Source organism: Anomaloglossus baeobatrachus, chromosome 5 (assembly GCF_048569485.1).
Source record: "Anomaloglossus baeobatrachus isolate aAnoBae1 chromosome 5, aAnoBae1.hap1, whole genome shotgun sequence".
Lineage (NCBI taxonomy): Eukaryota > Metazoa > Chordata > Amphibia > Anura > Aromobatidae > Anomaloglossus > Anomaloglossus baeobatrachus.
Genome location: NC_134357.1, coordinates 298844856 through 298899644, shown reverse-complemented (window position 1 = coordinate 298899644; position 54789 = coordinate 298844856). Strand labels below are relative to the sequence as shown.

At 49.4% G+C, this 54789-nt stretch overlaps 1 protein-coding gene across 1 annotated transcript; it reads right to left on the bottom strand.

Annotated features, from left to right (window-relative positions):
• Positions 1-14439: 14439 nt before the first annotated feature.
• On the bottom strand, positions 14440-47060 carry ARMC7 (armadillo repeat containing 7). The gene is made up of 5 exons (XM_075347486.1): positions 46981-47060; positions 43915-43977; positions 33548-33736; positions 25338-25481; positions 14440-14903 (listed from the first exon to the last, which is right to left on the bottom strand). Exons 3-5 carry the CDS (start codon positions 33630-33632, stop codon positions 14566-14568), a joined length of 567 nt encoding a protein of 188 aa, XP_075203601.1. The 5' UTR covers positions 33633-33736; positions 43915-43977; positions 46981-47060; the 3' UTR covers positions 14440-14565.
• Between the last annotated feature and the right edge of the window lie 7729 nt (positions 47061-54789).

Sequence of the window (54789 nt, the reverse complement as noted above, 5' to 3'; positions counted from 1 at the left end):
CTGTACTGACTATGCCAGGAAAGAGAGGGGGGAGAGGGAAGAGAGGGGTGGGAGAAGAGAGTGGGGTGGGGGGGGGAGATGCTCTGTCACCAACTTGCGCCACTCTGTGACTTGTTGTGCAGGTGACAGTGCAGACAGTTGGTCCCATGCAGCAGGACAGGTGACAGAGCAGAGCGGTGACCCCTTTAATGACTGATGATGATAAATATAAGCCACCTCTGTGTAATCAAGTCTCCATATAAATGCACCTGCTCTCTGATAGTCTCAGTGTTCTGTTTAAGGGTATGTGCGCACGTTGCTTTTTACCTGCTTTTTACCTGCTTTTTTGCTGCTTTTTCTTCTGCGCTGTTTAATGCCAAAATGGATGTGTTCTTCTATTCAAGCAAAGTCTATGGGAATTTGGGTTTCTTGTTCACACTATGTTGTTCAAAATGCTGCCTTTTTGAGGCAGAACTTTGGTCAAAAACTCTGCTTTTCAAAGAAGCAACATGTCAATTGTTTTTGCCATTTGGGTTTTGCACTGCAAAGCTGAGTTTTTGACCAAAGTTCTGCCTCAAAAAGGCAGCATTTTGAACAACATAGTGTGAACAAGAAACCCAAATTCCCATAGACTTTGCTTGAATAGAAGAACACATCCATTTTGGCATTAAACAGCGCAGAAGAAAAAGCAGCAAAAAAGCAGGTAAAAAGCAGGTAAAAAGCAACGTGCGCACATACCCTAAAGCCCAGAGAGCATCATGAAGACCAAGGAACACAACAGGCAGGTCCCTGGTACTGTTGTGGAGAAATTTCAAGCCGGATTTGGTTACAAAAAGATTTACACAACTTTAAACATCCCAAGGGATCATATTGAAATGGAAGGAGTATCATACCACTGCAAATCTACCAAGTCCTGGCCGTCCCTGAGGTCCCTGAGAACTTTCATCTCAAACAAGGAGAATACTGATCAGAGATGCAGCCAAGAGGCCCATGATCACTCTGGATGAACTGCAGAGATCTACAGCTGAGGTGGGAGAGTTTGTCCATAGGACAACAATCAGTCATACACTGCACAAATCTGGCTTTTATGGAAGAGTGGCAACAAGAAAGCCATTTCTCAAAGAGATCCATAAAAAAGTGTTTACAGTTTGCCACAAGCCATCTGGGAGACACACCAAACACGCGGAAGAAGGTGCTCTGGTCAGATGAAACCAAAATCGAACTTTTTGGGAACAATGCCAAACGATATGTTAAAATATGATAAAAGCAACACAGCTCATCACCCTGAACACACCATCCCCACTGTCAAACATGGTGGTGGCAGCATTATGGTTTGGGCCTGCTTTTCTTCAGCAGGGACAGGGAAGATGGTTAAAATTGATTCGAAGATGGATGGAGCCAAATACAGGACCATTCTTGAGGAAAACCTGTTGGAGTCTGCAAAAGACCGGAGACTGGGACAGAAATTTGTCTTCCAACAAGACAATTATCCCAAACATAAAGCAAAATCTACAATAGAATGGTTCGCATATAAACGTATCCAGGTGTTAGAATGGCCAAGTCAAAGTCCAGACCTGAATCCAATCTAGAATCTGTGGAAAGAGCTAAAAACTGCTGTTCACAAACGCTCTCCATCCAACCTCACTCAGCTCCAGCTGTTTGCAAAGGAAGAATGTGCAAGAATTTCAGTCTCTTGATGTGCAAAACTGATAGACACATACCCCAAGCGACTTGCAGCTGTAATCTCAGCAAAAGGTGGCGCTACAAAGGATTAACGTAAAGGGGCCGAATAATATTGCACGCCCCAATTTTCAGTTTATTATTTTTCAAAAATGTTTAAAACAATAAATTTCATTCAACTTCACAATTGTGTCCACTTGTTGATTCTTCACCATTAATTTAATTTTTTTTATCTTTATGTTTGAAGCCTGAAATGTGGGTAAAGGTTGACAAATTCAAGGGGGCCCGAATACTTTCGCAAGGCACAGTAAGTGGACGACGAGCAATTCCAGCAAATCTTCCAGAGACCCACCCAGTCACATCGCCCTGGAGTGCGAGAAATGTGAGAGATTATATAACAATATTATTACTGTTCTTGTTACCCATAGCAACCAGTCAGATCTCATCTTTTATTAATCCTGACTGGTTTCTATGGATAACTAGGAGAGGTTTTATATTACAAAGCTTTGATAAATGAGGAAAGGTTTTACTAGACTCTTAAGTGGGAAAAATAACATCCAAAAAAGGCTGAATCAGGGTGCTACAGGGATCTGCATCCTGTCACCCAGGGTGCAGGGCCTACCCCCCATGGTTCCAGGTTCTCAACAACTGTGTCACTAACATCCGCACTACAAATCCCACCCACACCTCACACCATGACCTGTACAGACACACCAGTGGGTTGGTCAAGTTGGAGCAGGGCCATCCACCTAGGGGTCAGGCAGACTGGTGGGAGGGGAGACAGGGCTGTTGAGAGTTGGCCCTCAAAGAGTGAGGAGCTGGGGAGTTGTAGCTCAAAGGGAGGCGACAGGTTGGGTCGCAGACGGTGGTCCGGGACCACAGGAGTCGGGGACCGCTGGCAGTGACATTGGAGAGGATGCGACGGACATAATCTAGGAGGACTGTCGGCATCAAGACCCCAAAAGAACTGACCAGTACCGAGCACGGCGGGGTGCAGGACCCCAGATAAGGGAAGAGCTTCAGGCGCGTTGATAATTAACCTGTGGAGGATAGTCTCTTTATGAACTTTCCCCAAGAACTCAGAGATTGAAGGCATCAGCACATCGCGAGGCATAGGGTTCTCCAAAGTACACAACCCACTAAAATCCCAAATGCCAGCCACCAAGAGCACAGCTGCCATACACACGGGTAGTGGGGCCACAACAGCCAAACAGTTTGTGCACGGAGGCAGGGCTCCGGACTTACCAAGTGACACCGGTGGGAGCGGGACCTGGACGAGCTCCCCCGCAGAGACTGCGGTACCTAGAGACATTGGTTTACCATCTGTGTGAGTATCTGCTTATTCCACCTAATCCAGCACCACGACTACCGCAGTGAGTAATCTGACCCCTGTACCCTGCTTTCCCAAGGCCGAGCCACCCGATCACCAAACCTCCTTTCCCCCACCATCCGGGGCCTTCCCTCCTGCGGAGGGACCGACAACTTTCTGCCCCCACACCATCTGCCCCGATATGCCCTTCGGCAGCGGCGGTACTCCCCTTACCACAACCCGCAGGTGGCGCCACGAACATTTATCCCTTGTAAATACTCCCTTTACATTTGAGTGGTCGCAAGCACCTGGGTCTGGAGACCCTCGAGCCACAGCAACCCGAGCAGTTCGACTGCTGCAGGGGCGGCACATCAGCATGGAAGGGCTCCCATTGTATCCCTTCACTCCAGGGGCGCACATATTAATGCAAACAGGTCAGCTGATGGGGCTTAATAGGTTAGGGGCTCACTGTCATTTTGTTAATAGTCCCTACCCATGTAGCAAAGCTGGGCGTATTAGACATCATACTATGCGGATGGGAAATACTGTGGGGTGTATATAACTTGCCGTTGTTTGTGTTCCTGTCTCTTCTTTTTATTAAAGTTGGGAGGGATGGCTGAGCCGGCACCAGACCTGGAAAATGTGCGGTGTTACTCCGCCGGCATCTGCCTGTAACTGCAGTGATCGGAGCTGGCCCTAAATGCTGTTGTCAATCAATTAAATGCTGCCATAAATCACTGCCAGGGACATTTAATGTACTGGTGGCTGCTGCATCATGTCCCTCTGCCCATCAGTCCATAGCAGCGATGACCGATTGTTTACATGGCAGCTACGGCCCAAATAAAAGCTTCAATTGCTGCCATCTTAATACTCCTATGAAGCTGGGCTTCCCAAGAGCAAGTCAATATTATCCTGAAGGAATATACAGCAGCAGTGAAAGGGAAAATACAACAGTGGCTGAAAAAATAAATGGGACAAGTGATTGGGGGCCTGTGTGCCTAGTGGACAAGTGATAGTTGAGCTCGAATGTCCAGCAGACAGGTGATAATGCCCAGAGAACAGGTCATGACCATGTGCCCAGCGGACAGGTGATTGGAACCCGTGTGCCCAGTGGACCAGTGATGGGGAGCCCGTGTGCCCAACGAACAAGTGATGGAGGGCCCGTGTGCCCAGCTGACAAGTTATGGGGGGCCCTTGTGCCCAGCGGACAGGTGGTGATAGGGGTCCTGTGTGCCCAGTGGACAAGTGATGGGGGACCGTGTAATTACAAAAAAAGGCAAGTTTCCAGTAGACTGATTGACCCGACTGTTGAAGGAAAACTCTGCAAGAGGTAAAAAACGAGCACCAGTCCTCCTGCTGAGCTACAACAAAACACCTCAAAATTTGTTCCAATGACTGATTTGTCCTTTCGGTCTGCCTGTTGGTGTCAGGGTGGTAAGCAGATGAATGACAAATCAATGCCCAATCTTTTAAAGAATGCCCTTCAAAATGTAAAATGAATTGCACCCTGCTATCGTACACGATATTTCGGGGGATACCATATGACTGATGAACTTCCTGGAAAGTGTCTCGGCATTGGGTAACCCTGATAATGGGACAAAGTGTACTTGTTTACTAAATCGGCCAACTACTACCCAAATGACCATCTTCCCATCAGACAGGTAAGTCGGTAATGAGATCCAAGGACAAATGGGTCCACAGTCTTTCAGGAATTGGTAGTGGAGCAAATTGCTCGGTCGGCCGGTTACGACTAAGGCGGGCTTTACACGTTGCGACATCGGTAACGATATATCGTCGGGGTCACGTCGTTAGTGACGCACATCCGGCGCCTTTACCGACATCGCAGCGTGTAAACCCTAGGAGCGACGATCATCGATCGCAAAAATGTCAAAAATCGTTGATCGTTGACACGTCGCTCCTTTTCATAATATCGCTGCTGCTGCTGCCGGTACGATGTTGTTTGTCGTTCCTGCAACACTACACATCGCTGTGTGTGACACCGCAGGAACGACAAACATCTCCTTACCTGCCTCTACCGACAATGCGGAAGGAAGGAGGTGGGCGGGATGTTATGTCCCGCTCATCTCCGCCCCTCCGCTTCTATTGGACGGCCGCTTAGTGACGTTGCCGACCAGGTATGTGCGTGTGAAGCTGCCGTAGTGATAATGTTCGCTACGGCAGCAATCACCACATATTGCATGTGCGACGGGGGCGGGTGCTATCGCACTCGACATCGCTAGCAATTGCTAGCGATGTCGCAGCGTGTAAAGTACCCCTTAGGCTACTTTCACACATCAGTTTTTTGGCATCAGGCACAATCCAGCGTGTGCCTGATGCAACGGATCCGGCGCAGAATATGTAAAAACGGATGCGCCAGATCCTTTTTTTTATGGATCCGGCGCTTCCGTTTTTTGCATCCGTTTCGTCCGTTTTTTTTCCCGGATCCGTTTTTTGACAACAAATTGGAGCATGCTCTGTTTACAAAAACGGGTACGGTGGCTGCATCCATTTTTTGCTGCATTACGCCGGATCTGGCGTCCATAGGCTTCTATTGTAAATCACGCCGTATTGCGCCGTATCCGGCGCGATGCGTTTTTTTGTCAGAGGCAAAAAACGTTACAAGAGACGTTCCATCCGGCCGCCGCATTAGCCAATTACGTCGGATCCGGCAAAAGCCGGATGCAACGCAATGCCATCCAGCACAATGCGGCGCTAATATAAAACAATGGGGATAAAACGGATCCGGCACCGGATCAGTTTTATCCGTTTTTTTCCGGATTGTGATTGATGGAAAAAAACTGATCTGTGAAAGTTGCCTTACTTTAGTGCGTGCACAAGTTTCGCAAGCAGATACAAAATCCTTAACATCATTATGCATGGATAACCACCAGAAGAGCCTGGAAATGGCCCTCTGGGTGGCCGTGACCCCAGGGTGACCACTTAACACACAGTTGTGAGATTCCTGCAACAAGCGCAACCTTGGGTATACAGGAACAAATAACTTGGACTCACGTGTAGTGGAAGGATCCTACGACTGAACATCACAGATCTCTGCCTTCAACTCCATGGCAATTAAAATATTTGTATCTGCTTTGTAGACTGGTCTGTCTATGCTTGATTTTATCATGTTTTAAACTGATTCAATATAGGTGTGATTTTTATTTGTGGATGACGGTTACAAAAAACTTTTTTGCCTTATGTTACGCTCACCGAAGGGAGGTGATCGTTCGAGGGTGGACCCACTGGACTCCCCTGAGGAAGCGACCAGCAGCAAACCCCTATACAGGGACTGTGCGGCGCTTCCAACACAAGGCCTAAATGCAAGGCAACCAGGGACCAGAGGGGGCAGTCTCTTAAGGACAGACATAGTCACAATGTCCAGTACAGGAGTCTGAGATATAGCGGTACCAAGGTGCAGGCAGAGATGAGACAGCACTGAAGAGTAGGTCCGGACGAGATGGCACAGTGGTGAAGGCTCAGGTGCGGTGACAGTCAGAAGATGGCTCAGACAGATGGCACTGCAGTAAAGGCTATGACATGACGGTACACAGGCAATGGAGGTAAGCAGGCTCTAGGAGTTAGAAACTAATGACTGGAACAGGGGCTAGACACAATCTAGACACAATAACAACCGGGGACCTGAGAACTAGCAACGCATTACATTCACCGTTGCCCAGGCACTTCCTGTCAGGGAAGGCGGACTAAAATACGTTTTAGGTAAGAGGTGACCTCTGAGGTCACTTCCAGGTAATGGGACGCTACCTCTTTAAGAAAGGGGGCATGGCTGCGCACGCACCCTACGAGCACTTACTGAAGTCCTGCAGTGGCCTGGAAGCAGGAACAAGTTGCAGCAGACTCCGGGACAGAAGCAGAGCACACGGCCCGGGAGTGTGAGGAGATCGAGGCAGGACCTGGAGCATGAGGAGAGGCTGCAGAGCTGCAGGACAGGTGAGAGGAAGAACGCCGCCGCTGGAGGCTGGGAGCGAGAGCACGCGTGGAAGCCATGCTGGAACCGGGCAGGTGAGAAGAGGGACGCCCCTCAGGACCTGGCAGAGTTGAGCGCTACACCTTTCCATGGATCCAGGAACTTGCCTGTAGTTCTGAGTACCACAGCTGCATTATACTGAGCAATTGGTCAGAGCTGCCTGAACTTCACTTGTTAGCAATTACAATACCCTGAGGAAGAATGGAGGATGTAGGTTCTGGATAGGATACAGAATGCAGATTACATAACAAAGCATTAGCCTTCATGTTCTTGGAGCCTGGCCTGAATGTGATAGAAAAATTGAATCTCAAGAAAAATAATGACCACCTGGCTTGTCTAGGGGTCAACCATTTGGCTGATTCAATATAAGGTACATTTTTATGGTCAGAAATAACCATGATTGATAAACAGCACCCTCCAAAAAAGCCTCCATTCCTCAAATGAAAGTTTAACAGCAAGCAGCTCATGATTTCCAACATCATGAGGTTTCTCTGCATGGGTATGACCTGTGTGAGGTCATACCCATGTGACCAGAAGGGGCAGGGCCTCAGCTAACAGAAAAATGTTGCTTCCTGCTATCAGCTTTGTTGGCTGAGGCCCCGCCCCTCCTGGTCACATGGGTATGACCTTAGCACAGGTCCTACAAGTCAAAAATTAAATTGATCGTATAATACTTATGCTAATTCTAACAGGGGAAAGGGATAAGTATGAATAACTCCCAGATATTATCTGATCCTCAGCTGCTGTCACTCAAGAAGCTGATGATTTTATAAACTTTACTTTCTTGGATTTCAAAACCTAAACATCCGAGCTGACCACTACAGGTATGTATAGAATCAGCCTGATAGTGCCAGTATAGCACTGGCTTTAGGCTATATACAAAAATCCTGGTGATTGGTTCCCTTTAATATTTATACGTGAAGACTTCTATCACAACAGAAGGCATCGCACTCAGATAAAAATCACAGGTGCACTTATATATGTCCATGTTTATTGGCTTTGAATTCTGGACCGGCCGCAACTCTCCTCAAAGAAATTCTGCCTCCCCGATATGAGACGGCTCAGACCTGTAACAGGTCTAGAAATTGCAGGCTGCATTTTCATGTTTGAATATGAACAAACACAAAGTTGTTATCAACTTTGCAAGTCCCCATAACACAATTACCCCTACAACATTGCAACTTTTAAAAGGAACCTGTCAGTCGCTTCATGCGCCCCAAGCCACCGGCAGTGGATGGGATTGGGGCCCAGCTGCACAATTCCAACCAGGTTTCGTTAGTTTTCGCTCTAAACCACTTTGTGTTTCAGAGAAAATAATTTAAAAATCCATGCCTAGGATCATGGGAATAGACAAAACTAGTCCATCACAGCGCCCTGCCATCGTCTTTCTATGGACTAGAGCACCCACTATGTATCAGGCTGTAAATGCTGCTGTCAGATTGACAACAGTGGTCGGCATCAGCAGGTCAGCTTTACTTCTTGCTGTTAGAGGCACATGATGGTAGAATAACAGCTATCATCTGCTGACAATGAGGGGGGGTACAATATCTGAGCCCGCTCCTAATACATACATCGCTTGTTGGCAATGGGGTTTAAGAGTAAACTTTTTTTTCCGCAAACATGGAAACTTAAAATTTGCATGCAAGTGGCTTCCAAACCTCTGCTTTTCCCCAGTCTATTTGGCAGTCTTCAGCTGCATTACTATTCAAAGGATTCATTTGGAGTACAGATGATGGCAGTGAGAAAACTGCTCAGTTGACTTTTTCACTAAGGGCTCCTGCAGATGTCTGCAATTTGGTGCGATCTCTGACTGCAATGGACGGACTGGCCGCTGTTCTCCCGATCTGAACATCACATGTTCGTAAAAATATATGAAGCGGTCACGCTGTGGTCGGGAGAGCAGGGGCCAGTCCGTACAATGAGGTTCGTTCTATGACCGATTTCCATGGCTGTCTGCATGAGCCCTTTGGGCTACTTCAGACGTTTGTGCAAATTGGTCCAATTGGTTAGGTGCTGTCTAATCAGCATCTTAATATGCAAAACTTGTGAGGTGGATGGATTAGCTCTGCAAAGGAGAGGTGCTCAATAACATAGGTTTATGTACAATATTTGAGAGTAAAAGGCCATTTGTGTATATAGAAAAGGTCTTACAACTTTGAGTTCAGCTCATGAAATATGGGAGAAAAAACAAGTGTGGTTATATTTTTTTTAGTTTAGTGTATATCACTCAAGATGGGATTAGATACAGGGCTCAGCAGACTATCAATCAGGAAGCCAGAGCCATGTATCTAATCCTATGTCAGTGTAAAGCCTTATTCAGATTTCTGCAATGCAGGGATGTCTGATTGAGGCTGTAGGCTCTGTTCATACTAGAAAAAGGATTTTTCTTAGCGCACTTGCGGTCAAAAAATGCACCGAAAACCGCATGCGTTTTCACCGCGTTTTTTCTGCAGATTGGTCCCTGCATTTTTTTATCATTATCTATGGCAAAAAATGCAGGTACCTGCAGAAAAGAAGTGACATGCTCATTCTTTTTCTCAAGAAATTCTGCAGAAAGAATGTTCTTGAGAGAAAAAAATGCAGTGTGCGCACAGCTATTTTTTTTTTCCCATAGGTTTTGCTGGGGAATGTCTGCAGAAAGGTTACAACCATTTTCTCAAAAAATTTCTGAAGCAAAAAAACGCAGTGTGTGAACAAGGCCTTACTGCTATCTCTACAAAGTGCACCAAACTTCTGAAGCGCTTTGCAGACACAGCAGTAAACCTCATTCAGACATCCCTGCAGACATGAATGAGGCTTTATGCTGACGTAGCAGAGCTAAGTCGGTGTTCATCATGACGATTTCTCTGTTTTACTCTGAACACTTGGACACGTAGGCCTCTGCCACACTCACGTGAAATTCACGCACATTCAGAGAGATACGTATTTCCCCTGCGTGTTGCGTACGTGTCTCTGGTACGTGCGGGCCACGTGTGTTCTACGTGTGCTATCCGCGATAGCACACGTAGAACTGGTAATTTACATACTCACCTGGTCCTTCCTGCTGTCCGCGCTGCTGTCTGTGGTGCTGATCTTCGGTCTCCAGCCCTCCCGTCTCCCCGCTGCTGCTGCTTCCGGCCGCAGTGAAGTGAATATTAAATGAGAATAATGAGCGGTGGTCGGCAGCAGCGGCAGAGACAGGAGGGCTGGAGAAAGTGAATAAATGTTTTGTTTTTTTTTCACTGACACGTGTGTTTTCTCCGGCGCGTGTCACACGGGACCACATCCACACTACACCCGTGTGGTACGGGTGACACCCGTGCTGCGGGAGAAAACACTGACATGTCAGCGCTTTGAAAAACGCACACACGTACAAACGCACACGGACACACGTTCCGTGTGGTTTTACGTGTGTGTGCCTGCTACAATAGGGTAGCATTGCTTAACGTGTCTCCGTGCCGCCGGTACGTGTAAAAAATGACAAACACGTGCCGGCGGCACGGATGTGTGTTGCAGGCCTTAGGCTGTGTGCCCATGTTGCAGAATTTCATCTATTTATGCTGCGTATTGTACCGCAGCGTAAATGCATGCGTCCTGCGTCCCCTGCACAATCTATGAAGATTGTGCATAATTGGTGCGCACGTTGCGTTTGAGAGCGCAGCGATTTGGATGCAAAAATTTTGTTCCAAATCGCTGCGTTCTAAAAAGCAACAGGTCACTTATTTTGTGCGCTTTGGATGCAGGGCCCGCTCTGTTTATGGGAGAGCCTGCATCCAGAGTGCATGAAATCGGCTTTTTTTCTGCAGAACACTGCATTCATTACGCAGTGTTTCTGCAGCGATTTGCTGTCAAATCGCTGCAGAATTTTCTGCAGGGACACAACGCAACGTGTGCACATAGCCTAACAGCGGCGAGGAGTGCAGGTCAAGAAGCCTTGAATTGTTCTACTAATCCCGGACAACAAACCTGTTCTCACCGCTGGAAGAAGTCACCTCTGCAGCACTGATCTCATTGCTCAGAGCAGCCCTGGTTGGTGACTTGTTCCAGTGCTGAGAACAGCTTGGTAGCCTGACAATAGTACAATACAAGGCTGCTGACCTGTACTCACTGCCGCCGAATGGACCTCCTGTCATCCCTCCCTGCACATTACTGTCATCGGTGACGGGGATATTGTAGCTCAGAGCACAGCTCTGGATAACAATAAATTGGAATCTGGCTCCCCCTCAGCTGTGAGCTGGACAGCCGTCTAGGGTTGTGTGCCCAGATCACAGCTGAGGCAGCCAGAATACAGGCTATAGGCTAAGTAATTATGTTGCGGGCGGAGGCCGCTGCCACTTTTCTGGGCTCCCTCGGGTCCGGGTTCGCTGCCTGCTGCGGCTTGAGTGGTGACCGGACCCGGGCTCGCATGGCCGTCCATCCTCACAACCGTCGGAAAGGGGGGGAATATTTACATTGGATTTGTTGTGTCAGTGACACCACCCGTGAATTGCGGTGAGTGATAGTGACACCGCCGCTGCCTGGTGATAGGGCGCCCGGGGCCCGCGGTCTGAACGTGGGAGTGATGGCTGCTGGAGGTGGCGCGCTGGGTTGGACCGGGGGTCAATGGTGTACTCACAGTTCAGTAATTCCACACAAGTCCAGTGGTAAACCAAGTTGCCAGTGACCGGCTGCCGTTGGAGCGTGTATTCGGGTCCCATACCCGAGTTCGTGAACAGGTGTCCCTTCCTCCTACACATTGTGTTTGTCTCTCCTGTTGGACGACTTTGCGTGGAACGGAGAAGTCCACTCCCGGTTCTGTATGTATTTGGGAGCTGTGGGCCGCAAAATCTGACCCTTGGGATCTCTGTGGGTTCTGACGGACACCCTATTCCCCGCGTTGGGCTTCCGTTTAGCTCTCCGGGCTTCGGGAGAAGAAGGCCTGAAACCCAGTCCTCTGCTAGTTGATTAACAAGGGGGCTTGCAACCTTCCTCGTCCTAGGGTCCAGGCACCCAGTCTGTGCACAGCCTCCGAACCGGATTCCCGCTGTTGGCACTGGCGGGCTACGACTCTGCCCCATCCACTTAGGGTTTCCTGCGACCGGATCTCCTTCGCCTGTGGCCCTGTTCACCGTCTGCCACCTAGCCGGGTAGTCCAAAGGCCCCTACCCCTGACTACACTTAACGGTCAGCTTCCACTGTCAGAACTCAACTCTCCACTCTCTACTGCTCAAACTCTAAACTTGATCTACTGTGTTCCCGCCTCTGACACCTCAGGACCCCTAGGTGGGTGTTCTCATCCGCCTGATCCTGCCCACTGGTGTGTCCCTATTACCACGAGGGGGTGGCTAGGCTTTAATGGCTGTGTGTTGTACCTGGGCGCAAGCGCGCCTGATGTCGGGATCATACGGCATGTGTTGGTCCTGGTAGGGATAGTAAAGGCCCGTTCAGACGTACCGTTCGCTCTCCTGAAGATGAGGAAACGCGTAGAGAGTGGAGCCCAGACGTGATTTATTTTTCTCAGCTAACAGTTGTAGCAGATCCTGAGGCAATACCTGGGAGGACCGGGGGAGCTATTGAATGTCAGTTTCTGTCTGTCAGCGATTAAAAGGGGACACAAGATCAGTTCTGCAGAAGACTGGTGAGACGGTTCCTGTATGTTGTGATATAGAGATTAATGATCCTTACTATCATCGCTGCCTTTCTAAAACAGTGATGTTCTTGATATAGAGAATATTGATCCATATTATCACAGCTGCCTTCTATATATTAGTGTACTGCTGCCTTACAACATCCATAAGGTATCCATTTGGTAGTACACCATTTTACGTGTGGCACATGCTATGCATACCGTGTTTCCCCGAAAGTAAGACAGTGTCTTACTTTCTTTTTACCCCCAAAAGTGCCACTATGTCTTACTTTCGGGGTATGTCTTATATTGGAAAAAATCCCACAGCAATCGCAGCAAGTCTCCATGCAATGTACCGTATGGGGACTTGCCGCGATTGCGCCCTAAGTGTACCGCAAGTTAAGGAAACTTAACCACCAGCGGCTGCACATGAGGGCACTGAGGCTGTGTGATTTTGTATGTTGTCCATGGTCCTGATGGACCACGGACAACATTACTGCAACATTTCAACATTTCTCGGTAGCCGAGCGTTCAGCTGAGCGCCAGACTGCCGGCATGTGTCAGCTCTCAGCTGAATGCTAAGCCGCCGGCATGTCAGGGCGCTCAGCTGAGCGCCAGACTGCCGGCATGTGTCAGCTCTCAGCTGAATGCTAAGCCGCCGGCATGTAAGGGCGCTCAGCTGAGCGCCCGACCGCCGGCATGTGTCAGCTCTCAGCTGAGCGCTTTGCCGGCGGCATGTCAGGGCGCTCAGCTGAGCGCTCGGCCGCTGTAACTGTACTGTAAAGAGGAAAAAAAATAAATAAATAAATTTTTACTACGTCTTACTTTCGGGGTACGTCTTACATTAGCCGCCCCCCCCCAAAACCCCCACTACGTCTTACTATCGGGGGTGTCTTACTATCGGGGAAACACGTTAGTTGTTTATGTTGTTTGTTGGTGATATTTTAAAAATATTATTAAAAGTTAATTTTTAGGCGTTTTTTGGGCTGGGTACTTAGCTATATCTACATGGTAACAAGGAGGATGGACACTTTTGTGACTACCTGGTTTTGCCAGGGCATCACAATTACACGGTCCTGGGGAGCGCTAAGGAGGAGAAGGATGGTTTCTTGCTTAAAATTCTTTATTTTCTTTCATACCACCATGGTATGAAAGAAAATAAAGAATTTTAAGCAAGAAACCATCCTTCTCCTCCTTAGCGCTCCCCAGGACCGTGTAATTACTTAGCCTATTCTACATTACCTCATCGGGACTCAAGGAAAGGAGCTGCTTTAAGTCTGAGGCTGGAATTCTAAACTGGGATCGGCAGTGACGCGGACTCCACGTAACCGGTCAAATGACCACCCCACAAGACGCAGATTACTCGAGCAGAGGAATACTTTAGTGGTGTCTGGATTTTCTGCCCAGCTCCACAACCAATGCTGTAACAGAGGTTGTGCAGGGTTGCATAACCTCTCCAGGTGAGCGGTTATAATACATTTCCAACTACCGTGTCCCTGAAATCCTTCACATGCACTCCTCCTCTTCTTTTTTGTGTGCCTAGAATACAGGCTATGGCCTGGAGCTGCTGTATTTGCGGTGTAGTGCTCAGACACTTACAAACCAGCAAATAAAAATGACAGCCTCCAGCGGATGCAGAAAAAAAAAATAATATTTTTTTTTTAAAAAAAGCAATATGTTTATTAAAATTAATTGACTACATAATCAATTATTAATATAAAAATTGCAACATATTTCCTTTAAGTTTTGCTTAAAAGTTCCATGTTCAGCTGATTGGTGGAGTCTGACAGCTGGGACCTGAAACAATGCAGTTATCACCTAGAATTTGGATAGGTAATAACTTGCTTTCCCCGGACATCCCCTTTACGCTTGCTGTAGCCGGTGCAGGTAGAGGTGTGAAAGGCCGTTCTTAATATTTTAATGAGCTTTTTAAAAAGTTGCTAAATGCAATATTTATGGTAACCAGACAAATGATCAAAAAGGCAGAACAATAAGTGTTTGTAGTCTCTCTAGGAAATCATGGACAAATCAGTCTTTGGGTAGAGGTATTCCGAGTGCGGTGTGTTGGTTTACAGTCCGGGCTTCCTGCACTTGTGTTTCAGTGCAATAGTCCTCCAGAAAAACATTGGCTAGATTGCTAAGCCTACGGTTGGCGGATAGTGAGAATCTGAGCATGCACTCCACAACAGGCTGGGTGGTAATTTCCATGCGGGAAGCAGCTGTACTCAGATACATGAGCGTTGTAATAGCCGAGAGAACAGTCTCTTCACGACGACTGGATAGACAATTGATCACAAGACTCAGACCCCCTGAAGCCAAAATGTCACTCTTCGTGGTTTTATCCAGACATAAATTACAAAGGCCTCCTTGAAAAAGAAAAAAAAATAAATTATACCATGAGCTCCCCGTGATCAGACTTTCCTACAGCTTCTACATACTTATGAAGGCGTTTCTATCTTGTAAAGTGAAGGCATAAAGCAATTATATGTCATAAGTGGGCATCCAACCAATGAGAATCCCACCGATCTTGAGAATGAAGCAGCTGCAGGCGTGGAGCAGCAGTATATTCACCATCTCAGTCAAATGTCTTAAAGGGGTTTCCCCAAGAACTAAGTTCATTTTAATTAATAGATCTTGGAATAATAATAAGTTCCACAATTGGATGTGATAAATAAAAATGTTCCTGTGCTGAGATAATCTTATATATGTGTCCATGCTATGTACTGTGTAATGGCCGTGTCTGACCTCACAGGAACATGGTCTGCTCATACCACATCTCCTTGGCTGAGGAAGAAACAAAAGAGTATAAAGATATTACAGGAAGGGATCAAACTCAATTATTTTTGTGAGGTAAAACATTTCCATGCTTGTTTTTTTTAAAAATGTTTTACCTCAAAGAAATAATTATTTGTGATTCCATGCTATAGCTATATAATGTCTGTATACTTTTTACTTCCTCTCCGGCCCAGGAGCTGTGGTATGATCAGACCATGTCCCTGTACGGTCAGACACAGCCATCACACAGTACATAGAGGACACACACACACACACACTACATAGAGGACACACATATACATACATACATATATATATTATATATATATATTTCTCTATCGTTTCATTGGGGGACACAGGACCATGGGTTATGCTGCTGTCACTAGGAGGCTGACACTAAGTAAACAGAAAAAGTTAGCTCCTCCCCAGCAGTATAACCCCTGAGCCGGAGGCGGGCTCAATCAGTTTTTTGCTTAGTGTCGTAGGAGGCTGATGTGGGCCGACTGGGCCCCCTTCAGCCACTTGATTTTTTGCGTATATTTTTTCATTTTTTTCTCGGCGACGCTCGTCGCTCTCATCTGTGGTAATTCTTTTTTTCTGCAGGTATCGTTTCTCTACCTCAGCTCTCGCAGCCCGTGTGGGTACTACTCCCCTGGGTCGCAGAAGCTTGAGTCGTCGGGCCCTCTCCCCCGTCCAATTCCACGGTACCACTCGGCACGCGGGGCTAATCCTTCCTGGGCACCCCCTATTCACCCTGCGGTATCACCCCAAAGGGTGCAAGGGGCATACAGCAGGGACTGGACCTCGCAGCGCGTCTGGATTGATGATGGGGCCCGCAGCGCTGCTTCACTACAGGGGGCTCCCTGCCCCCACCAGCGTCCACCTCCCTGCCTGCCTGCCTGCCTGCCTCATTCTTCTCCTGCGGCCCGCAGCCAGTCCTCCGGTGTGCGGAGCACACGGACACAGGTGCAGAGCTCCACGCCTGCACACGGCCAGATGCGACGCCGCCGACCAGGTAGGACACCCCCCCTACCTTCTCCCGGGCGGTTACAAAATATAGGCCCCGGTCCGGGCCTACTCACAGAGCGCCCCGGCCTCGTCCCCATCCGGCGCTGGAGTCCACACATGCAGGGCTCGGCCGGTGCCCGGACATCGCTGCCGCGCCGCCGCTCCCGCAGGTAGGACCGCCGGTCTCTACCTTCCCCTGCGCCGGCTGCTTCAAATTTAGGCCCCGGTCCGGGCCTACTCACCGGGCGCCCCGGCCACGTCCCCATCCGGCGCTGGAGTCCTACACACCTGCAGTGCTCGGCCGGTACCCAGACATCGCTGCCGCGCCGCCGCTCCCGCAGGTAGAACCGCCGGCTACCTTCCCCTGCGCCGGCTGCTTCAAAATTTAGGCCCCGGCTTCAGCCCTGTCTCCGGCGTCCCAGGCCCGCCCCCCGCCGCATCGCTATTGGCCGCCGGCCGCTCCGTCTCCGCCCTCCGCTCAGCCCCAGGCATCACAGTGGGGGCGGTGGATGCTTTTTCCCGCTCTCCTGGGCCCGCCTCCAGCCTCCTCAGCGTTCATTTTAAAAAAAATAAATAAATAAATAAAGGGATTATGGCAGACTCCCGGTATGCGGTTTGCTGACGCTGCAGCAGCCCGTATATCAGGGGAAAATAGACCCAAGTCTTCCATGATTATTAAATACAGTGGGGGTTTTTTATCAGGGCTTGCGTTTTGTACATTATATATTAACCCCTTCAGGTACTTTTTTCGGGCTTTGCATCAGGACACATCCCAATTAGGGTTAGTCTATAGAGCTCTCAGAGCTGAGTTTTTAGTTATTTGGGACCGGTAGCTCAAGTTTGCGGTTCCCTTAATGGTAATTTCCCACACATAATGGCAGATTAGTGTTGACAGCTACCGCAGCCCCTGGCACCGCATGCCCCTGTATCTCCCCCTGCCGGCCGGTTAATGCCCTCTCTCAGGCCACATATATTCCCTCGCTGACGTCCCTCGGGTTCGTGCGCATGCGCTGCGTCCCCCGCCGACGCTTGGTCATACCATCCACAAAACGGCGCCATTCCCTCGGGGAGACGAGTCCCGTACCAGGGACCTTTTTCCTAGGCTAGAAGCGGACCCTACAGGTCTCGTCTTTCGTGGCCCCCCAGTTTTCCACCTTATTCCCCAGGTCCAGACTGCCTTCCTACGGTGGTCTTACGACCTCTCGGGTGTTGGCCCAGGCTTTCCATCTCCGCTGGACTCCGAGCAGGACCTGGATGTTTTGGCGCAGGACGAATAGCATGCTAGAAACGGTGAGTCAAGCCGTAAGGCTACGGACAGCCCCTCTTCTCTCCGTGCACCCAGGTCTCCTTTAGGACGTTTGGAGCAGACCCTTGATGTGCTCGGGGGACATCCAGAGTTCGCCGAGTTACCGCGTGTTCACAGACAACTACCAGTCACGACGTTTACCAGCGGTAAGCCATGTCATTGTCTTTATTCCCTTCTCCAAAGGGGTTTTCGGAGAGAATGGCCATGCTACACTGGAGTCTTTGATTGATCACAGACATCTACCAGACACGGCGTTTACCAGCGGTAAGTCGTGTGTTTTTGTCATTATCATTCCCCCGAAGGGCTCTAGAGAGAGGGGGCAGTTCACCTTGCAGAGACGAAGAGGGCAGGCCCCTGCGGTTTCAGTGGAATCCAGTTCGCCGTGTGACTGTGTCATCACGAATAATCCCAGGCCTCGATTTTTACCAGTGGTAAGTCCTTTTATTGTCATTACCCCTTCTATAAAGGGGCTCCGAAAGGAAGGGGCACCCCACCCTGTAGTCGACCCGCCTGTGTTCCTCCGGGTTTCTCGTCCCGAACGTGGCGTCCCTCAGAGAATCAGCGAGCACCATACGCAGCGGACCAAGTTCCACCTATGCCGTCCCAGGACTGGTTATCATCTTCAGTGAGTTACCCTCTCTTCACATACCTGGGGCCTGCCTGCTGCTCGGCCTGAGCCTCTACCATCAGTGTGTCCACTCGTCGAGACCTCTGACTCGGGATCAGGAACGCAGATTCGACATCTAGGAGGTCACTGACTTCCCTTCCGACTTTAGGGAACGCCCCTCTGGAGATAGGCGAGTCCAGTGGCCCCCCTTGGCTACGTCAGGGTAGAGTACTTCTCTCCCCTAGACTACGTAAGGGAAGGATTCATCCCTTTCCATGCATCGACCCAGATGCATCAGGATCGTCCCCTCACACTAGGTCCCAGCCCGTTCACGCCGCACCCGTCAGGAAGCCTCTATCCCTCCAACAGCCCCTCCGCCTTGCGTGGCAGTGGACCGTTCCAGTTTTTTATAAAGAGCGCTTGCAGGGATCACTGTCCCTGCGCACCCTACTCTACAGGGCTGCTAGGTTCTCTACGCCCAAGTACGGCCGGGAGGCCCAGAGTTCTCACTTCAAGGATCCTCGCTTGAGGTTTAGACCGTCATATTCACTTTTCGCTACTAGGGTAGCTGAGATACCGGAAGGGATCCTCCCAGACCCTGGTTCGGTCCATCATCCCTTAGGCACGGTTTTTTTCGAGCCCGTTCAGGGGTAGCTACTCCTCACGCAGGAATAGTTTTCCTTCCTGGCACAGAGTCCCGCGTACCCTTGCCACCCGCTCCCGTTTTGGCTATGCGAGCCCTCGGCAGTCTGTGGCGGTGATAGCGACGGTGCAAGTACCAGATTTCATCCCTTACTCTCCAGTGGACCACACTGAAGATCGGAGACAAAGAGGGTTCCGTCTTCGCGGGTGATCCGCCAATCTCCTCATAGCGGACCAGTCTTCGAAACCGTCCCTTGGGAAGCTTCCCTTTCCTCCTCTGGAGGATATTATCAACCGTCACCAGTCTCCCGTGCTAGGGTATGCTACCCCCACCATTCCTCGGCACGGTCCCGAGGGACAGCCCTAGAGCGTTGTCTCCCCTTCAACATTCCGGAAACCAGAGCCATCCGGTTAGCACGGCTACAATTTCTTCTCTGGGTCGAGGTTTGCCCAGGCAGGTTCCAGTCGGACCATGACACAGCGGTGACGTGCATCATCCACCAGGTAGACGCAGAGAGTGTCATGGCAAGGGAAGAGGCCAAGAAGATCTTGCTCTGGGACGGGTCCCTTAACTCGCTAATCTCGGCAGTACATCCCTAGCATGGACGTTTTGGACGGCCGATTTTTTCGGTAGGAAAGACCTCCCTTAGGAAAAGGGCTCCTCAACAGGGAAGTCACCAGTCAGTTCCCTGGCGAGGGAAGACCTCCAGTCGTGGACCTATTGTTCTCCCGTTCCAACTTTCAAATCAATGGTGCTTCGAGTGTGCCACCTGCTCTGGAATAGGTGACGACGCCCTCGACCGGTCGTGTAGCCTGTTCAGGTTCTCATGCATCTTCCTGCAGCTTCCCATGGTCTTGAGGGTTCTCAGGATGGACCAAGGCAACGATGCCTCTGGAGTGACCCAGGCGAGCATAGTTCGCATAGCCTACTCAACTCCTCACGGAGGCCCCGGGGCTCCTTCCCGACCGCCAAGTTCTCCGTGTCGGGGCCCCTCTCTTCTACCAGGACTCAAAGGTCCCAAGTTCGACGGCCTCACCAGTGGATCCCGGGTGCTGCCTCGGTCAGGTCTGTTGACAAGAGGATTACAGACAACGTTGAGGGTCGGGAATCCAGTTTCCTCCAGGATTTATTTCCACTCGGAAAGAGCTCCCCCGGTGGGTGAGGACCACATCTTCCCTCCTTCTTGCTGGCATTCTTCCAGTCAGATCCGAATGCGGCCCTCTTGAGCGTCCCTGTATCGGCCAGGTGTCGGCCGTTTCGCTTCGTTTTTTTTCGGAGTCTTTTCACTTCCCGTCCTCCAATCAGAGCCTTCGCTCAGAGAAGCGTCCATCTGGCTCGGCTGTTTCATCGTTCACTAAGAACGTGGGTCCTTATTCCAGTGAGGGGTTCGTTCAAGGTACCCCTTTTTTCCCGGCTTCCACCTGTTTTTTGTAGGTGGGCTCCTCGTGGCCATCTCGTTGTTACAGACAGCATCAGGGCGGACAGCCCTCTTGTCGTTCTTCCCCCCCTTTTTGTTTTCCAGCTCCTCCAGCAGGACAAGGGGAGGCTCCAGCCAGAACTCTTCGTTTCTGTCCAAGGCAGCTCGCTGTTTCCTTCCAGAAGAGGTGTTTAGTTTTCGGTTTTCGGTTCTAGTCTCCTCTCTCAGCCGGAAAGGGGCCTAGTTCGTTCCAGAACTAGTACGAGCCCTCAGTCTTACATGTCTGCAGGACACCCTTTTCGGTTACACCGACAACCAGTCCATCCCTCCACCCGTTCCCAAGGGGCGCATGCCGGCGCCAGGGGCCAGAATTTTCACATGGATCCATTACTCCATATGTGAAGACTATCGCATGAAGGGCGGACTTCCGCCGCGGTCTACCGAGCAAGGGGGACCCTTTGGACGATTGGACTCCAGTCGTCGACCGTCCAGGTTCCCTGGGCCGCCACCCGATCTAGTCGGCATACCTTTACTAGTTTCTACCAGGGTCACACCCAAGCTTCGGCAGCGGCCAGTCTTGGAGTAAGGTTTGCGGGTGGCAGTGGCACACCTGTAACAACGTAGGTGCTTGTAGGTCTGGCGCAAGCCCGACAAGGGGAAGCGGTTGCCTTCCTATCTCCGGTGATGGTTTTTCTTCCCACCCAGGGACTGCTTTTGGATGTCCCATGGTCCTGTGTCCCCCAATGAAACGATAGAGAAAGAAGGATTTTTGTGTACTCACCGTAAAATCTCTTTCTCTGAGTCTTCATTGGGGGACACAGCACCCACCCTGCTTGTGTTATTTGTTATATATTACCTGTCGGTTGCCCCAGTGGCCATTTCCCCAGGCCACTGGTCACACGACTACTGTTCATAGTTTTTATCTTGTTTTATCCAGGATTGTTTGATTCTCCTCCTACTGCTTGTGCGCTAAACTGATTGAGCCCGCCTCCGGCTCAGGGGTTATACTGCTGGGGAGGAGCTAACTTTTTCTGTTTACTTAGTGTCAGCCTCCTAGTGACAGCAGCATAACCCATGGTCCTGTGTCCCCCAATGAAGACTCAGAGAAAGAGATTTTACGGTGAGTACACAAAAATCCATATATATTATATATATATATATATATATATTATATATATATATATTTTTTTTATTTTTTTTTTATTTAATTCATTTATTATCTCAGCACAAGAACATTTTTATTTATTTTATATTTTTTAGACTCTGGACCTTATTAGTATTCTAAGATCTATTGCTTGAAATTAACCTTGTTCGTGGGAAAACCCCTTTAAACTCACCTAGATAAATAAACCGCACATAGAAAGAAATTTAAATTGATGGGTCACATCTTTGCAGAATGAGATGACATTTTCAGTGATACAAATTGTCTACTATGATCATTTTTTTAACATTTTTGGTGTGTGTTTTTTTTTCTAAATGGTATTCATTGTATAGGTTGTTACAATTTTATATCTTGGTTTGTTACAGAATTCCAAACGTACTTAATTTTCTTTACTTTAGTTTTTACATAAAGATAAAGTATAAAAATGTTATTTTTTTTTTCTTACAGTTTCACTTTTTTCCTTTTTTATTGTCCACATATTGTTCCCATACAGTAATATTGCCCCATCTTGTAACAATGTCACTCATCCTGGTCCCCATCTTGTAGTAACGTCTCTCCATCCTAGTGCCCATCTTGTAGTAATGTCTCCCCATCCTGGCCCCCTTGTTGTAGTATTGTTCCTCATTCTGAAGTTCCTTACATTCACATAAAAAGATTCTTCTCACCTGTCCTCGCTCCCTCGGTGAACTGCGTCCTCTCCCTTCTCCACAGCCATGGCAGTGATACTGCCCACGTTGGGCATCCCAATGTGAGCTGCCAGCCTCTGCTTGGCCTGTGGCTGGTATCATAAAGCAGGGAGGCGGTAGTCCTCTGCACCCTGCTACTTTTCAATTGAATGTGTGTCCAAGGGCACATTCAGCTAAAAAAAACCCCCACAGGAGTTAGCAGCCCTGACTCCCTGGACCGCTCTCGGGAGCTCTAGTATCTGAGGGGCGCAGAATGCAGCCTCAGAGGCTGCATGTGGTCCACTTGTTTGAGACTCCTGACCTAAGTGCTTCCAACTGGAACTACAGATGCACCAATTCACTTGAATAGAGCTCAAGTGCTGTTTTAGGCCTCTTTCATACGTCCGTGAAACACATGCACGTTTTGCACAGACGTGTAAAAGGTGCGTATGTGTGTGCTGCCAGTGTGCTATCCGTGTGACAACCGCGTAGTACACGGGCAGCATGAACTTCTATACTTACCTGTCCATGGTGCTGCCTCCGGCCCAAGGTGTAGTGAATATACGATGAGCATAAGGAGTGGGGTTTGTAAGCAAGTGACAGCAGTGCTGGAAAAGGGGAGTGTAGAAATTAATTTTATTTCACAGAAACGTGGTTTTCTCTTGCAAGTGTCACACTGATGTCACACGGACACCTGTGCTGTCGGAGAAAAACGGACATGTCTACATGTGGAGCATACGGACACATGTATGCTCCACACGGACACACAATCCATGTGGAAATATGCACACATTGATTTTCATGGGTCTACGTGTGCCATTTTAAACGCTTAGGAAGCCTTTGCATATGTATTGTGGTACTTATTCTAATTTTCTAAGATAATGACTTTTTGGTTTTTCATTGGGTGTAAGCCATACTCCACGACATTAAAGAAGTTGTCCGACCATAAACTCCAACTTTTTTTTAAGCTAATCTGTGCTGTATTGTCATATAAAACACCCCTACATTTTTTTTGTTTGTAACTTTTGTTCTTCTTGAATTATCACTTTCTTCTCTGCACCTCAAGCAAACTTGAAATCTTCCTGTGCTTGATTGCTGAACTTCACAGTCTGAGCTGGCACCACCCGGCCTCACTGTCCAGACCCGCCTTCTGCCCACCCTCTGCACACTCATTGGCTGTCAGTATTCTGCTCAGCACTGACCTCTCATCACTCCAGCATTGGAAATAACAGAGCAAAGATGCTACATACAGTATAGCACCTAATGTGAGTCTATAGTAGATATGAGTGTGCATGCGGGTGTGTATATATAATTATATAATATATATATATACACATACATATACACAAAAAGAAGAGTCTTTCAGACCATTTTTTATGCTGAAAACACCCCATTGGCTTATACTCGAGTTAGGGTCCTCCAAAATATTATTTATATTATTATATTAATTGTCCTCCGTTCCTGCGGTGTCCTCTTACCTGCTTCTTGCGGACCGCAGGTACATAGACCTCCTCTTTGATCGTGGCCGGTGCAGGGTTGTTGTCAGTGCTTTACTCCACCCGAATGATTTGTGGCGCCGCAAGCATTCTATATGCCTGCGGTCCGCAAGAAGCAGGTAAAAGACACAGAGCGAACGGAGGACAGGTGAGAATAATGTGTGTGTGTGTGTGTGTGTGTGTGTGTGTGTATGTATATATCCCCTTATGATCCCCTTCTTGTCCCCTAGTATGCTGTTGATATATACAGTGGAACCTTGGATTAAGAGTATCTTGGATTGAGAGCATTTTGCAAGAAAAGCAAAGGCGTTCTAAAAATGTGTAACTTGGTTTAAGAGCAATGCTTTGCAAAAAGAGCAAAATACTCACCGTGCACACTTCCGGTTCCGGCCTTTCACCGTGCTCTGACCCGCTCTGGAGGTAACTTTCTGTACATGTGTACTGTATACAGTATACCATTGTACAGTGTATGCTATATAGCATATCTATCAATTTGCATTTGTGGATACAGTATTGTACTTTCTTATTGATAACTAGTATAGCACATTGCTTGTATTGTACCTCCCGCACACCAACATTTCTATTGTAAGCTAATGTACAGTTTAATTTCTTTTATATGCTTTTAATGCACAGAATTTTGTATTTGTGTAGTGTAATAATTTTATATGAATACAGTACATTATATTGTATTACTGTAACAAATTGGTATAAATACAGTAAATATTTTTGGGTTGTGGAACGAATTGTCTGTGTTTCAATTATTTCCTATGGGAAAAATTGCTTTGATATAAGAGTAACTTGGTTTAAGAGCAGACTCCCGGAACCATACTAGGGGACAATAAGGGGATCAGAATGAGGACATTACTAAAGGATGGGCACATTACTGCAGGGGTCAATATGGGCACATTACTAAACGGGAGAAGAAGGGCACATTATTGTCCCCATCCTATAGTAATGTGCCCACCCTGTAATAATGTGCCCATCCTGCAATATTGTTCCCATCCTTCTGCCCATCGTATAGTAATGTCCCATTCCTGGTCCTCTTCTTGTAGCAATGTTCCATCCTGTAGAATTGTCCCCTATTGTGACATTCTTCACACACACAAAAAAAACAAAAAGACAAATTCTTCTCACCCGTCTTCCATTCCCACAGTGTCCGGTTTCCTTCTTTTTGGGGACGGCAGCCCCCTTGATGAACGCTGCCGATGCAGGGGGCCGCTGCTCACAGAGTTTTATATCAGATGACAGATTTCCGAATGCTGCGCAGAGATGAGCTCTCTCTACAGCTACTCCAATGATTAGCTTCTGGCCTCTGATTGGCCGGAGGCTGTTGTAGTAGCTGTAGAAAGCACGCATCTGCGCACCGCCCGGAAATCTATCATCTGAAGTAAAGCGCTGACTGTACGGCCCCCAGCACAGGCAGCGATCATCAATGGGGCTGAGGGTCGCATCTTTAAGACCACTGCACTATGGAATGTGTGGGAGGGTGCGGGGAAGGGGGGGCTGGGACTCTGACGTACTGTCCCTGCCCCACTAAACAACATGGCTACAACATGACGTCGGTTGTGATGTCCGTCAACAAGGCGAGCATAAGCTCCTGCACCTGTCGACGTGACATCACAGGAAGTAGCAAAATCCCGGCAGGAGCGGTCACATGACTAATCTAGGATCTCATGTTTTCTTTATAGCCACAATATGTAATGTTTTAATCATATACAAACCTATTCCAAACTCCACCAAGGTTTCATTATCTTCAGTCAGCATATCCAGAAACAAGTCTGGAACCTGCAGTTGTCGAAGGTATGCGAGGTTCTTAGGGTCATATGAGAAGTTGGCCAGATTTGCCAAGACCTGTTCCTTGGCATCTAAAAAGAAAAGAAATAAAAATCAACCAGAGTAAAACTAGCAATTATTATGACTGGAGATATCATACATGAAAATCCAATAATGCCATTATCATATTCACATTTTCAATTACATAGCTACACCATAGTAGGTAAAGGTGTCAGCGACATCAAGTTTAAAGGAAGTGTGTCACCCCAAATGTACACTTTAATCTAAAGACATAGACATATAGGAGATGATGCAACAATAAAAATTTGTTATTTTAGTTTTTAAATGTGCTCTTCTATTGCACAAAAAAACCCCAAACAACTTGTACTATATAAATATGGGTGCCCGGTGTGCTCTTGGTGTTGCTAAATGCCTTACTGCACTACCCACATATTTAGATTACAGACACTCATTTTATGTTGATTGACAGTGCTCTTATGTTCTCCCATTATTGTGCAGTGTTAGTTTGTTCTCGCCGACCCCAGATATTTATATATATCGATCCCGTATTTCTTTATTAATGTGTACATTGATGTGTGTGTTCTGCTCTATAGGTGCCCTTAATCGTGTACCTACATATTAGTAGCCATTTTCATACTTTTTGAGTTGTAAGAATCTTTCCTGGTCGTTTATTTTGATCTGCACTGGTGTGGCTGGTGCGTTCCAGGGTGATACGCGGAAGTATCGCCTTTGTATTAAGAATGTTATGATGTGACCCACGCATGCGCTGTTGGTGCGTTCCACTGTGGAACGCGGACGAACTTTGAACTGGCCGGGCGTGCGCACTAATGGCAGCCCGGGCAGCGTTCTCGTGAGGGTACGTGATCCCGCGCATGCGCGGTGTGTGCGTTCCACTCTGGAACGCGGAAGAACCATCTTTCAGCCGCACGTGCGCTCTAGTGGCCGCCGAAAAATCTAGACCTGATAGATTGAATGCGGATCGCACGGGCACAGTTTTCTGAGCTCACCCGAACTGTAAGTCTAATGGGCAGGATGGGTGAAAAACTATTCCGATCTGCCCTGTTTGAATATGAGGATTTGTGCACCTGCTCAGCCTGATGGGAATCTGGGCAGATTTCTCTATGTCAATATACGGTGATCGATTAGTAAGGCTGCTGAAGGATGTGCTCCCACTGATTGCTGGTGATACAGGAGTACTGAGAGGTATATAGGGTCGGGCTCTGGCAGTATACAGCGTCCCACTGGCCATTAGCACATACACTGAAAGCGGTGTGTGTACACACTGACTGAAAGGAAGCAGTGTAATGTATTGACCTGCCACTGCAGGCTCTACTTTTCTTTTCTCCCCTGAAGAACTCTCCGGTTACACGGAGAGGGAAACGCGTTGGGAGGGGCATTGTTTGGTTACTGGGGTAGTTATCCAGACTTGGGTGCTGCCCTTGTAAGGGCGGAAGCTATTGCAGGGGCACGACAGGGGTAATGTAATTATACTAAATCCTCCCCGACTTTACGTTTTTGTCCTGATGCCCGTCCGCCTTGGCTTTTACAGTGGTGTGGATCCCACAAGAGAAGAACTGGGTGAGATCCTTCCTTTAATTATATTTAACTTTGCACTTTGAGCTAATCTATTTTATCACTATATTTATTAAAAGTTATATTTTAAATCCTTGCTATATAACATATCACGTTCAGGATTTTGGCTGCATCTTCCTGCTAGTTGGCAGGTCTGCTTTTCTTTTTTGACAGTGCTCGCTTTCCCAAGTCGGTGGTGTCTAAAAGGTAAACCTCTGTTGTGTGCACTGACACAATGCAGTAGAGAGCACACAAATCACTCTCTCCTCGCTTCTGACATTGCTCATTTCCTTTGCCATCACTTCAGTGCAGGAGTGAGCAAACAAATCACTCTCTCCCCGCTGATGACATTTCTTGGGTGTAGCTGCAAGGAGAGAGCGATTTGTGCACTCAGTCCTGCACTGAAGTGACAGCAAAGGAGATGACCAATGTCAGAAGGGAGAAGTCATTTCGGTCAACTCTCCTGCACAGAAAGTGATAGCAGGGGAGATGACCAATGTCAGAAGGGAGAAGACAGTCATTTCGGTCAACTCTACTGCACAGAAAGTGATAGCAGGGGAGATGAGCAATGTCAGAAGTGAAGAGTGATTTGTATGCTCTCTCCTTCACGGACGTGATAGCATGGGACATGAGCAATCTCAACAATGAAGAGAAAGTGATTTGTGTGCTATGTCTTGCACTGAAATGATAGCAAAGGAGAAGAGCAATGTCAGAAGTGTGGAGAGAGTGATTTGTATGCTCTATCCTGTACTGAAGTGATCGCAGGGGACATGAGCAATGTCAGAAGTGTGGAGAGAGTGATTTGTATGCTCTATCCTGTACTGAAGTGGTCGCAGGGGACATGAGCAATGTCAGAAGTGAGGAGAGAGTGATTTGTATGCTCTATCCTGTACTGAAGTGGTCGCAGGGGACATGAGCAATGTCAGAAGTGTGGAGAGAGTGATTTGTATGCTCTATCCTGTACTGAAGTGGTCGCAGGGGACATGAGCAATGTCAGAAGTGAGGAGAGAGTGATTTGTATGCTCTATCCTGTACTGAAGTGGTCGCAGGGGACATGAGCAATGTCAGAAGTGAGGAGAGAGTGATTTGTATGCTCTATCCTGTACTGAAGTGGTCGCAGGGGACATGAGCAATGTCAGAAGTGAGGAGAGTGTGATTTGTATGCTCTATCCTGTACTGAAGTGGTCGCAGGGGACATGAGCAATGACAGTGATCACAGAACTGAGTGTTATCTTCAGAAAGTGTTGTCTTGCCGTATGTGAATCAACACAGGATTTTCAGTAATCTAAAAAGTGGGTGTAACAGTGCACTTAGCCACAGTAAGGGTGCAGTGTGTACCCTCATTCGCATATTACGATGAAGTTCTTTTTGGGGGCAAGATAGTGTCAGATATCAGATTTAAAAACCAAAAAACCCCACAGTTTTTATTGCACCTCCATCTCCTACAAGGTGATGTGGTTAGTCTGATGTGATGTGGTTATACCATGCCTGATGAAGAGACCTGAGTAGTCTCGAAAGCTTGCAATTATTACCATCTTTTCAGTTAGCCATTAAAAGGTATCAACCACTGAGGACTCTCAGTTCTTTTAAACAATTTTTTCATTAGTGATGGGCGAGCACTAAAATGCTTGTTCCTCAATTTGAGCTGGTCAGATGCTCGGACGAGCTTGACGCGAGTAACTAGCATTATGGAAAGTCAAAGATTGGACTAACTGGGTGTCTGCCTACATACCGCCAGCCATAAACACAGCATTTCCAGGGGTAGGGAGGGCGAGTTTTGGTCACACTTCATCCGAGAATGTTGATTTATCCTCCAGTGAGGAGACGGACACTGTGCATGGCTCTCCCTGGGGTGCCAGCTCACATCATACAGTGAAGCCAGCCTGTGCGTTGTGGTCATTGTGTATGTACGAAATATCCGAGCACCCGTGACACCCTGCTGAGCTCCGCTATAACCAGAGCACCCGTGACACCCTGCTGAGCTCCACTATAACCCGAGCACCCGTGACACCCTGCTGAGCTCCGCTAGAACCCGAGCACCCGTGACACCCTGCTGAGCTCCGCTAGAACCCGAGCACCCCGAAGACTGATTGTCTAACGAGCCCCGCCGAGCACATTCGCTCATCACTAGTGACAACTGGCGAATGACAAGGACATTTTACATTAGTAAGTGCCACGTTTCCCGCTAAGTGCACATGCAGCAATGGCCACGTTTCCTGTGTACGCTCAGCGGATGCACCAAAAAACAGTGAGTGATGCTATAGCCCCGACTGATGCCACCATACCCGCCACTCTGGAGTTATATGTTGGCATAGCCTTTACTGAAAGCACAATCTGATCTGCCTACAATACAGGGATATTATATAACGTTTATATTTATCATATTACATGTCAGCCTATGCATACCTCCCAACCGTCCCGGATACAGCGGGACAGTCCCTCTTCTGAGCCTTTGATCCCGGGTCCCGCCCGTGAGGCTGTTTATCCCGGCTCCACCCACCCACTGTAGCCCCGCCTCGCTGTTTCTCCCTTCTACTATTCATTACAGAGCCGAGCGCGCACCTACTCCTGTGACTGCTGCTGAGGTATGAATCACCCCCTGCAGCAGAGCGACCCCCCCCCTGCAGCAGAGCCCCCCCCCCCCTGCACCAGAGCCGACCCCCCCCCAGTCCCGGAGCCTGCGTTTGTCTGCAGCTGTTCTCTGATTCCCCCGTGTGCGGCTTCTCACTGCTGCAGACACGCGGGGAGTCAGGAAGCTGAGGAGACCGTGCAATCAGCGCTTCTCTCTCCTGCAGATAGCAGTGGCAATAACCTATGCAGAGTGGCATCTGCAGGCTTCTATTACCGATCAGTGGTCTCCTGCCTGTGGAGCAGAGCTGCTGGGTCCTAGCTTCCCAACAACTTCAGCTCTGCTTTATCCTGGCTGCCCTACCAGTTAAAGGGAACATGTCAGCAGAAATTTCACAATAAAAGTAAAAGCTTCCCCTCTGCAGCTCCTGGGCTGCATTCTGGAAAGGTTCCTGTTGTTATTGTGCCCCCTTTGAGACCTACAAAAATACTTTATGAAGTCTTACCTTTTTGTATGCAAATGTGTTTTTATGGTCACGGGGGCGGGCTGTCTGGCGTCCGTTATTCCCCCTCCTGCCGCTTTACGCAGTCCCCCATTACTCATTTACATACACAAGGACACCTTCCTCATGTAACTGTCCTCCCGAAGTTTTGCGCATGTGAACGCTTTTTCAGGTGATTGCGCAGGCACGAGATTATGGGCGGCGCTGTGATTGTCATCAGCAGCGTTAACCAAGTACCCGCCCATAATCTCGTGCCCGCACTTTTCCCTCTGACTCCACCGTTAAGCGCAAGTGCTGGCCATATGAACCATGTTACCTATTACTGCTTGCACGAGATTATGGGCGGGTACTTGGATGACTTTGCTGATGACAATCACAGCGCCGCCCATAATCTCGCGCCCATGGTAATAGGTAACGTGGTTCATATGGCCAGTGCTTGCGCATAACGGTGGAGGCAGAGTGAGAAGCGCGGGCACGAGATTATGGGCAGGTACTTGGATGACGCTGCTGATGACAATCACAGCGCCGCCCATAATCTCGCGCCCATGGTAATAGGTAACGTGGTTCATATGGCCAGTGCTTGCGCATAACGGTGGAGGCAGAGTGAGAAGCGCGGGCACGAGATTATGGGCGGGTACTTGGATGACGCTGCTGATGACAATCACAGCGCCGCCCATAATCTCGCGCCCATGGTAATAGGTAACGTGGTTCATATGGCCAGTGCTTGCGCATAACGGTGGAGGCAGAGTGAGAAGCGCGGGCACGAGATTATGGGCAGGTACTTGGATGACGCTGCTGATGACAATCACAGCGCCGCCCATAATCTCGCGCCCATGGTAATAGGTAACGTGGTTCATATGGCCAGTGCTTGCGCATAACGGTGGAGGCAGAGTGAGAAGCGCGGGCACGAGATTATGGGCAGGTACTTGGATGACGCTGCTGATGACAATCACAGCGCCGCCCATAATCTCACGCCCATGGTAATAGGTAACGTGGTTCATATGGCCAGTGCTTGCGCATAACGGTGGAGGCAGAGTGAGAAGCGCGGGCACGAGATTATGGGCGGGTACTTGGATGACGCTGCTGATGACAATCACAGCGCCGCCCATAATCTCGCGCCCATGGTAATAGGTAACGTGGTTCATATGGCCAGTGCTTGCGCATAACGGTGGAGGCAGAGTGAGAAGCGCGGGCACGAGATTATGGGCAGGTACTTGGATGACGCTGCTGATGACAATCACAGCGCCGCCCATAATCTCGCGCCCATGGTAATAGGTAACGTGGTTCATATGGCCAGTGCTTGCGCATAACGGTGGAGGCAGAGTGAGAAGCGCGGGCACGAGATTATGGGCGGGTACTTGGATGACGCTGCTGATGACAATCACAGCGCCGCCCATAATCTCGCGCCCATGGTAATAGGTAACGTGGTTCATATGGCCAGTGCTTGCGCATAACGGTGGAGGCAGAGTGAGAAGCGCGGGCACGAGATTATGGGCGGGTACTTGGATGACGCTGCTGATGACAATCACAGCGCCGCCCATAATCTCGCGCCTGCGCAATCACCTCAAAAGCGTTCACACTTTGCACAGTGCTCACTCCCGCGAGAGTGGCACTGGGCATGCACAAAACTTCAGGAGGACAGTTACATGAGGAAGGCGTCCTCATGTATGGAAATGAGCAATGGGGGACGGCGTACAACGGCAGGAGGGGGAATAACGGACGCCAGGCAGCCCGCCCCCGTGACCATAAAAACAGATTTGCATACAAAAAGGTAAGACTTCATAAAGTATTATTTTAAGTCTCAATAGCAACAGGAACCTTTCCAGAATTCATCCCAGGAGCTGCAGAGGGGAATCTTTTATTTTTTTTGCTAAATTTCTGGTGACAGTTTCCCTTTAAAGGGAACCTATCAGGTGCAATCTGCACTCAGAGCCAGGAGCAGTTCTGGGTGTATATTGCTAATCCCTCCCTAACTGTCCCTGTATACACTAGCATAGATAAAGGCATCTATAGAAAAAGTATTTTTAAAGAGCTTATATCTTATGCTAATTAGCGCGGGGACTAGTCCCAAGGGCGTTACTTCACTTGGCTAGTCGGCTCACATAGCGTGTTAGTACTCACACAGGGGCGTAATAACATGCTAACATGCTATGCGAGCCGACTAGCCAAGTGAAGTAACGCCCTTGTGACTAGTCCCCGCGCTCATTAGCATAAGATATAAGATCTTTAAAAATATTTGTTCTTGATCTCTTTATCTATGCTAGTGTATACAGGGACGGTTAGGCAGGGATTAGCAATATGTACCCAGAACTGCTCCTGGCTCTGAGTGCATATTGCACCTGACAGGTTCACTTTAAAGGGAACCTGTCACCAGATTTGGGGCCTATAAGCTGCGGCCACCACCAGCAGGATCTTATGTACACATTCTAACATGCTGCATACCTCCCAACCGTCCCGGATACAGCGGGACTTTCACACTTTACGTTGTTTGTCCCGTTGCCACGGGCGGGACGGCCGGCTCCCGGGCTCCGCCCACCCACTCTCTCTCCGCCTCCCTGCTTTTCCCTCCTACCATCCTAGTAGACGTGGCATAGAGAGGAGCGCTGCCTGTGCTGCTGCTGGTACAGTAAACTAATCTCCCCAGCGCTGATTTCCCTCCCTCCCCCCTCACCCCCGGCCGGCCGCCTGTCTGTGCGGTCGGCCGGCCGCCTGTCTGTGCGGTCGGCCCGCCACCTGTCTGTGCGGGCGCCCCCCTGCCGCCTGTCTGTGCGGGCGCCCCCCGCCGCCTGTCTGTGCGGGCGGCCCGCCGCCTCATTCTGCGGGCGGCCGGCCGCCTCTCTCTGCGGGCGGCTGGCCGCCTCTCTGTGCGGGCGGCCCGCCGCCTGTCTGTGAAGGCGGCCGGCCGCCTGTCTGTGAAGGCGACCGGCCGCCTCACTGTGGCTGCCTGCGTGTCCGTGCTGGAGGCCCGCCGGCTGCCTGCGTGTCCGTGCTGGAGGCCCGCCGGCTGCCTGCGTGTCCGTGCTGGAGGCCCGCCGGCTGCCTGCGTGTCCGTGCTGGAGGCCCGCCGGCTGCCTGCGTGTCCGTGCTGGAGGCCCGCCGGCTGCCTGCGTGTCCGTGCTGGAGGCCCGCCGGCTGCCTGCGTGTCCATGCTGGAGGCCCGCCGGCTGCCTGCGTGTCCGTGCTGGAGGCCCGCCGGCTGCCTGCGTGTTTGTGCTGAATGGGTGTGGATGGGGAGTGGATATGGGCGTGACTGTGAAATGGGTGTGGTTAGGGGGCGTGGCCTAAAAATTTGCCGCGGCGCGCTAAGCGCGCCGCAAACTTTGTCCCTCTTTTCCTTCTTTAAAAGTTGGGAGGTATGGCCTATGGATGTCACCTGCTACTTTGTCATGTGCTGCCTAATGGAAAGGAGCCTTGTGAGCAAGGCCTTACTCCCTGCGACTTTTCTGCTGGTGTGCACGGCCCCGTGTGCTGCACAGTAACACTATGGACATCACCTGTGCTATCCGTGTCCTGGAACTCCGTCACCAGAGTCTGCAGGTACTGGAAGCGATCTGCGCCTGCGCACTGCCTGCCGCTCATCCTTCCCCGCAGCAGCCGAGCACCGGGACGGGGAACTAAGCAGTGACCTGAGCGGAAGTGATGCCACACTGACAGCGGAAGTAACGGACAGATTATCAAAAGACCTAAGAAGGGGGAAGATACAACAGGTTTAAACATATCGAACGTGAAGCGGTCTAATTACCATCATTTTTGTGTCTCTGAGCACTTCAGAAGCGCTGCAAAATGAGTACCCAATATGGCCGCTAGATGGCGCTGTAACACCGTATAGTACGCATAGGTAGTATACACGTAGGGTGACACCTAGAGGCCGCTGTGCCTCGCTACATCATTGCCTTACTGCTCTAGACCACTTGCTGCATGCATAGTGGGCTTTGTACAGGATTATTGCAGATAAATATCCACCTCTTGTCTTTCCTAACAAAGTATGCTCTACTTGGTTCTTTGTCACAAACCCCCTTGTGGATTCAATCTTATCTGTGCAATGATCCAGGGTTTGCCCCATTAATCTTGGCTACACACTGTCCCTATAGTAGTCACCCACCCTCTGTTGTGCTACTCTTGGAACTTCCTTGCACTGTCAGATTGGTGCCGGGATAGAGGGATACATGGATAGAGGGATACATAGATAGATAGAGGGATACATGGATAGAGGGATACATGGATAGAGGGATACATGGATAGAGGGATACATAGAGGGATAGATAGATAGAGGGATAGATATGTGCCGCGCCCGTGCCAGCAGCCTCCGCTGCTCGGATCCGGATCTACAGTACGGCTCGAGGGGTTCTGCGGACCTGGGGGACGTATGGGACGTATGTGTACGGCGATGGTAGTAAACTGTCTGTGACGCCACCCACGGTGTGTGGTGAGATGTAGCACCACCGCTGCTGTTATAGGGAGCCTGGGGGAGATGTGATGGCAGCTGGATGTTAACCCCTCCGTGGGTAGGGATGGATGCCCCAGGGCCCAGTGTCTCTGTGCTGAGGATGGTGATTGCAGGGGCCAGCACACCCGGCCAGGCCGGGGATGTTACTCATGGTCGAATAATACACACAAGTCCTGTGGTAAACCAAGGTGATGGTGGCCGGCTGCCGCAGACGGGTGTATTGGGTCCCACACCCGGGCTGGTAGTCCAAAGTCTTTCTCCTCTGCACTGTTCTGTTTTGTAATAGACTTCCTGGGGTGTAACGCAGGAGTCCGCTCCCGGTCCTCTGGTTGGGAGCCGTGCCCGTCTGACGCTGACCCGTGGGATATACAGGCCATGGTGGTGGTCCTATCCCTCTGTGGGTGGTTGTCTACTTTTCGGGACTTAAGGCCACTTTACACGCTACGACATCACTAGCAATTGCTAGTGTACCGCCCCACGGGCTCGGCTGCGACCGCCGAGCTGCTTGGATCCGTGCTCGTACGGTAGGTGGTGGCTCGAACCTCTCATGGACCCGGGGGTCACGTCGCTCTGCAAGGGAGTTGGCGCTACACGCGGGGACTTGACGGGGAAGTTCCACGGCCGGGGCCGCGGTGGTTTGGTTTGGGATGTAAGTTCGTGACGCCACCCACGGGTTGTGGTGAATAGATGGACACCACCGCTGCCGTTAACTAGGCCTCCCGGGGACGGTGTTGCGCAGCTTGGTGTTGACCCCTCCGTGGGTAGGGGAGTGATGGTGCCGGGGGAGGTGCTGAGGCGTGGGAGCGGCTGCGTGCTGATACGGTGCGGCGCGGTGCGTGGCCCGAAGGCACTAGTGTACTCACTATGACACAATACACTGGAGTATCTGGTAAACCAAACGGGGTGATGAACGGGGCCCGCAGCCGGCTGCAGCTTCTCCCAGAATAGGTTGGTGGTTTCCGCCTTTCTCCTGCACCTCTTTGTATGAATGTTTGACTCCTATGCCTAAGCAACAGTAGTCCCCTCCCCGACTGGTATATGCCGTAGGAGCCAGTTTGCCCACAGACGCTGGCCCTTTGGGTCTCTATGCCTTGGCGGTGGCTTTACCCTGTATGGTTGGGCTGTTGTCTTCTAACAGGTCTTGTGTGGGATAGGTCCTAAAGTCCAGTCCTCAATCAGTTGATTTGACTCAGCCCTCTCGGTTCAGGGCTTTGTACTGGGTCTGAGTACCCCTCCTGGTGCTCTGGTTTCCAATAGGTTCCCCGGTTCGGTACCGGCAGGCCACCGCCCGACCCCGGTCCCTACGGTTCCACCGGCTGTAATCCCAGCTCCTGCAGATGGCCACCACCGTCTGCCTCCTTGCCAAAGGTGACTAGGCTCCAACCCAGCCACCGGAGTAGTCTGTTGGCAGGCCTGGTCACAGGTCTGCCCTTGAACTCGACCTCTCTCCTTCACTGCCAAATTTCTCTCTTTTCCTTCTTTAAAAGTTGGGAGGTATGAGTCTCACCCCTCCTCAGTCCCCTCCACTCCTGCATGTCCGCGCGCTGTCTGTGCTCTAGACATATCAGCACAGTAGTGATGTCGCCGCTGTGCTGAAGAGAGCACAGACAGCGGGGCAGTGATGAGAAGCAGCGCTCCCTCTCATCAGCACTTTTAAATATATCGGCATCTGTGATGCCGGTATATTTGAATGTGCAATCCTGAGCAGGGGGCCCAATGCAAGAGCTGACACCATGGCAGCTGCAGGCAGGCCCCTCCCCCAGGTGACGGACCCCACAGCAGTGCAGGGGGAGGTTGTGGGCAGAGTACAGGGTGCGAGGAATATGTGGGAGGGTGCAGGGAAGGAGGGCGGGGACTCCACATACTGTACCCGCCCAGCAGGGCGGCAACATGCTGTTCCAGATTTGCATGTCAACATGGCCCTGCCCATGTTGACATGAAATGACCGGAAGCAGCAAAATCGCGGCAGGAGCGGTCACATGACCACTCTGAGCCGGGGGAGAGGGGCTGACAGCAGGGCAGGTAAGTGCTCACTATCTACTTACCTGCCCCAATGTAGCCCAATAGGGAAATAATAAAAAAAAAAGTCAAAATAAGCCGGATAACCCCTTTAATAACAGTTGACTAGTGGGTGTGTTGGACCCCTATGAATCTTATATTGATGTGCTTGGAGTACAAAAAGTTGTGAGAATACACAGTGTATTGCAGTTTGCTGTATATGGGGTTGCCTATGCTGACCATTGCTCATCACGAGAACACCCACGTATGGCAGCAGAAAGAAAATAGGTAGAACCAGCTCATCCAATCCTGAAGGAGACCACATTCATGGGACCGTGCACAGAGAAAGTTCAAGTTGGACAAACTATTAACGCAGATACCAAGGAGGAAAATCCAGCATACAAGTCCGAAATAGGGTTAAAAAAAAATCTCCATTTATTGAATATGCATTAAAAATATTTCTATGACGCCCTGTCCTATCAGGTCGTCACAGGATATTGTGCAATCTGCCCTTCTGTGCAATATCCACCTCCTCATTTGTTACAGGTCCCTAACCAAATAGTGTTGCCAAAGACCAGCTAATCGACATCCTAGGAACACTCTGCACCACACCCACCAGTGGATGGCCTGAGTGGAATAGGGTCACCCACTTTGGGGGTTGGTTAAGGGGAGGTCAGGAGTGTCAGGAGGGAGTCAGTTGAAGTTGGAGGTGAAAGAGAGAGGAGGTCAGGAGCTGGGCTCCTTGAAGTACTAGGTAGCAGACGTTAGTCTGGACCTGGTAGGAGCTGGACCCCCAGTCGCAAGGGATCGTGACAAGGGGCACGGCGTTGTCGTGGAGGACAGCCGGCGGCCTTGTACCATCACTGGGCTGGGACCAGGGCACGACGGGGTACGTGGACCCTAGGTCAGGGAGTAGCTTCAGGCAACCTGACTATTTACCCGACGAGAATGGAGCCTTTAAGATCCGCTCTCTACCCACTCCAAAAATCGGGGTACTAGCGCAACGAGGGGGATAGGATTTTCCACACATACGATCAAGAAATAACGTCTGGAACACCATTCTGTGTCTGAACTGGGTGCAAAAACTTAAAAAATCTACACTATATAGAGAGAAGGTATGCACACCAGTGACTATGTAGGGGGAAAGTTTCCCCTTTCCACACTTACGGTCCAGAAAATCCCAAGTGTGAACCCTGAGAGCAAGCTCCCCCAGTTAGCCATACTGGGGAGCGGTACCCGACTAGTTTCAGACTACAGGGACCAACCAGAGAGAAACAAGGTGCCATGGGAAAGGTCACAGATCAACAGGCGACGGCAATGGGACCCAGGTGTGCTCCCCCTCAGCTGCAGCAGTGTCCAGAACTTTGGTGTACTACAGTTGTCGGTGTCAGCGTTATTGGACTGTATGACAACGGAGGAAAGAGGGAGATAAATCCCTCCCTCTCCTCTGCAGCGCTGGCTCTGCCCTCCTCATCGCCGGCCACCCCCCCGCAGCTGTGGTCCGATTGTATGATATTGCGCCATGATACGTAAAGCTTGGGAATGAGTGAAATGTCTGATCGGTATATAAATGTGCAATCATAGAGTTCTGTGACACTGTGCTGCCCGCGTGAGCAGAATATCATGCGAGGATCGCAGTAGTCCCCGTGTGGCCTCGGCCTATAACAAACTCCATTTATGACACTCCGAGTAGGTGTTTGTATTGTTTTATTGATTTGCTTAATATACTGATCCTCACATTGGTCAGGGTCTTCTTGGTGGATGACCAGATACCTTCTTGGGAGTCTCTGATTTTTTTTTTTTTTTTTTTGTAGGTATGCAGCAAATGATGTGAATAACAAAAATAATAGTCTTCACGTTTAGAGTTGAGCGGATCCGGATCGGGTTGTCGCCGAAGTCCGGATCCGTAATCCGCGGCCATGTAAATCAATGGGGAGGAGAGAGAGGAGTGAGAGGAGAGGAAAAAAAAAAAAAACGGATCCTGATCGTGCACCCCGAATCCCGGGTACTGGTCGGACTCGGATCGGGCGCTCAAACCGTACGGATCCGGATTTTGCGGATTTGGGTCCGCTGAACACTATTCACGTTCAATAGTCCTTAAGCTAGAATGCTAACTGTGACCTAAGGTCCATTATACAGAATGCCGAATTTCCCTTTAATGGATTTCGCTCTCTGGCATAATGTTTACTTTCAGTGATAAGTTTGTCCTATGAATTCTGTCACCTGAGAACAAGGGAGTGGTTGAAGAGTGTACAATAAGCTTAGTCTAATAGCAAAGCCTGTTTTAAAACTTCACCCTTGATTGTGTCATTGGGGACCTAGCCGAAGATCCCCTGTGTCATTGTTACATCATCGTTACCTAAGGAAACTGGTTTCTGCTACTCAATTCCAGCATGCACAAAAGCCTTATATGCTAGGCAAAACATATTAACCCCTACCTACATGCCACTCTGATGATTAGCTTAAACCATAAGGAAAACGGCACTCAGTTGTTTTGTAGTGTTATTGTGCTGCCCCCGTGCCAGCAGCCGGCGCTGCTGCTCGGATCCGGGCCTTCAGGGGTGGTGGCTCGATGGTCTCCGGATCCAGGGGTCTCGCGGACACGCCGAATAAATGGGGAGACGTATATGTACGTGCTGGGCCGGATTAAGTTCGTGGCCACCCACGGTGTGTGGTGAGGTGGGACACCACCGCTGCTGTTACGGGGCACCCGGGGGAGATGTTGTGCAGCAAGTTATTAACCCCTCCGTGGGCAGGGATGGTAGCCCGGGACCTGGTTGGCGCGTGCAGGGGATGGCGACCGCAGAGGGTGCTGGTGTACTCACAGTTAGTAAAACACACAAGTCTCTGGTAAACCAAGGTGATGGTGGCTGGTGCCGCGGCCGGTTGCGTTCTGGCCCCCCACCCGGCTGGTGGTCTCTATCTTTTTCCTGCACTGGTTTTAAGTAGAAATTACTTCCCAGTTTGAAACGTAGGAGTCCGCTCCCAGGTGGATGTGGCCTAAGGAGCTGTGCCCACAGACGCTGACCCGTGGGATCTATGGGCCCTGGCGGTGACCTCTTATCCCTAATCGGTGGGCTGTTGTCTTCTATGAGGGACTTTGGGTGAGACAGGACCTTTAGTTCTAGCCTCAATCGGTTAATTAACCAGCTCCAGTTGGTTCTGGTCCTGGCTTCAGGGTCTGAGTACCCCCCCTCTGTGCTACGGTTTCTAAGTCGGTTCCCCGTGTCGGTACCGGCGGGCTACAACCCTGGCCCAGTCCACCTCGGTTCTGCCGAGCCATCTTCCCATCTCCTGCTGACTGAGACCACCGTCTGCCTCCTAGCTAGTGGCACCAGGGCTCCTACCCTGGTACCGTTCAACATGGACTTCACTGCTGGAGCTACCCCTAGCTCCAGCCCACACTCCTCTCCAAACTGAACTTCAGACTAATCTGAACTTGACTGCCTGTTTTCCCGCCCTGGGCTGTCTAGACCCCTGGATGGGCGTGTTCCAACCGCCTGGTCACGCCCACTGGTGTGTCTATCTTTCCCCAAGGGGGGGTGACTAGGGTTTTTTGGTTGGCTGTGTGTTTCCTAATGAGGGAACGGTGTTATGCAGGGGCCTAACTGTGACTACCTGGTTTTGCCAGGGAGTCACATTATTTTTAAGCTATGTGGGGCATTTGCCCACATTGTTTTTTTGTGTGCTTGTGGCAGGAAAAAGCAGCTAAAAAAACCAAAACACTTTTTTTATTGCGTTTGCACGTTTTCTCCTGCTTCTGTTTGTGCTTTTTTTTTTATTTTAAGTAAAGGCTGTTGCGTGGGTTCAGGTGCTGTACTTGGGTCTCCTGCTGATGTTACAGCCGGGACCTGGATCTCTCTGCCTGGATCCCGGCAGTTTAACCCCCTGAATGCTGTGATCGCAGCATTCAGAAGGCAGGTAGAAGAATTGCTTATGTCTCTCTAGTGGATCGGGTCTCTGTAATGCAGTCACAAGGACCCGATCGCTGCCATAGTAACCCTGGGTCATCACAATGACGACCCCAGGTTACAAAGCTACAGAGAGCCTCACACACCATGCTGTATGCACGGTGTGTGGAACGAAGTGCTGCACTATAATCCCGTGAAGCGATAAAGCACTGCAGGGAATTATAGAAACGCAGAAAAAAAAAAAACAAACCCCCCCACCCCCAAAAAAAGCCCCCCAAACAAAACAAAAAAAAAATTGCAGAAACAAATGACAGGATGCTACTTTTTCAGCAACAAAATCTGCAAGGAAAAAAGAAGCAGTGTGTGCACAGCAAGTCACGATTCTCAGACTTTGCTGGGATGATTTTTCCTTGCTTTTATAGATTAAAATAAGCAAGGATAAACGCATAAAAAAAAAAATCAAAACGCAGAAAAGCCACATGGGCACATACAAAATCTGATAACTGTATTGTGTATGTTTTATCATGGTGGCAATGTTATAGTAAGGCTAAGTTCACATTTCCGTTGTTTTGTATCAGTCACATGCGTCGCTTGACGCATGTGACTGATGCGTTGTACAACGGGTGACAACGGATGACAAAGAAAAGAATTTCATTGTCGGACTCCGTTGTGTGCGGGAGGGGGCGGAGCCGAGCGGGGGGGGCGGAGCCAGGTGCTGAGGATGTCAGTGGCAGTGCTGCGGTCTGCATGGCTGGGGACAGGTGAGAGTGTGAGTGAGTGTTGTGAGTGTGTGTGTGTGTGTGTGTGTACACATGCAGAGTGCGGGAGGGGGCGGAGCCGAGCGGGGGGCGGAGCCAGGCGCTGAGGATGTCAGTGGCAGTGCTGCGGTTTGCATGGCTGGGGACAGGTGAGTGTGTGAGTGAGTGATGTGAGTGTGTGTACATGTGCGGAGTGCGGGAGGGGGCGGGGCCGAGCGGGGAAGTGTCGGCCACCCTGCACACGTAACCAGACTAAATATCGGGTAAAGCAAAGCACCCGATGTTTACCTTGGTTACCCAATATTTACCTTGGTTACGGGCGTACACCGCTTAGCGCTGGCTCCTTGCACCGTAACCAGGGTAAATATCGGGTAACCAAGCAAAGCTGGTGACATGTGCAGGGAGCTAGAGAGCATGCGCAGCGAAATCCGACGGATTGCACTGCTCAAAAAACGTTACATGCTGCGTTCCTCCCGCCCAGCGGTCAGTCGTTCCACGACTGATCAGTCGGGCGGAGGGTGCAACGCAGCATCATCAGTCACAATCCGCCGCTCATACAAGTCTATAGGAACAACGGAATTCCGCTAAACGGATTCCGTTGTTTACCAGAGCAGCGGATTGTGACTGATACAATTTAACGGAAGTGTGAACCTAGCCTAAGACAAAAGTATGTTAAAGATCCAGTTCACACTTAAGGGTGCTTTACACGCTGCGACATTGCTAGCGATCTCATTAGCGACATGACACGCCAGATTGCAGATGCGATCTGGCGGGTCACATCGCTAACAAGATCGCTAGCAATGTCGCAGTGTGTAAAGCACCCTTTAGGCATGCAGTGGTTTGCCTTGGAAAATGTCATTAGTAGGCATAAGTTACTAACATCATAGTTACAGTAGAAGCGATTTTAAGAGAACCTGGTTGAAACTCTTAACTACTGTACATTTGTACTGCATTTTTTATACAGTGTAAAGAACCTCTGATGTGTTTTATCAAATCCTTATAGGCTTCTAATGCGATTTAGCCAAATTTAAAACTAAAATTTTAGTGGACAGTGGGCCATTTAGACAAGCCAATAATAAGGGACCATTTGTTTTCAATTAATCAGGATGTTTAAGCATACTGGCAATCACCTGACGAACTAACAAAATAATATTAGCAGTACACATTTCATTGTTCTAATTAGTTTGAAAACTCCATATGCAAATGAGAGAGCTTTGGTGCACCATTGGTGTAGTCAAAAGCTTGCTGTATCATTATTATTTATTGATAGAGCACCATTGATTCCATGGTGCTGTACATGAGAGGGGGTTACATACAGAATAAATATACAAGTTTCAATAGACAGACTAGTACAGAGGGAAGAGGGCCCTGCCCTTGCGGGCTTACATTCTGCCTTCCCTTCGATTTGCAGACTGGAACAGATCACTGACTGACAGTGCAAGATATGTAATGAGCAGCATTAAACCTGTCACCACTTTTTAGCCTATAAGCTGCAGCCACCACCAGTGAGCTCTTATATACAGCATGTTAGAATACGGGTCCGACGTCATACACACTCGCTGGCATTCAGGTCCTGAGCATGCACTTTGATTTGACCTGAGCAGGGCAGATCAAAGTATTGTCTTGCGCCTGCGCAGGACCGGCGAGTGAATGACGTAGCCGCGTCATCCACACAGGTGTCAGAAAAAGGATGAAGATGGCCGAAAGAGGAGGCGCCGGCACCGGACAACGGAGATGCCCGTAAGGCAGACAGTGGGACCGTTAGATAAGTATTATAAAGTGTTTTTTAGGTTATACCCCTGGCCTGTGCTCTTATATACAGCATGTTAGAATGCTGTATGTAAGAGCCCGGTGGTGGTGGCCGCAGCTTATAAGCCAAAAAAGTGGTGACAGGTTCCCTTTAAAGGAGGAAAAAGGAAGAGATCAGTTTTGTGCTCCTCTTGTCTTCATGGCATGCGCAAAATAGGCTAATGTATATTATTGACCTATTCTGTGAAGCTCTGAATACAGTAGGAATACATATCCTCTCTAAAGACGTTTCCTACACTTCTGGGTATATTCAGTGTAGTGAGCGGAGGCTGCTGTCAGAATGTATTGATGTTGATGAAAGGGTGCCCCCCCCCTCTACTGTGTGTGCTACTCTGTCTCCTTCATAGACCATGTTTATGTGCAGTGCAACAGTTAGTGTTCGAGCAGCGCTTGCCCTTGCCAAGCGTGTGCTGTCAGTTTACATACTGAACAGTTCCGTGACTCTGAGAGGCGTAATAGTACACCAGCTCTTGGCCACACCAACGGTGCACCAAAGCCCGTTCATTTGCATATGGAATATATATAGTTTTGAAACTAATTACAACAATAAAATGTTTACTGCTTACATGATCTCTATAGGGGCCTAGCCCCTATATATTTGTTTTTCTAGTTTAGTTTAAATTTCGGGGCGTGACTGATTCGCTTTAAAAATCATCATTAGCTGCACATCGCCCCATGTAACCATGTAAAGAGATTATGTGCTACCGATAATATGGTATTCTATGGGCAGAGAAGGATCAAGGATCATAGTAATGATTAGAGATGAGCGAACCGGTCGCGGTTCGGCTCGAGTTCGGTTCGCCGAACGGAGGTCTGGTTCGAGTTCGGTTCGGCGAACCACTCGAACCACATAGGAAACAATGGGAGGCAATCACAAACACAATAAAACGCATTATAAATGTACACATACAGTTAATAAACATTGCCATAACACTTACCTGTCCCCGGGATGCGTCCTGCACTCTGTCTCCCGCAGCTTTTCCATCGGTAATCGCTGCGTCCTCCGGAATAAAAATAAAAAAAATATTAAAAAATGCTTCCCAGGATTTTCCATTGCCAGGGAAGGTAACACCAAGCAGTGGGGGTTAGCAGCCAGTAGCTGCTCGAATTACCCCTAGCTAGCAATACAAAAAATGCAGCGGGAGCCCATATATATTTTTTTTAATTATTTATTTAAATAACTAAAAACAAAATGGGCTTCCCTGTATTTTGATTGCCTGACATCACAGGGCTGTAAAAATAATTCTTTAAAAAAACAAAAAAAAAGACGTAGCGCTCCGCGGTATTTTTGATTCTCAGTGCAGATAAAGCAGACAGCTACGGGTTGCCACCCCCATCTGCCTGGCGTTACCTTGACTGGCAATCAAAATACAGGGAAGCCCATTAATTTTTTTTATTTAAAAAATAGTTAAAAAAAAAAAAAAAAAGACGTTGGGTCCCCCCATTTTTGATAGCCAGCTAGGGTAAAGCAGACGGCTGTAGCCTGAAAACCACAGCTGGCAGCTTTACCGTGGTTGGGGATGCAATGGTCACCCCAGGCTCTTTTTTTATAATTATTTTATAAATCTTAATAATTACAAAAAAAAGTAGGGTCCCCCCCAAATTGGATCACCAGCCAAGGTAAAGCGGACAGCTGTGGTCTGGTATTCTCAGGGTGGGAAGGTCCATAGTTATTGGTCCTTCACAGCCTTAAAATAGCAGGCCGCAGGCACCCCAGAATTGGCGCATCCACTAGATGCACCAATCCTGGGGCTTCACCCCAGCTCATCCCGTGCCCTGTTGCGGTGGCAAACGGGGTAATAAATGGGGTTGATACTAGCTGTAAGGTCACCTGACATCAAGCCCAGCAGTTTGTGATGTCATGGCGTCTATCAGATACCCGACATCACAAACTGTCAGCACTAACAAAACAAAGACGAAAGAAAAAAAAGTATTTGAAAAAACACTCCCCAAAACATTCCCTCTTTCACCAATTTATTGTAAAGGAAAAAAAATAAGGGGGTCCCACGATGACTCTGGACCATCTAGAATATGGGGGCACACGCTCAGGGAACGTGTCCCCCATTTTCTAGGAGTGCAGACCCTCCATGTGAGGAGTGTGGGTGCAATGAATCTGCACCCACTCTCCCCGGGTCCACAGCAGCAGAGTCCATGTCGTAACTGTTGCTACCAAAGCTGCAATGCGCTGCTCATGAGGTAAGGGCATGCCTAATCAGGAGAACTATTCTACATTTCCAAATATTGGTATTTGCTGATATTATTGCTATTCCACCTACTATATATTGGGGATAGGATCTTGGAGATGGAATACCCCTTTAAGTCCAGTTATCCAGCTGAATGAATACTAAACAACAGAGCTCGCTATTTAGACATGTTTTCTTGTGGCGTATAACGAACTCTCATGTTTGGTAGTCGTTCAGCAGGGCAACAGAAATAGCAAATCCCTCCATTTGTAAATGTAATATAGCTCTCCTGATCAACTATGTTCCTTACCTCATGAGCAGGGCATTGCAGTAGCTTACACATGCATGGTTACCACCACTCTCTGTGTCTGAACACAGGAAGCTGAGCTGACAGCCGTTCTGTGCATGCGGCAGCGTTTATTGTGAAGGAGGGGGCCGAGGGGGATCAATGCTGCACAGGTACCGTGGGACACCGGGGAACACCGGTGGGATTATAGGGGGTGACCTGGCAGGGCCTGGGGAGGAGTTTTCTGTCGCATGTGTCATGGCACATGCGACAGAAATCAGAGGAGTAGGGTGAATGCGGCCGGCGCGCTGCAGTGCGCGTGGCCATCTTGGATTTTCGGGAGGGGGTCGGGGGGGGGGGGGTACTTTGGCGTCATCGGGGGACCGGAGGGGACTTGGGAGGAGATTTATCTCCCATCTGACATGTTTGTTCATGCCAGATGGGAGATAAATAATTTTTTACCGGCGCTGTCATTTACTGTAACATGATCACTGGTATACGGTGTATACTGGTAATCACGTGAGCGGGGACCGGAAAAACCGACCTGAATCATTATCTCCAGGGTCTCAGCTAGCCCTAAAACCCCGGAGATTTTCTGACGCTGGGTGGCACTATTCACTTATTTCTGCCTGCTGGGCTACATTCACACAATCGATCCGTTTTTGCGGTCCGCAAAAAACGGTCTTTTTTTCACGGGTGCATCCGTGTGGCATCCATTTCCGTTCCGTATTGTTAGGTCCGGGTGGTGGATCCACTGGGCCGTGCACCCCACCGGAGGCCTGGGTGCACATTAGCCGGAGCACTAGCGTGGCAGGGACTGCGTCCCACAGGGGACGGGTAGAACAGTCACTGGGGCTTCAGAGTTCCTGGAGACAGCGCAGGAATCCGGCACAGGTGCCGGGTAGGAATGTCAGGCAATAGTATTGATCACAGGACACGGCACAAGGGGGACCTGAGCACCTAGCTTTCAAGACAAGGCTTACAAGACACGTTGGTCAGGCCCCGCCCACATGGCAAGGCCAGTCTTAGGCTATGTGCGCACTAGGCGTTTTTGCCGCGTTTTTAGCGGCGTTTTTTACCGCGTTTTTGTGCTGAAAACGCAGTGACATTGCTTCCCCAGCAATGTCAATGGGTTTTCAGAAGTGCTGTCCTCACACAGCGTTTTTTTTTAGCTGCGTTTTTGTGGTGACCACAAAAACGCAGCATGTCAATTATTTCTGCGTTTTCCACTGCGTTTTTCACTCATTGAATTCAATGAGATGTTAAAAACGCAATGAATAACGCATATAGCCGCGTTTCTATGACTAAAAACGCAGCTATACACGCAAGGGGTGGGCACTACAGTGACGTGTACAGGAAGAGGATTCCTTCTGTTGGTAAACACAGAAGCAGGAATCCTCCCGGTACCGTCACCGCTGCCTTCACCTCCCGTCCTGTGCATGTCAGCTCCGTGCGGCGCCATGTCTGGGCGGGAGGTGGAGGCAGCGGCGAAAAACAAAGTGAACAGTAGAAAAAAAAAAATGTCATATACTCACCTGTCCGCAGGGTCCGGTGCCATGCCCGCTCCCAGCTCCTCCCGGTCCCGCCGCTCCGGCTGTGTGCAGTCTCCCCGGGGCAGGACCTTGCTTGCAGGACCTGGCTGTGGATCACCTGATGCAGTCACCTGACGCATCAGCTGATCGTAGTCTCGCCGGCTTTTTCGGCCGGCTATCAGCTGATCCTGCTGTCAGGGGACTTCATCAGCTGATCACCGGCAGCTCTTGCAGCGATCGTATAGGATCAGACTCCTGTCCAATCGATCGCTCCAGGAGCTGCCGGTAATCAGCACATAAGTGAGTATGTATTTTTTTTTTTTTTTTCTACTGATGCATCTGCTGATTGTATAAACAGCTTTTATACAATCAGCTGATGTATGATGTGATTCAGGCACTTGATCCTGACACATCATCTGATCGCTTTGCCTTCCAGCAAACCGATCAGATGATATTGGATCCTGATTGGACGGCGCGGGACCCTGACCCAGGATTACTGCGGAGGGGGGTTTATTTCAATAAAGATGGAGTCACTAATTGTGTTGTGTTTTATTTCTAATAAAAATATTTTTCTCTGTGTTGTGTTTTTTTTTTATCATTACTAGAAATTCATGGTGGCCATGTCTAATATTGGCGTGACACCATGAATTTCGGGCTTAGGGCCAGCTGATAATATACAGCTAGCCCTAACTCCATTATTACCCGGCTAGCCACCCGGCTTCAGGGCAGCTGGAAGAGTTGGATACAGCGCCAGAAGATGGCGCTTCTATGAAAGCGCCATTTTCTGGGGTGGCTGCGGACTGCAATTCGCAGTGGGGGTGCCCAGAAAGCATGGGCACCCTGCACTGTGGATTCCAATCCCCAGCTGCCTAGTTGTACCCGGCTGGACTCAAAAATTAGGCGAAGCCCACGTCATTTTTTTTTTTAATTATTTCATGAAATAATTAAAAAAAAAAGGGCTTCTCTATATTTTTGGTTCCCAGCCGGGTACAAATAGGCAGCTGGGGGTTGGGGGCAGCCCGTACCTGCCTGCTGTACCCGGCTAGCATACAAAAATATGGCGAAGCCCATGTCATTTTTTTTTTCTTTTTGGGCAAAAAACTGCATACAGTCCTGGATGGAGGATGCTGAGACTTGTAGTTCTGCAGCTGCTGTCTGCTCTCCTGCATACACTAGTGAATGGAGGATGCTGAGACTTGTAGTTCTGCAGCTGCTGTCTGCTCTCCTCCATACACTAGTGAATGGAGGATGCTGAGACTTGTAGTTCTGCAGCTGCTGTCTGCTCTCCTCCATACACTAGTGAATGGAGGATGCTGAGACTTGTAGTTCTGCAGCTGCTGTCTGCTCTCCTGCATACACTAGTTCTGCAGCTGTCTGCTCTCCTGCATACAATGAACATTTTGAAGAAGGAAATGACATCAGACCTTTTTTTTTTTTTTTTTTTTCATCAACAATCTTTAATGGCATTGTGCACTGATTAAAAACGCAGTGAGCAAAAACGCAGCAAAAAACGCACCAAATCGCGGTAAAAACGCATGCGTTTTTGCCGCGTTTTTTTAGCCGCGGGTGCGTTTTTTAGACAAAAACGCACATAAAAACGCAGCGTGAAAAAAACGCCTAGTGCGCACATAGCCTTAGGCTATGTCCGCACGTTGCTTTTTACCTGCTTTTTTGCTGCTTTTTCAACTGCAGCGTTTAATGCCAAAATGGTTGTGTTCTGCTTTTCAAGCAAAGTCTATGGGAATTTGGGTTTCTTGTCCGCACTATGCAGTTCAAACTGCAGCCTTTTTATTGCAGAACTTTGGTCAAAAACTCAGCTTTTCAAAGAAGCAACATGTCAATTGTTTTTGCCATTTGGGTTTTGCACTGCAAAGCTGAGTTTTTGACCAAAGTTCTGCAACAAAAAGGCTGCAGTTTGAACTGCATAGTGCGGACAAGAAACCCAAATTCCCATAGACTTTGCTTGAAAAGCAGAACACAACCATTTTGGCATTAAACGCTGCAGTTGAAAAAGCAGCAAAAAAGCAGGTAAAAAGCAACGTGCAGACATAGCCTTATATACCCAGCACAGCCTCATGTCATATCCTGCTGCAGCAGTGCTGGGCCCATAAGACCAGGTGAGTGGGCGCGGCCCGACCCCATACAGAATCATGAGTCAGACACATGAGACTGGGGATAGGACACAGGAAAGCACGAGCGGGAGTGGCAGCCGTGACCGGTGGACACGTGGACCGGATCAGTGGGTAAGGAGCAGTGCTGTGCAGGTGCGACCGGATCAGTGGGTAAGGAGTGGTGCCGGGATGGTGCGACCGGATCAGTGGGTAAGGAGCGGTGCCGAGGCATCGGGAGCGTGACACGTATACGGTCCATATGTCATCTGTGTCATCCATGCGCCTTCCGTTTTTTTGGCGTACTGCCAAAAAACTGAAGGAGGGAAAATACATAAATTTACCCAGGACTGCCAGGACCCAACCACCACCATTTTCCCCCCTAGAAAGACACAACACCGCTCTCTTATAAATTAAATACTTTTATTTAAATTTTTCCATTTTGGAGAGAGGCATGGGGAAAAACCACTCTCATCTTTTGGCATAAAATTTGGTCGCAGCTTTTAACCAGGCATTAACTTGCCAACATCACGGGGTTCAGGTAAATGTACCGCCTTCCGGCCGTCCGGCGCGGGTATTTCACCACCACTTTTCCTACCCCTTCCGCCAAGGAGCAGCACAGCGCCAGCAAGCTGCGACCCCCCCAAAAACTAAAATACCTGAGCCGTCCCAGGTATTTCCGCAACCACCATATCCATAACATCATCATTTGGGATGTACCCATCCAAGCTTAAGGACAGCCAAATATTGCCTTCTAGCTGGCGATGCCAGACCAACAACCTTTTTTTTTTTTTTTTTAAACACTTTATTAACAGCACAACTTGGGTAGTCCCTGAACGACCATGCGCCAGGAGAGATCCATATTATCACATTCTTCCTTAGCTCCATGCCCCCTGTGCCAGAGGGTTACCTTCGACCGGATCGTTGTAACACTCCGAACGAAAACAGGGAAACTTGTACCTCTATGACCAGATAAGGGTAAGAGGCCTAGCTAGACGGCCTTGGACCAGCTACATGAAGCCTATGTGTATCACCGAGTCGGTTGGAGAAAAGAGAGCTCACGCAATCTTGATCGCCTCTGATAGACCCACGGCTGAGCCAAGCTCCGGCAACCTCTCCAATTACATCCACTGTAAAGGGAACAAAGGACCGACCACCAAGGCGAAGAGGCGAAGATCCGCTCTCCTCGCAGCCAACATATATGGAAGTAACCTCGAACCCAGTCACTAGGCCGACTTGGATCTGAAAGGAAAAACACTGTCAGAACAGAGAATTCTCGTAACCATCAAACACCTCTTCTCTCCAAGGTGGTACTGGCAAAACCCAAAACCCCCCCTTTTTTTTTTTTTTTTAATAAATAAACCACTCACAATCATGTCATTTTACATTAGCCCTGTACGCTGTTCTGAATCTTCCTACGGGTCTAATAAAACCCGATTTCAAAACCAACTCAGTCCTGACTTCCCTCATAATGCATTTCAATTGCAGTCACCTAATCCACTGAAACTGTGCTCATGTATGCTGGCCCCTGAAGCCTTGGAACACCCCAACTCTGGGAGAGTACGTACCGGGTACCACAGCTGGCAAACGCCAAAATAACCAGGAACCATCGCATTACCAACCAAAACAAGCCCACAAAAAGGAGGACTAACTCCGTGACGCTAAAATGAAGGGCCGTCGTCGTGGGTAAAAACTGGTCCCATCACACCCGCTCGCCTAATAGACATGACCGACACCGTCGTGACACCCGCCGAGTGAGGGCAAAAAGATCCAAAAACATCAATGTATAGATTTGCAATGGGGGGAGGGGGGGGACAATCCAAACCCCCCCTTTTTTTTTTTTTTTTTTTAAACAATCTACGGCTAGATAAGAATAGGCCTACTGTGATCCACCCGCTTGCCGCTAATCATCCAACCCTTCAATACCTTACACCCCACAAGACCCTCATCGCTTCAGTACCGTTCCACAATTTAAAATGGAAGACCGACCTCGTAACAGGTTGCTTGCAACCGAAAATGGTGCACGTTCGCTGAATACTGCAGGGTGTGTATTACTAGAGGGTGGCTTGGAAAATCGTCACGCACATCAACCACCGGAGCAACACCCGCTGCATAACGTACCATAGAACCGTCAGGTCAATGCAAAATGGGGGCCCGGATCATAGGCCTAACATCACCGAACACCCCACCATCTAGCTGAGAACTCCAAGCCTTGATCCTGCTGGTGGGTGGAGTTACCAAAATACCTGAGATTGGGATTGCAATAGGGTGAGCGATACTAACCCGGAAACCAGATGCCTGTTTTGCCTTCGACCCTGCGTTGACCCATAGGCATTCCAAGCCACAAAAAAAAAACCTAATCAGCCTGATTACTTATTTGAGGAAGGAGCTGTAGTTGGTTAAGGCTTTTACCCACCGGCATCGTCGCACCACTGGTCATCCTCCTATTTCCCAGTCCACCCCCCCTTTTGTTTAGCTGGAACCTAAATAGGGGGAATCAAAGTTAGGTTACCGGACCATGCCCGCCGGGCCCAGCATAAGGAGCTTTTTTTTTTTTATATATATATATAAACACTTTGTATTGCAAATAATCCCAAACAGCTGGCCCTGCAATGCCGGAAATACTCCACCTACAAGTCTGTCTGTTCCAGCTCTCGAAACTATTATGGCAGGGCACCGTGGCTCAGTGGCTAGCTGCAGCCCTGCAGCGCTGGGGTCCTGGGCCCAAATCCCATCAAGGACACCATCCGCAAGGAACCTGCACGTTCTCCCAGTGTCTGCGTGGGTCTCCTCCGGGCACTCCGGCCTCCTCCCACACCCCAAAAAACATACAGGTAGGGAATCCAGACCGTAAGCCCCAATGGGGACAGCGTCCCCAATCCATGCAAAGCACAGCCGAATATGTGATCGCTATATAAAATAAAGGTTTTCGTTTGTTTGTTTTTTGTTTTTTTTTTTTAATTGGCAATTGCCCATATCCTGATTCCATGTTACGGAACACAAGTTAGAACTTACCGCTCCTGAGGTTGGACACATGAACCAAAAACCCGGGTCACCAAACATTACCACTTAGTAATACCCTTGGTAGCCAGGGTAAAGGCACCTGGGAAAAACTAATGCCGTAGACATGCCTTACAAAGTTAAAGCATTCCCTGTGGGTTCCCAGAGATGGAGTGTAGAGCGTCCAGGTAACGGGTAATAGTGAATAAAACTGTCTCCATGTGGCCAAGCATTCCGAATAGAGGCAAATCCTATAAGAGGTTTTTTTTTTTTTAATATATATATATATATATATATATATATATATATATATATAAAATACAATTGCTTCAAATAATATATTTAGTCGGCACCCTCTATCGTATAATATTAGAATAATCTCCGTCTGGTAAAACATTGGATAGCCATTTGTCAGTTATATGCACCTGGGATAAAGAATAAAATTGATTTGATTTTTTTTTTTTTGAGGGGATATTCATGTGGACATAATTAATCAGGAAATGTTATGGACATAATTATGCAATTAAATAAAATATAAAGATGCAAATTTTGCACATCACTTGCTCATTTTGTCCGTTAAGATGAAACACAAACCAGCAACGAAAAGGTACCAAACCTTCAACTTTTCAGCTACAGCACTAAGTTATCATGGAGATCCCATTTTCATGCATAAATACCTGTTTGTATAAAGGACTGGCACAAGACTTTTTAAAATAAATAGGAAAGGGTTTTTTACAGTTAGAGCAGTCAGGTTGTGGAATGCCGACCACAGTATTCAGCAATGGCAGATACTACAACTGCCTTTAATATCAGGGTGGGAGATTTCCACAGTCCACCCATGGTGTTGGTCATACCTAACTCAGTAGGAAGAATGTAGAATTGGGTGGTAATCCTGTTTCCTGGTGACATCATGTTACCCCTCCCCTTGGGCACTTATCCCACCCACAATCCCACATAATGGTACTTACCAGAAGATGCAGGAAAAAGCAGACCCTACTCTGGAAATTGCACGCCCGGTTCCAACGGCAACTCCGCTGTCCAGACCAATGTACCCAGATGCTGTTCGTCCCGCCGCGGGACCTCACCAGAACTTAGTCTGAGGACGAGAATGCGTCTGCCAACGCGGCGACCTCGACCACCCGCCGTGGTGGTGGGATCTAGCTCTACCGATGTGACTATATATTTTTTTTTTTTATTTCCTCTTCCATGATGATGCTCAGAGCCCCGATGCCCACGCCGATCCAATAGTGAAGCTGACTGACTACGGTCACCGCAGCTACCCGCACCATGTTTTGACTACAATAGTGGCCGGGGTACCTGCAAATGACAGCATAGCACGGTGTTCAACGCCATCCCAACCGCCGCCATCCCACGCCGGAACCCGGGGAGGGGGAGGAGGGTTTGCTCTGCCGACAGCCCCAGTGCGTACAGTGTCAAGAGGGGGGGTGGGGGGGTTGTGGGCTTAGCTTTCCCCCTGGCGTCATGCCAGCCCCAAAAAGGTGGGGGGGAGGGGAGGTTTATGGTTGGCACCCTAAATGGTGGAGTTGGGGTATCGGCAGGTGGAGCATACGCCACCTGCAGCTACTGCTCCTTGCGTAATGCAACTGCCCCCTTCCCTGAACAGTTGTAGTGAAGCCTAACCACATCCCTTCTTGCCCCCCCGCTGGGATACCCATGTGGCCCCTGACGCGGTCCCCAGGATATCCCCCCATAACCTGCGGGGAATACAGCTACATTCTGGAGGCATAGCATGAGAAAATGTGGGGTGGTGGAGGGACCGGTACAGGGGAACGGGGCTTATTACTCCAGCAGGCAAGCGCACCCACCGCTGCAGCGCTTCCAACCTGCGCCTGCAACAGGGACCGCGCCGACCCACAGATCGCCCCCGTACTTCCCCCCCGTGCCGGCAGTGATAGGGCGGCGGGTGGGCGGCGCCGTAGAAAAAGAGCGCGAAGCGCTCCTTTTTAAATTTAGCAGCAGCTCAAACTAACCGGCGGGCGGGCAGTTCCCTCAGAACACTGCTGGCCGGCACACATAGCTTGAGCCTCAGCAGGGAGGGAGCCGCTCACAGCTAACAATGCCATGAGCAGGACGCTTCCCTCCCTGCTGAAAAGGGGAGGGGGGGGTTGGGGCAGATTAACGGCGAGCACAAGCTGACCGGTGGGCGGGTAGTTCCCTCAGAACGCCGCTCGCAGGTACATGTCATTTGTGCCTCAGCAGGGAGGGAGCTGCTCACAGCTAAAAGCGCCGTGAGCAAGACGCTTTCCTCCCTGCTGATTTTAGGGGAGGAGGGGGGGAGGGGGGGGATGGGTGTTGAATAATGGCGAGCACGAGCGGACCAGCGGGCGGGTAGTTCCCTCAGAACGCCGCGCTCACCGGCACACATCGCTTGTGCCTCAGCAGAGAGGAAGCCACTCACAGCTAACAGCGCTGTGAGCTGAAACGCTTTCCTCCCTGCTGATAGCTCTCTTACCGCCTCCAGGAGCGGGTCCCTGTGTCCGGCTGCCCAAACAGGTCCGGGTCCTGCAGCCGAGAGGCTGGAAGCTGGGCAGCACGGTGATATGTATCCAGGAGGCGGGGCTTAGGCCAGTCACACCACAGGAGGCGGGGCGGCAGGTCAGTGTCTTTCCAGGGGGGAGACCTCTATTTAAACATGCAGAGGGGCCAGCAGTCAGGGGGCAGCATCTCAAGTTTCTGGCTGCAG

Excerpts from the sequence above, each read along its gene's own strand:
- ARMC7 (XM_075347486.1), bottom strand. The coding sequence starts at position 33,632 with ATGAGCGGCAGGCAGTGCGCAGGCGCAGATCGCTTCCAGTACCTGCAG. Across the intron at positions 25,482-33,547 it reads CCAGGACACGGATAGCACAG|ATGCCAAGGAACAGGTCTTG; the intron begins GTGATGTCCATA and ends TTTTCTTTTTAG. Across the intron at positions 14,904-25,337 it reads CTTGGTGGAGTTTGGAATAG|GAGGCCTTTGTAATTTATGT; the intron begins GTTTGTATATGA and ends TTCTTTTTCAAG.